General features: G+C 37.7%; 1 protein-coding gene across 3 annotated transcripts; it reads right to left on the minus strand.

Annotated features, from left to right (window-relative positions):
- Nucleotides 1-3,622: 3,622 nt before the first annotated feature.
- HERPUD2 (HERPUD family member 2) lies at nt 3,623-58,332 on the minus strand. Of its 3 annotated transcripts, XM_031665356.1 has the most exons (10): nt 57,997-58,115; nt 57,380-57,823; nt 55,122-55,154; nt 38,451-38,528; nt 35,624-35,737; nt 32,865-33,019; nt 9,639-9,761; nt 6,101-6,424; nt 5,278-5,395; nt 3,623-4,817 (listed from the first exon to the last, which is right to left on the minus strand). In XM_031665356.1, the coding sequence occupies exons 2-10, from the start codon at nt 57,524-57,526 to the stop codon at nt 4,656-4,658; spliced, it is 1,254 nt and encodes a 417-aa protein (XP_031521216.1). In that variant the 5' UTR covers nt 57,527-57,823; nt 57,997-58,115; the 3' UTR covers nt 3,623-4,655. The 3 variants fall into 3 exon arrangements, with proteins under 3 accessions (XP_031521216.1, XP_009201377.1, XP_021791592.1); XM_009203113.4 differs by lacking the exon at nt 55,122-55,154 and having other exon boundaries at nt 57,997-58,332; XM_021935900.2 differs by lacking the exons at nt 38,451-38,528; nt 55,122-55,154 and having other exon boundaries at nt 4,558-4,817.
- Between the last annotated feature and the right edge of the window lie 511 nt (nt 58,333-58,843).

Raw genomic sequence — 58,843 nt, forward strand, 5'->3', positions numbered from 1 at the left:
GCTGGGACTACAGGCGCCCGCCACCTCGCCCGGCTAGTTTTTTGTATTTTTCAGTAGAGACGGGGTTTCACTGTGTTAGCCAGGATGGTCTCGATCTCCTGACCTCGTGATCCACCCGTCTCGGCCTCCCAAAGTGCTGGGATTACAGGCTTGAGCCACCGCGCCCGGCCGATTTATTCATTTCTAATATAAATCAGTGCCTCCACCATCTTCACTTTCAAGACAATTCAAGGACTTCAGAATACTTTAATTCCATTTACTCAGGGGTCGCCAGTCCCCAGGCTGTGAACAAGTACTGGTCAGTAGCCTGTTAGGAACTGGGCCACACAGCAGGAGGTGAGTGGCAAGCCGGCAAGCATTACCACCTGAGCTCCACCTCCTGTCAGATTAACAGTGGTACTAGATTCTCATAGGAGTGCTAATCCTACTGTGAACTGTGCATGTGAGGGATCTAGGTTGTGTGCTTGGGAAAGGTTTTCCACTTACTAAGAATTCTAGACAGTAAAGGGGCCCTAGAGGCCTTGACACAGGAACCCTGAGTAATTATTCTCTGCTCTCTGTAAGAAAAACATTTCTTTTGAATATTCCATAATTTTTAATAAAAGGCTTGCATTGTTCACAACACATTCAAGAAGCATTATCATTGATTTTCCTTTGTGAAATGTTTAAATATTGAAACATCCAAAATATTAATGTGTATAAAATACAACAAACTTACTTTGTACCTATCATGCAGTCGGTTTCTATCACTTTCCCAAGTTGCAGTTCCAATGTGCAGTGCTAGCAATACCACCCGCAGAAGTGAGCCCAAGGAATGATCTGGTAGATGAGAATACCACATGCCAGAGCCTGGCAGTTTTGCACATCCAGCAACACCATTCCGGATACTGCACGCCTTAGGGTCTGACGTACACCGGACTTCGAAAAAGCTCGTATATCACATCACATTATAGTCTTTTAACAGTGAGGCAAGGCCGGACGCAGTGGCTCACAACTGTTAATCCCAGCACTTTGGGAAGCCAAGGCAGGTGGATCATGAGGTCAGGAGTTCAGGACCAGCCTGGCCAAAATGGTGAAACCCTATCTGTACTAAAAATACAAAAATTAGCTGGGCGTGTTGGCAGGTACCTGTAATCCCAGCTACTTGGGAGTGTGAGGCAGAGAATTGCTTGAACCCAGGAGGCAGAGGTTGCAGTGAGCCGAAATAGTGCCACTGCACTCCAGCCTGGGTGATAGAGTGAGACTCCGTCTCAAAACAAACAAGCAAACAACAACAACAAAACAGTGAGGCAAAAACTGCCACTGGGACTGTATATTTGAAACTCCAAATATGGTCTTTCCTCCCACAAATTTGAAAAGCCTAATTTCAATAGTGATGGTAGAAAGAGCCAGAGAAACCAGTTACAATACTGGTGAGCTGTGGCATCTAATTATGTTAACAAAATATGATGCGAATGTCTCCAATTCTCCAGCCCTACAGATCACTCTTTTCTTTTACCCACCTAACATAATCTGACCCTCTCACTGTAGAAGGTCTAGTCTTTATGGTAATGTATAATAATGTAATAAGTCCTAGAAGTGTTTATATTCCAGAAACAGGTTGTTACTAGTCACAATCTGGCCTTAAGACCAGTGTTTGGATTACCCCAGCCACCTAGATACCATCTGGCCCCAGAATGGACACAGTCCCTCCCTGAATCATCCAAAACACAGCTGACATTGGGCTGTAGTTTTTGACAAAGACTTAATGAATGTGAGGCTAACACAAGGGAATTAACAATGTAGAGAAAATAACAGTGGCTCACAAATTCCGTGTTCTTAGAACCTGTGACAACATCCCTTCACAGGAGTTTATAACCAGGATCTTTCTCCTTAGGCCCCAGCCTGCTGCTAGGAGGCAGGGACTTGCTCATTTCCTCCAGAGGGGTGTCCCCACGATGCTGCCCACCCTCAATGAGTTCTACAGCTCCAATTCTCTTCTCTCCAGCTCCCAAGAGAAATGAAACTGATCAGTCTCATAATTAACTCAGAATTCTCTCCCCACCCTGTACCCGCTTTAGGCTCTGACCCATGGAGCATTTCTGCCAGCTTTGGTAGTTTATCTATTTAGCTTCCAGGTTAAAATCCAGACCTTTCTTCTGGATGCAATAATTACATCAGTCTTGAAATAAGCCATCCCTAATCATGGACCCAAACAGTGTTCAAATGTGGCCATAGCTCACTCTGCTGAACATCTGCTAATTCTGATTTTTTTCTAATTACCAACAATGCAATGAATATCTGGAAAGCTAAATCTCACACATGCATAACATCCTTTCAAACTTCTGCTGGCACTCATCCAGGACTGAACTAAATACCAGATTCTCCCCAACTTCATCCCTTCTATATGGTGAGAGAAATAAGGAAATAAATGTAAACTGCAACAGTGTTAACGGCAAAGTAATAAACTGTGCTTCCAGGGAAAAGCCTCCCAAAGAACTGGCAATTATGCTGAGATCTGATGAGTCATTAGTGCTAGTGAGGCAGAGAAGGAAGAAACTGTGTGTTTGCAGCAAAAAGAATAGCAATTTAAAAAGTCCGGGGCTGGAAGGTGCTGGAGTTAGAGCAGCCCAGCTCAAACAGGAATTAAGGGGCAGCTCAAACTGACAGGAAGCGAGGGCACAACCTTTCAGGATTTTGTAAGCCATGTTCATTATTAGTCTGATTTGTATTCTAGGAATAACAGGATGACACTGAATGATTCTGTGCACATTTTGAAAATCTGATACTTGCTGGAATGGCTATATTCTATTTTAAATTCCCCTACAGTTTCACCAACACTGAATATCATCTTATGAATTTGGTAGTTTTAACTACTAGATACTTTTTTTCATCTTTATTACCCATTTCCTATTGGAGTGCTTTTTTTTCTTCTTTTACTGGATACAAATTTTTTTTTACTGGACTGAATTTAAGACTTCATTTATTACCTTTTCTATTTTTTTCGCTCTAATTATTTGCCTTTAAATTACTTATGTCAAAACATTATATTCTCAGCAATCTTTAAAGACTCTGCCATAAAAGTGTCCTCTGACTCCAATGTTATATATTCACCTATATATTCTTAGTATTCTCATGATTTGGTTGTTCATATTCAATCACGATGTCTTGACATTTATAAATAGAAATCTAACTTTACTTTTCAAATGGTTAACTAACTAGTCATCCCTGATAATTCACTTTTATCATTATAAGTAAACAAATCAGAAAATAATTTATTGATGCTTTCTTAATCTTCTCTGTTATCTAATCATATACATAATTTTTTTTCCTGGGCCAGTACCACACTCATAATTTTATAATGCATTTCATGTGAGATAAAGTTCTCCTGCCCGTATTTCTTTTATTTAGCTATCCCGTAAGAAACTTACTGCCTTCTCATGATACATTAACTTGGCTTTCACAGGGATTTTTAAACAAACTAATGAGGTTTCAGACAATCTAACTAGGAGATATCCATCTGGGATGGAAAGAGGTGTAAATGACTTTTAAGACTTCAGCAACCCTTCCAAACAACTACTAAAATTTATATAATTTTTGCATGTAATGGGTGAAGAGTTTGAACAAATACCCCTTAAAACTGTTTACCATAATTGACTTTTTATTTAAAAAATTACACTGAGCAATTTCCAGCATATCTTTTTTTTATAAAAGTACTGCCTATATCAAACATTTTATATCACGTTAATTCCATTGAAGAGCTGCCTTTTTCTGTTAAGGTACTGATTCCAATTGATGGGATACATGCCCTTAAAATAGAAAGTTTCCATTATTTATTCAAATGTCAAAATTAAGATTATTGAGAAGTTTATTGCTTTATGGCTGGGCAAGATGCTACTAGCACATTTTAGGTAAATAATATTCTTTATTAAAAACTATGAGGTCATTCTGTTTAAAACTTTCAAGATAATTCACAGAAAATAGATATATTTATTCAAATTAAACATTAAAGGGCCAGGCTACTAGCTATAGACATTTACATGTGAAGCAGCTCTTTTTTTTTTTTTTTTTTTTTTTGAGACTGAGTCTCACTCTGTCACCCAGGCTGGAGTGCAGTGACCCAATCTCAGCTCACTGCAACCTCCGCCTCCTGAGTTCAAGCAATCCTCCTGCCTCAGCCTCCCGAGTAGCTGGGATTACAGGCACGTGCCACAACACCCGGCTAATTTTTTTGTATTTTTAGTAGAGACGGGGTTTCGCCATGTTTGCCAGGCTGGTCTCGAACTCCTGACCTCAAGTAATCCACCCGCCTCGGCCTCCCAAAGTGCTGGGATTACAGACGTGAGCCATGGCGCCCGGCCAATGAAGCAGCTCTTTAAAGAAATAAGACATGAAAATAGGTCTGTCCTGGTATACTACACATAATTGAAATGAATAACACCTGGAAGACCAATATTGTTACACTATGTTCTGTTAGGATCTTAAAAAAAAAATTCAGACATTTAGTAGTCCATTTGTGCTTAAAATATTCATATGCATGAGAAGCCTAAAGAAAAAAAAAAACACCTCTGTACATGATGATCAAAAGAAAGTTATAAATTTTTTTGAAATTGCACTGTTATTTAAACCACTTTCCTAAAGTCAGACCCTCCTTGTAGCTGGCACAGTTTTTCAGGTCAATTGGCAACCTGGGGAGGCCCCTCTGGTATTAGTGAAGTAAAGAAGGTGGTGATGAAAGACCAAGCTGAAGCCATTAATCCAGGCCTTTGAACTGCACTGGCATCTTCACCTGCATCTTCTCCACTCTCATCTTCAAGCCCATCATCCATAAGACGCTCCTTTCAAGCAAAACAAGAAACATACTCCTGAGTGATGTGAACGAGCATTAGCTCATAATAGAAGACAGTTAAATTCTTTGTAGAACAAAGGAATATGAAGTGGTACATATGTGGTCATTAGAAATCTTTAAGGCCAAAATTGGTAAATTTCTCAGTGTTCTAGTTTAAAGGGGACAACTGCCAATGCAATACAATAAATTCTTACCATGTGTATAATTTTATTTATTGACTATTTTCAAGAAAAAAAAGTTACTTCTTCCCATTTAGTTATAATATATGACTGATTTGGTATTATATTCTAAGCTCTCCCAAATGAAACCATCACAATTTATGTTAGCTTTCTTTCACATACCATTTCACAAATACTTATGGAACATCCAATCTTCTTTCATCACACTGGTCCCATACAGTGCTGGGAAAATCTCAATAACTTAAGTATACAAAAGCTTCAATCACATACCATTTCTTCAAGTTCCAAGTTGTTTGCATTTTGCCCATCATTGTTAACTTCAGCATTATTGTTGGGAGCCTGCTGATGACCTCCTTCTTGCCTAAAAGGAAACCATCCAGCTTGGTGTCTGTTCAGTAAAATAAAGAGAAAATAAAATAAGTCACAGTTGTTTTTATTTGTAACACTATAAAATGTTATTAGTGTCCTATAAGAGAAAAATGATTAGAACTACAATAAATAAAAAGACCAAATCTCCCACTTCAGGACAGGGAACCACCCTTCTCAAAGCAATGACAGCAAAACAAAACCAACTCAAATCTCTAAGTCTATCATGAACTTCACTGGCTCTATGTTAGTTAATAAAACATATCAGGAATCATAAATCTCTTTTGGTATTTTTCAAAATGAAATACAACTTAGATATCTGTTTGCCCCTTGGAGAGAAGGGAGCAGGGGAAAAACAGTCTACTTATGAAAAAAATCTGGCTTATACCTATAGGACTTACTATTGGTAAGTCTAATGAAAGAGGACAACGTTATGCAGGAGTGCATCATACACTTCTTAAGTTCTAAATAACGGATAGAGTATATCTCACTGAATGAACAATTTTTATAAAATACAGTAAACAAAAAATCCGCTTCTAAATAATTCTGATAAACATTCTCACTCAACAAAACCTGCCCTTGCTTTTGGCATCAAAAACATGCCAGATATCTAAAGTCCAGCATTCAAATTCCTTCACTCAACATTCACAACAGACTACCCTACACCAGATTCTGTGCTGAATAGTTTCAGACATTAAACCACAAAAAGTTAATGAACATCACTCACAAATAAACCAGCAGCATGGCTCCCATTACCATGATAAACCGACTAAAAGAAGAATAGAAGTATACAATGCTAAGGAGAATCGCAGCTCGTGAGAACGTGTACATCCAGTCTAGCCAGTCTCGATTGAAGTCTTCTTCATTTAGTACTGGACCTCCCTGTGCATTCATTTGAACATTCTCATTCATGGGTCGATTTTCTTGGGCCACTAGGTTTGGAGCTGGTGGGGGTTCTTCTCCAGGAACATGTGCCAAATTTAGAGGCTGTGAAGTAGTAGGCTGGGTTGGGTTGACATTTGATGTGGCCTGAGCTGAAACTGCAGCTTGACTGAAATAGTCACCAAAATAAATATTAAAAAGAAAAAAAAAAAACTTTACCATACCATATTTTTTAAAACTTCTTGGGGAGCTATATGTATTTTTCATAAACCTAATATGGAATATCCCAACTCCTGTACCACATTTCTTAGGTAAAAACAAATTCCAATGGAAAAGTGGAGCCAAGGTTGATGGTAGATGTCACACAGGAAAGGATGTTCTCTTAGCCTGGTAGTGTAAGATGACAGGGGAAAGGCAAAAGATGTGAGAGCAGCCATGTTAACCACTACTCTCTCTTTCAATCAATTACCTTATAAGCTAATGAGATGTCCAAACCTTTTCATGAATGCCCCCTTTTGTTATTCTACATGGGATGAATACTCCCAAGCTCACCACCTACCTCTCCCTCAGACCCATGTTTTGAAAGGCTTGTCTAAAAATACATGCTATTATTACATTGTGTGTCTACTGCCAGTGATAAATGATTTGTACTAGTATCCTAAAATCCTAAATACATCTCAGGTAACAACCCTTTCACCCCAATACTGATTTGGAAGAACTCCAACTGGGGACCACTGGTCCTTGTCAAGTTAGAAAGAATTGTGATTCTGAGGTTTGCTTATAATTTGATTGCTTAAAATTTCCCAGTAAAGAATAAATTTCCCAGAAAAGTGATAATATATCTTGGATTTGCTTTAAATTATCCAACAGAAGGAAGAAAGTTGTAAAATAAGACTAACATGAATTGATAAATGTCAAAGCTGGGTGATAGGTACACACAGATTCCTTTTACTACTCTACCTTGTTATGTTTTTAAATTTTTCGACAAGAAGAAGTTAACAATCAAGGGAGCACAGGAAAGTTAAATAAATGGTTCCCAGGCTACAAAATCCTATTTAAGCCAGTATGCTAATATCTTGTATCTGTATAGGGCTTTTTAGTTTAGAAAACACTTCCTACTTCATGAATATTCTGATACACAGGTGAGTTACTTTATTTTCAAGGGGAGAAACTAAGGCTCTGAAGTTAAATGATGCGCATAAGAGTATATGATTTAGCAGCAAGCATAATAAGCTCCTCTTATCTCACATAGTTCTCGTAAGGTTCACAAACGAGACAAGGTGGGGTACAGCATCCAGCAAAGTACTGAGCACAAAGCAGTCACTCAAATGATAACCATTACCATGGCAACATGTAAGGTACGAATATCCTGCCTGGAGCCAAGGGCTTATGAAAGAGAGCCTTAGGATACAAGGTTCATAAAGCAGCTTAGCTTTATGGGGAAAAGTCTGAGGATGTAGACTTCACAGTGGGCAAGAGAATCAGAGGATATCTGGGTGGCTGCGGGAATGACTGACTTAATTATGTGTTAAGAAATGTAACCTGGCAAACCAGGCATGGTGGCTCAGGCCTGTAATCCTGGCACTTTGGGTGGTCGAGGCGGGCGGATGGATCACTTGAGGCCAGGAGTTCAAGATCAGCCTGGCCAGTGTGGCAAACCCCCGTCTCTACTAAAAATACAAAAGTTACCCAGGTGTGGTGGCATACATCTGTAATCTCAGCTCCTGGGAGGCTGAGGCATGAGAATCGCTTGAACCCGGGAGGCAGAGGTTGCAGTGAGCCAAGATTATGCTACTGCACTCCAGCCTAGGCAACAGAGTGAGACTCTGTCAAGGGAGGGAGGGAGGGAGGGAGGGAGGGAGGGAGGGAGGGAGGAAGGAAGGAAGGAAGGAAGGAAGGAAGGAAGGAAGGAAGGAAGGAAGGAAGGAAGGAAGGAAGGAAAAAAAAAAAAAAGTAACCCAGCAGTAGTATAAGGAAATATAGTGAAAAGACTAAAAGGAGAAAGCTATTGAAGTCAAGTGGACTTAGAATGAGAAAAGACCTGGTGAAACATTGGAGGTAGCATATGGGGAAGGACAAAAGCTCTATTAACTCATCTTCATAAAATACTGCTTTCAGGAGTAACAGAAGCCAGAATCAAAGCTGTTTACGGTTAAGAGCTTGGGTAATAAGAAGAGAGCTAGTATCACTGACAAAGAAGTGAGAAAGGAGAAGGCACTTAAGGAACAGAGGAATCGAATTTTAGATGCACTGAATTTGAGGTAAAGGCTCATTCCCCTATGGAAATCTTCCAACAATAAAGCAGAGACACAGGATGAAGCACAGGAGATGAAGAACCAGGATTCATTCACAGAGAGCTAACAACTAAGGCCATACAAAAAAGAAATCCAAGAGAACTACCCCACAACTAAATCCCATCCTCTCTACCGACTATGAGTGCTGAGAAGCACGTAGTAACAAACACATGATGAACTGAGAAAGATATGTTAATAAAATGAGCTATTAAAGGACACAGAAAGGTAAAAAGATACGGAAGACAAAAGAATCACAGAAACAAGGAGAGGAGAACGGTAAAGAGAAGCTAATCAATGTTAAATGAATGCAGAATGAGTTGAGGAGAATGAAGGCTGAGAAACTGTCCTCAATGCTAGGACTGTTCCATGCTGACCAGAATCAAAACGGACTAAATACTGAGAGTCCAGTAAGCATATTAGCCACATTTGAGCCCTACATAAGCTATGGCCTCCCTGACATGATTCTATCCCTTTTTTTTTTTTTTTTTTTTTGAGACAGAGTCTCGCTCTGTCGCCCAGGCTGGAGTGCAGTGGTCAGATCTCAGCTCACTGCAAGCTCCGCCTCCCGGGTTCACGCCATTCTCCTGCCTCAGCCTCCCGAGTAGCTGGGACTACAGGCGCCCGCCACCTCGCCCGGCTAGTTTTTTGTATTTTTTTTAGTAGAGATGGGGTTTCACCGTGTTAGCCAGGATGGTCTTGATCTCCTGACCTCGTGATCCACCCGTCTCGGCCTCCCAAAGTGCTGGGATTACAGGCTTGAGCCACCGCGCCCGGCCCCCTTTTTTTATTTGACTAACTCTTCATGTACATTTGCTGCCTTCCAGTGAAACATTCCTAAGTTTTCTCCTCTTGAATTTATAAAATGTTGTATTAAAGAATCTGAATACTGCTAAATGTAATTAGGGAAGATAGGGAGGAGCCAAGGGCAGGGTTAGCTCATGTGAACTGGAGGTGAACCCTTTTTCCTTTAGTCAAAACAACATTAAATACATAAAAAAATGAAATCCCAAATCAACTTACTTAGGATAAAAAGAAAATAAAGCAAGTAACACAGTGAGTAATTTAAAAAATGAACTCAGATTAACTTACTACTGCATATAATACTGATGAGCATACATCTGTTGCCACCACAGCATCTGCAGTGGGCTAAACGCGGGATACACTGGGAATCCAGGTGGAGCAACTTGCCCAGGAAATTGGTTGTCTACATTTCTGCAAGAAATAAATAATGAGCTCTTTTAATGCTCTAGCAGTTAAAAGTATTATTCTAAATTTTCATTTCTGAACCCCAAGTCAACCATTGACAGAATATATTTAAATCTCACTGAAAAAAAAAAATACTTATTTTCAACTATTCTTCAAATAAGATATGTCTTACATAGGTTGACCCAGGGCCCAACTATAGAGAATAACTAACATTTTAGCCCAGTTTTAAAGGGAAAACAAAGAGAAACACCACAAAATATAGAGCCAATCTGAACATGAAGCCAAAAATACCTTCATTTTAAGTACATTTTCCTTAAGAAACAAAGCCCTAAGATAAATTTCATGACAAAATATTTTGGGGAATGGTGAAATAGACAAATGATATTTTATATTAGTAATAAAATATTATTAAAATACAGCAGTTATGAGCTGTAAAATAAAATAAAAAATGAACATTACAAAACCTGTAAAATATTCTGTAAAGAGACAAGATTAGCAGAACATGTTTACATATACATTCTTAAAGTAGGCTAAAATTTTCTTTTTTCTGTTTTTTTTTTTTGAGACAGAATCTCGCTCTTTCACCCAGGCTGGAGTGTAGTGGCGTGATCTTAGCTCACTGAAATCTCTGCCTCCTGGATTCAAGCAATTCTGCCTCAGTCTCCCAAGTAGCTAGGACTACAGGCATGTGCCACCACGCCCGGCTAATTTTTTTTGTATTTTTAGTAGAGACAGGGTTTCACTGTGTTGGCCAGGCTGGTCTCGAACTCCTGACCTCAGGTGATCCTCCCGCCTTGGCCTCCCAGAGTGGTAGGATTACAGACATGAGCCACTGCACCTGGCCAAATTCTATTAATTCAGTAAAACTTGTAGAAGGTCACATTTAACTTCTCTACAGTTTCCTCACTTCTAAAATGGATCTAATATTAGACTCTTCCTCACAGGATTCTCACCCTGTATTCATGAAATGTTAGCTAGCTTTATTTTTATTCTTTCCCATTCCAACACCGAACACGATGCCAAAGTGTATAATGTGAGGTTTGTAGAAAATCACATATATCAGAACAACTACAGAGATAAACAGGTAAGTAAATGCAGAATTCTTTATGAATTTGCTAAGTCTTCTTCACATTACTTGATTTTTATCTTTAGCTAATACTAGTTTGGTCTATCTGGAGTGAGACAAGAATAATTAAATTCATTAGCTGTAATTTTATATTCTAAAGACTGTTTACACATACAATTGGTAATAATTGATTATAGAAACCTAACTTTAGAAGAGCTTGGGGAGCTAAGCCTGAATAGGCTATACTTAAGGAAACCTGGTGCTAGGTAAGGCATCACCTTCCCCACATATTACCTGAACTTTCCTTATTCTTGATGGAGCTGTGGCAGCCACAGAGGGTCCCATCCTCAAAAGACCCTTCAATCTCCTAATATTATATATATATTATATATACCTTCATATAGGGTCCTGTATAAGGGGGAAAAAACTTCAGCTCTCTTGGACACAGGACAACAGACGACACAGCACCTCCCCACCTAAAAAAAAGCAAACCTCAACCCAGCTATTCCTTTAAAAAGATGTCAGTTAGTGATCAACTCTGGAGAGAAAGCCATACCACTGAGGCAGAGAAGTATTATAAAAACATTCGTTTTATACAATTCAGCATTTACACCAGGGAGCTGATGCATCTCTGCGCAAATCTATAAAACTACCCAAATCAAGTATTACAGCAATATGCTGTATCTAGGTGTATATTTTAAATTTTATTAGTATTCCCCATTATGAAAAAATCCATCCCCTTGAAAGTAAATCTCCACCAATCACTATCATTAATAAGAATGTCAAACAAGTCTGTTACTTCAACTGTAAAATGGGAAGGCCGGACTTTGTCACTGTTTTTAAAGCTCAAGGAAGAAAAAGAAGACACTAACAATTACTTTTTTAAAAAGTCATAGTTTCCCACCTCACCCTCCTGCATGCTGCCCAAAACATATGGAGAATATAAGGTGATTACTGAAAATACGTTGCCAAAATAAACAACCTGCCCAAAGTATTCTTCCCTTTTTCCCTAATAAGTTAGAAAACCACTGGACAATATAATTGCCAAATACATCCTAGACCCAAGATGACACATTATAATTTTCAGTTGTGTTCATTACCCTCAGACAAGATGGTATGCTCCAGAAACAAGGAATAAAAGATCTGATGCTAAATTATAAAGTTATTAATAAAATATATAGGAATAGATACAATGAAACACATTACTTAAGAATTTAATATATTTTAGAGGATGCATCATTAAACAACAAGTTAAAGAGAATTGTTATTTAGTGCTAGGAAAAAAGATTACCAAATTTGTGGGAGAAGGGAGTTTAAAAAGCTTCATCTCATTCTATATATTCAAATAAGAGAGATGAAATAAAGTATTAAGAGTATAACCACAGATAGCCTAGAAGAAACTAGAATTATTTACCAACCCTTTGGAGGAAGGATTTTCCTAACTTAAGTAATAGAAGAAAGCAGAAAAAAAAAAAATCAACCTATTTGACAACAAAATTTAGAGAGAAATGGCTAAGAAATGTAGTTTTACATTTCTTAGAGAAAAAAAAAATCAACCTATTTGACAACAAAATTTAGAGAGAAATGGCTAAGAAATGGCCAATAAATTGTAGTTAATATCTTTTCTATATAAAGAACTGATAGAAACAGATTAATCATTAGGATATCAAATACTAATTAAAGCAAAGATAGCATTTTTAAGTTTATTTGCCAAGGTAGAAAAGATTAAATAAAAATATCCATTATTGGCAAGAGGTACAAGTAAAACCTAACTCTTTGATTGCTAGTGGCAGTATAAATTGGAATAAGCCTTTAAAACACAATTACAAAATTAAAGACCTTTAAAAATCTTTTGCTCTATGGAAAAAAAAATTCTAGCTCATGGATAAGAAGAATCAATATCATTAAAACGGCCATACTATCCAAAGTAATTTGTAGATTCAATGCAATCCCAATGAAACTACCATTGACATTTTTCACAGAACTAGAAAAAACTATTTTAAAATCCATGTGGAACCAAAAAAGAGCCTGAAGAGCCAAGGCAATCCCAGACAAAAGGAACAAAGATGGAGGCATGATGTTACCCGACTTCCAACTACTGCACGGCTACCAAACCAGCACTGTAACTGGTACAAAAACAGACACACAGACCAATGGAACAAAATAGAGAGCCCAGAAATAAGGCTGCACACCTACAACTGTTTGATCTTTTATAAAGCTGACAAAAACAAGCAATGGGAAAACTATTCAATAAATGGTGCTATGATAACTGGCTAGCCATATGCAGAAGACTGAAACTGGACCCACCTTCCTTACATCATAGACAAAAATCAACTCAAGGTGGTTTAAAGACTTACATGTAAAACTGAAAACTATAAAAATCCTGTAAGACAACCTAGGCAATGGGCAAAGATTTCATGACAAAGATGCCAAAAGCAATTGCAACAAAAGCAAAAACTGACAAGTGGGACCTAATTAAACTTAAGAGCTTCTGCATTTAAACAAACACCCTACAGAATGGAAGAAAATATTTGCAAACTATACATCACACAAAGGTCTAATATCTAGCATCTATAAAGAACTTAAACAATTTTAAAATACAAGAAAAACATTTAAAAAGTGAACAAAGGACACAAACACACACTTTTCAAAAGAAGATATACATGTGGCCAACAAGTAAATGGAAAAAAGCTCAACAACACTGATCATTACAGAAATGCAAATCAAAACCATAATGAGATACCATATCACACCAGTCAGAATGACTACGATAAAAAAGTTAAAAAATAACAGATGCTGGCAAGGTTGCAGAGAAAAGGGAACACTTCTACACTGTTGGCGGGAGTGTAAATTAGTTCAACCATTGTGGAAAGCAGAGTGGTGATTCCTCAAAGAGCTAAAAACAGAACTACCATATGACCCAGCAATTCCATTACTGGGTATACACCCAAAGACATATAAATCATTCTACCATAAAGACATATGCACGTGAATGTTCATGCAGCACCATTCACAATAGCAAAGACATAGAATCAACCTAAATGCTCATCAATGACAGATTGGATAAAGAAAAAGTACATATGCACCACGGAACACTACACCGCCATAAAAGAGAATGAGATCATGTCTTCTGCGGGAACATGGGTGGAGCTGGAGGCCATTATCCTCAGGAAACTAACACACGAACAGAAAACCAAATACCGCATGTTCTCACTTATTAGTGGGAGCTAAACGATGAGAACACATGGACACAAAAAGGAGAACAACAGACACTTGGGCCTACTGAGAGTGGCGGGTGGGAAGAGGGAGAGAATCAAAAAAAATTACTGGGTACCAGGCTTAGTACCTGGGTGACAAAATAATCTGTAAAACAAACCTCCATGACACAAGTTTACCTATGTAACAAACCTGAACATGTACCCATGAACCTAAAAGTTTTTTAAAAAGCTTTGCTCTTATGCCCAACTGCCCAAATAATTCTGCTTTTGAAAATTAGCTTATAGAACTATGAAATAAGGAAAAAAACTTCACATCTCTGCCCTTTAATAAAACCTTTATACATACTCCCACTTCCAGCCCACTGTCCTCTAGTAATAGAGAGAAACTGGAGACAGGGACAATCGTTCATTAATTTTTTTAAAAATAGAGAATGTTACAGCACTTACCACCACATTGAAATTGCCTTTTTAACTGCACACCTATGTAGGCATTTACTCTCTGACCTATCCACTTTGGCCCATTCCTACTTTAAGACAGAAATCTACCCTAAATACAGCAAGGCCAAAACATAACAAACACATGAAGGGATGTTTCCACAAAAATATTCATCACAACACTATTTATAACAGCAAAGATTGTAAATAACTCAAATATTTGTCAATATGAGGTTGGATGTCACAGTTTACGCACTGAATGAATTAGTATGCAGCTATAAAAAGGAATGAAGATCTCTCTCTACTATGGAGTGACTTCTTAGACATTTACATGAAATTTTGTTGAAAAACAATGTTAAGAAGAATATGTATAATATTTGTATAAGAATGAGGATATATTTTTATGTGTGTGTATATATACATGTGTGTGTACACACACAAACACACACACACATTTTCATGAATTTTCCACAAAGAAACCAATGGAAAAAAATATATATAATAAAAATAAAATAATAAATTATTATGGAAAGGAAGAGAAAAAGAGGAGTGAAGAAAATGAAAATAAGTCTCTCTGAATGTATCTTGTTTTGACACTGGAACATTAATAATGTTTTATGTAATTAAAAAAAAACAAAACTAAAAAGAAAAAAATAGAAAGCTGGAAAAAAAAAAACTAAAGAAGTTTCAAGTTTAATAGTACAACCATACAGATAATTATTCTACTGACTTCAAAATAATATTTTAACTATCCCTAGTAGGGTAAATACTAAATACAAAAAGAACAATAAAAGTTTTAAATCACACTCAGTGATCTTACAAAAGTGGAAATAGTATTGCTATTTTAAAACTATTTGAAAAACATACGCATATATACATACAGATAAAGCAAATAAGTAATTATGCTAATTCATTAGGGACTAGGATGTTTTAGCATAGAAGATATATAAATACACATACCCAAGATGATTTGTGAAAACTCTTTAACTTTTGGCCGGGGGCAGTGGCTCAAGCCTGTAATCCCAGCACTTTGGGAGGCCGAGATGGGCGGATCACGAGGTCAGGAGATCCAGACCATCCTGGCTAACATGGTGAAACCCCGTCTCTACTAAAAAATACAAAAAACTAGCCGGGCGAGGTGGCGGGCGCCTGTAGTCCCAGCTACTCGGGAGGCTGAGGCAGGAGAATGGCGTAAACCCGGGAGGCGGAGCTTGCAGTGAGCCGAGATCAGGCCACTGCACTCCAGCCTGGGCGACAGAGCGAGACTCCGTCTCCAAAAAAGAAAAAAGAAAAAAACTCTTTAACTTTTAACCTAAATTTGAAATATCGGTATGAACTCAAGATTTTTTTTTTCCTTTTTTCTAAAACATACATAGCACCACCCACCCATGGGAGAATTTCTTTTTAAAAAAAAAGAACAAAAAAGATGAACCTTAATTGAATTTAATCAGGCCCTAGATCTAACTACCAGTTTACAGGCAATATAGGATAAAGAAAAATGCTAAATGACACCATGAGAACTTAGTCAGCTATATTTAGACCACTGTGGAAAATAACACAGAACAACTATAGAAAGAGTATGAAGTAAGAAAAGAAAGGAAGGGGAATTAGATTAGAAAAGCTTTAAGAAACATCAACCTGCCAGGCGCAGTGGCTCATGCCTGTAATCCCAGAACTTTGGGAGCCTGAGGCAGGTGGATCGCTTGAGGTCAGGAGTTTGAGACCAGCCTGGCCAACATGGTGAAATCCCATCTCTACTAAAAATACAAAAATTAGCCAGCGTGGAGATGTGTGCCTGTAGTCCCAGCTACTCAGGAGGCTGAGATAGGAGAATAACTTGAACCCAGGAGGCAGAGGTTCCAGTGAGCCAAGATCGCACGCCTGCACTCTAACCTGGGGGACATAGCGAGGCTCTGTCTCAACAACAACAACAAAAAAGAAACATCAACCAAATACACCATGCCACTCTCTTCAAATACTGATTCAATCTGAACACAAACTGAATACTAGATGATATTGAAGATTTTTTAATTTTGTTGAGTTTTCTAATGGTATTGTGATTAAGATTTTTTTAAAGCCCATAGCTACCATATCTGTTACAAATACACACTGTTTAAAGATATAATTATAAGGTCTAGGTTTTGTTTTAAACTCCAGCCCAAGGATAAAAAAGGAAACAGAAGAGGAATTAGATGAACAATGGTAGTTTGTTGATTGTTGAAGTTAGGTATTAGGTACACTGGGGTTCATTACAGTATCTTCTGTACTTTGTGAATGTTTAAAAAGTATAATAAAGTCTTTAAAAATAAAAAAGCAGTATATAAAAATACTGACTGTTTAACTTAAATATCCATCAGCAAGGACTGGTTCATTAAAGTATAGTAATCTGTATAATAGAATGCTGTGCAATTAATAAGGAATGAGACAGCTGGGCTACCCTGTGGTCACAGCTACTCAGGAGGCTGAGGCAGGAGGACTGCTTGAGCCTGGGAGTTCATGGAAGTCTGGGCAACACAGTGAGACCCCATCTCTAACAAAATTAAAATAAAAACTAAAAAATATATATTATATAAACAAAGAATGGTACAGCTCTTGTGTATTAATGTGGTGCAGTTGTTAATATACTTAGTGAAAAAACAAGATATTGGCTAGTGTGTACAGTAAGTCCTCACTTTCATTGTCAGTAGGTTCTTAGAAACTGTGACTTTAAACAAAACAATGTATAACAGGTCCTTGAATAATGTCATTTTGTTATAACATTAATGAAAAAAAAGTTGGTTTTGCTAATATTGTTTCACTTAAAGTTGCAGTTTCCAAGACCCTATCATGATGTTAAGTGAGGACTTCTTATATAGAAAGTATGCTATTATGTGTTAAAATAAACACACGTACACATGCACGCACATACACATATACTTGTGTAAGCACATTTTATCTCTAGAATAATACAGGGGAAACAGCTAATAATGGTTGCCTCTAAGGAGGGCAAGTGGTATAAGACATAGAAATGAAACTCTTACATACTTTTGTTTCGTTTTGTTTTGAAGATGGTACTACTCATCACATATATTACCTCTTAGAAAATAATTTTAAAAATAAATTACCTATTTAAAAAATAATCTACTGTCTCTCTGACCAGTCTCTGTGTTCCTAAGAACAGAGAATGGGCTTTATACATTATTACTATATCTCTAGCATCTACCACAATAAATATGTATTGAACAACTTCATATGAGCATTACGAAAATATTGAAAATAAAATACTGATTATAAGCAACTATTTAATCTAGTAATTTGTAAATTCAACTTAATTATTCAACATTAAATGAAAACATGTAAGGTTACCAACACAGTAAAAATTTCAACTATATTAAATAAAAACATTTACAAAGTAAAGGATACTGAGCTGGGCATAGTGGTTCAAGCCTATAATCCTAGCTACTTGGGAGGCTGAGATGGGAGGACTGCTTGAAGCCAGAAGTTTGAGACCAGCCTAAGCAACATAACAAGACCCTATCTCTAAAAAAAAAAATTTCAATTAGCTGGGCATGGTGGCACATGTCTGTAGTCCCAGCTACTCAGGAAGCTGAGGCGGGAGGATCACTTGAGCCCAGAAGCTCAAGGCTGCAGTGAGCTATGATGGCACCACCACACTCCAGCCTAGGCGACAGAGCGAGACCCCATCTATTTAAGAAAAGAAAAAGAAAGAAACAAGGAAAGGATACTGGAAGAAAACACAAAATGTTAAATTAATTGTCTTCTTTTTTGGCAAAAAGCAAAATAAAATAGCAGAAACATGGGGAAAATAACTATTTGGAATGTGTAATATGCCTGTCCCCATAGAAAATGTCATATTCTTTATGCAAGGAAAAGTAAGATGATAACCTGGTTTCTCCCTCTGCCCCTAGGAAAGTCACAGTGAGGAAATAGCTGAAATAAACAAGCTGGAGGAAATCACAGCTGGTGGCAGAAGTTCTGACAGCTTTTTTTTTTTCTTTTCAGATAGGCTATACTAGTTAGCACTGTAGGATAATAACTAAACACAAAAAAAGGAGCAAGGCAAATTCACTGAAACCCATAAAACTGGTGGAGTACTATAGAAATTATAAAGAATAAACAAGAAGTAGAAAGACTGTTATTCGCAATTATATACTTGAAAGCTATACCAAAAGACACTCTTTGTAGGTTTTAAAAAGTTAAAATTACAGAGGAGAGGAGATTAAAGGAACTGGAAACTTCAGGAACAAACTTTCATAGGAAACTCGTCAAATTATCCTTGCTTCCCCCACCACTCCATACAAGCGATCAAGCAGCAACCTCATGGAATCCCACTGTGTTCCCAGAAGCCTCCTTTTCAAGACTCTGCACTTGCTTTGTTCTCCCTATTAACACCCTTAAAGACAGCTCAAACGTTATCACCTCTGAAGCCCTTTCAACTCCTCCAAGCAGAGATAGTCCTCCCTCCTCCAGGCTCCCCCAGCATTTTTTTCAAGGCCATGACAGCCCATCAGCAGATGGTAATTCATTTGCCTATCTGACCTACTTCCAGTGAGAAACTACAGAATTCATTTTCCTCTCCTGAGTGCCTAGCACAAAGCAGATTCTAAAGTAAATATTTACTGAATGAAGTCACAGGGTCTTCATGCAAATAGATTTGCTCACACAGTCACTAATACTTAAAATCTGACTGGTAGATCTGACAAGAAAAAAGTTTTGAATTGTGGTTGGAGGTGGGACACCACCATTACGAATAAAGTTAAAATACAAATGATAACCTAGGAAAAAATAGTGAAACAAATGATAGACAAAATAGTCACTTCGGCAATGCTGTTAAGAATATAGACCTCCAAGTTAAAAATGGATTTGAATTCTAGTTCTGCTACTGTGAACTTAGGCAAGCTGCATAACCTTTAAGTCTCATTCTCCTCATCCATAAGCAGCAGATAACAGTGCTGAGACCAGAGTTTGTATAAAATATGGTGAAGGCAGGCACATATAGGTGCTTAATACAATGCCTAACTTCTACTAATGCTCAGTAAGTATTAGTTATTAATATCCTTTTGGATAAAGTGTGGTAAATGAATTTTTAAAGATACCACCACACCAACAAATAAGAAACTCACAAATAAAACATAAAGAATGCCTCTTTATCATGTCTCAGATTAAAACATGGACATTCCAACTTATCACTTTAGCAAGTACATATCTGTACAAGTAAAGATACTCAGGATCTTTAACATTACTGAGAAAGTAAACTAGTACAACTTTACTGCAATTTTGCAAAAGTCTTTAAGGGCTTCAAAAAGTCTTAAGAACACTTTGAACACTTAAGAAGACTTAAAGGTTATGCAGCTTGCCTAAGTTCACAGTAGCAGAACACTCAGGAATTCCCCTTCTCACAATTTATCCTAAAATAATAACTGCTAATATGTAAGCACACATATTTAAGAATGCTGATTATGGTAATATTTCTTGGGAAAAAAGACTGACCCAAATGTTTATGGTAAAAGATTGCCCCAATTCTTCAGTCTTCTATAACAGGATTATACATGCATACTATCTGCCACACAGTGGCAAAACTGGTTTACGCTGGCTCATCTAGCTCATAACAGCACACTGCTGAGCCATGATGGGAGTATTTACACCATAGAAATCAGCAAATGCTACAAATCTAGTGCTTTATTTCCCTCACCCCCCAAAGCCAGCTGGTAAGCATTTACCAGCACAGCACCGGATGTAATTTTGCAATACTTCCCCCTCTAAACGCAGCTGAGCTGTTGAGAGTGGTCACGTGATTGCTTTGGCCAATGTAGTATTAGTAAATGTGACAGGCAGAAGACTTCAAATGTGCTCAGACATTAGCTTGCCCTCTTGTTTTCCTGTCATTTGCCATAAGAAGAATGTGTGCTAGGAAATGACTGATCTACAGAGAATGAGAAACTTGAAACAGATCTGAACTCAATCTACAACCCAAGGAAGAGCTGTACCAGTGACTAAAAGATCTGTGAGCAAGAAAAATAAAATGTATTGTAAGCCACTGAGATTCTGAGGTTATCATGCAGCAAAACTAATACATTCTCCATCAATATATGTGTGAACAAATTAGTAAATCTACATAAAGAAAAATCATACAGACTTTAAATGTTGTAGATTTACGGCCAGGTGCAGTGGCTCATGCCTGTAATCCCAGCACTTTGGGAGGCCGAGATGGGCGGATCACGAGGTCAGGAGATCAAGACCATCCTGGCTAACACGGTGAAACCCCATCTCTACTAAAAACACAAAAAATTAATCGGGCGTGGTGGCGGGTGCCTGTAGTCCCAGCTACTCAGGAGGCTGAGGCAGGAGAATGGCATGAACCCGGGAGGCGGAGCTTGCAGTGAGCTGAGATCTTGTCACTGCACTCCAGCCTGGGTGACAGAGCGAGACTCCATCCCAGCAAAAAAAAAAAAAAAAAAAAAAAAAAAGTTGTGGATTTATATTTGACCTGGAAATATGTCCAAGCTATATTACTTTTTTTTTAAGTTTACAAAACAAAATAAACAGTATGATGTTTCTATTTTAAAAGTATACGTAGAAAAGCATTTAGAAGGATAGTTACTAAAATGTTAGTAATGGTTGTCAACAAAAAGTGTCAAATGTTGTGAAATATTTGAAGAGATTTATTCTGAGCCAAATAGGAGTGACTGATGGTCTGTGACATAGCCCTCAGGAGATCCTGAGAACACGTGCCCAAGGTGGTCAGGGGATACCCTAGTTTTATACATTTTAGGGTGACATGACACATCAAATACATGTGAAATATACATTGGTTCGGTCCAGAAAGGCAGGATAACTCAAAGCAGGGGCTTCTAGGTTATAGGTATATTTTTAAAAAGTATTATTGGCAATTGGGTGAAAGAATTATTATCAATAGAAAGGAATGTCTGAGTTATGATAAGGGGTTGTAGAGACCAAAGTTTTATCATATAGATGAAGCTCCAGGTAGCAGTCTTCAGAGAGAATAGATTGTAAATGTTTCTTATTAGACTTAAGGTCTGTGTTGATGTTAAATGTTGGTCAGCTTTTCCTGAATTCCAAAAGGGAAGAGGGTATAATGAGGGATGTCCAACCCTCCCTTCCCATCATGGCCTGAACCAGTTTTTCAGGTTCACTCTGGAGTGCCTGGGCTAAGAGGAGAGATCCACACAGATGGCTGGGGGACTTGAGAATTTTATTTTGGGTCTATACGGTTATTTCTGAGTGTTAGGCTATAAGAAATTTTTACTTTTAAAAATTCAGACAATAGGGATTCTAAGAGGGGCTTCAAGATGGCTAACTAGAGGCATCTGATACTCACTTCCTCCACAAAAAAGAACAAAAATACTGAGTAGATAATTACACTTCCAGTAGATCACCAGAAAGCTGGAATTCAATAGAGAAGTGACAGGAAACACCTAAGGCAAGGAAGGAGAGAGAAGCAAGGCAGCCTGCTGCACTGGATGGGCTGGGAGGCTGGAAAGGCTCCCCAGGGCAGGGAAAGGTTAAGTGGGGACCCCCAGCAGTCTACATTCCCACTGCAGACTCCTGTAATCCTAGCCACAAGAGAGACCCTTAACACACACGGCCCCGAGACTAACAGGAGACCACGCGAAGGCGCTGCTCAAGAGGAGTTCACAATGGGTCCCACACACCTCCTAAGTCCTAAATAGCTACAGCAAGGTATCATTTTCAGAGTCCAACCCCCATCGGGCTGCATCCTGCCCTAGGGCCCAAGAACCCCTGAATCTCACATCCCTGGAGCCTCACTGAGATCCCCTGTGCACTCCCAGGTGGTGCTGCTAACTGATGTATCTTGGGCCAAAGTGCAAGACATTGTCAGCAACCCCATACCCGTGAATGGTGCTACTGAGCATTTACACGTACCCTGAGGACAGGCTACAAACTTGCAGCTGCCATCTGATACCAAAGTGTACCCCCCACCAATTTATGACTGTTGTCACTGAAAGCAAGCCAGCCCTCCCAGTAACAGGCTACAGTACATCTCCCGAGCACTGTGCTGGAAGTCTGGGGATCATGCCATCCTCGCCTACCAGAACCAGCAGCTGCACAAACCAACAGGGGGCCTGAAGTCAAGCCAGCTTGGCCCAGTTCCACCCACCTCCAGTGGCTAAGCGTGCCATCCAGGGGCCTGTGGATTACCCCATCCGCAACTGTTGGCACCTGAGTACTCCTCCCAGAGGCCTGAGGACCCAACCTGCCACTATTACCACAGCAGACACCCATGTGCATGCACTATCTGTGGGCTTGGGAACTGGCCCATCCAACCCATTGCAATCATCACCAACACCACTATAGACCGCTTGGGAGCCAGAGGTTTGTCCCACCTTCTACTGCCATAATCCATGGCATATCCACTGCCTAGGGGCCTGACGACATGCCAAACTGCCCAGCTCACCACTGTCACTGATGGCATCCAAACAAACTGGCTGGAGGCCCCCCAAGAATTGGCCCACCTGGACCATCTCACACTGGTGTCAGCGTATGCCACACTGTGGCCTAAGGACAGGCATACTCAGCCTACCACTGCCATCGCTAGGACCTAAAGATTGGCCCACCTGACACCCCTGTCCCCAGCAAAACTTCACCACAGCCTCCACTAAAAACTGCACCCTGAGACACTGAGGAAATCAGACACTACTGACACTGTTCCTGACAAAATTCATACAGAGACTATACTATGGTATATATACAGAATCAAAGCCAAAGTGGCCTACCAAACAACAGCATAGACACATCTTTAGGAAAATGTGCCCCCCCTACAAAAGCAAATTCAAAAAACTGAAGAAGGGACTGTTATACCACATGCACAAATATCAACATAAGGATAGAAGAAACATGAAAAAGCAAGGAGATATGACATTTCCAAAAGAACGTAATTCTCCAGCAATTGATTCCAGTGAAAATAAAATTGTGAAATCCAGAAAATGAATTCAGAATAATGATATTAAAGAAGCACAATACAAGAGAATTCAGATAAACAATATTTAAAAATCTGAAAAACAATTCAGGATATAAATGAGAAATTTACCAAAGACACTGATATCATTAAAAAGTACCTGAGGAGTGAAAATCACCTGGTGACCACTGAACAGGCCTGGAGATAAAAACTTCTTATCTGAGCAATTTAGAAGGGAGCAAAGACTATCTGGTGACCATCAAACAGGCCATCCAGAGGCAAGACTCCTTATCTGGGGAATTTAGAGGTAATCAAACCTCCCTAGTATCTAAAGTCAGCATCTGATTCCAGGCTTCTTTCAATTTTTATAAGTAACTAAAATTTCTATACATCTCTGGAATGCCATGCTGAAACTAATTTTACAACCCTAAGCTACTGTCTTAAAGTCTATAAATGCTCCTAAGGAAAATCCACCACGGTGCGCTCAGTCCTCTCACTGAGGCACCCCGCTGCACCATTTTGCAGCATCCTTCCTTTCTAATAAAGTTTCCTTTTTCAAACCTGTACTGTTGTCAGTAAATTCTTTTAACCAACCTGTGAGTTGACCACTTCCTGGTGCCAGGGCTCTGACACCTCACCCAACAATCCTCAAATAGATACAATTCAAAAAGGTCTTCTCCACAGCACATTATAGTAAAACTGTCAAAGTCAAAGAGAGAATTCTAAAAATAACAAGAGAAGAGCATCCAGTCACTTAATGCTTAGAACCCCCAGCAGACTACCAGCAGATTTCTCAGCAGTAACCTTACAGGCCAGGAGAGAATAAGCAGATATATTTGAAGTGAAGAAAGAAAGAAAGAAAAAGAAAGGAAAAAAGGAAAGAAAGGCAGGAAGGAAAGAAAGAAAAGGAAGGAGAGGGAGGGAGGAAGAGAGGGAAGAGAAGGAGGGAGGGGAAGGGAAAGCAGAGAAGGGAGAAAAGGAAGGAAAAGAAGGAAACTCTCTGCCAAGGATACTATTCCCAGCAAAGTTATCATTCATAAATGAAGGAGAAATAAAGTCTTTCCCAGACAAGTAAAAGCTGAAGGAACCCATCACCACTAGGCCGGCCCTCCAAGAAATAATCAAGGGAGCCCTATACCTGGAAGGAAATACATCAAAATATAAAACCCACTGGTAGAGCAAATACACAAATAAAAAAGAGAAATAATTTAAATGTCATCACTACAGAAAACCACCAACTACAATGAAAAACAATATTAGAGAAAGAAAGGAATAAATGCTACACAAAAACCAGAAATCAATTACTAAAATGACAGGAATAAGCCCTGTCATATCAATAATAATTCTGAATATAAATGAATTAAACTTTCCACTTAAAAGATACAGAGGGGCTGAAGAATTTTTTAAAATGATCCAACCATATGCTGCCTACAAGAAATTCATCTCATCTGTAAAGACACAGACTGAAAGTAAGGGATGCAAAAAGATATTCTAAGTGAACAAAAATCAAAAGCAAACAAGAACATCTATCTTTATAACAGATAAAACAGACTTTAATTTAAAAACAGTAACAACAAAGAAGGTCATTATATAATGATAAAGGGATCAATTCAACAAAAAGATGTAACAATTCTAAACATATATGAACCCAACAACAGAGCACTCAGCTCTATCAAGAAAACATGATCAGACCTAAAGGGAGGGACAGAATCCAATACAATAAGTGCTAAGGACATCAACACCTGACTCTCAGCATTACACAGATCATTTAGACAAAAAATTAACAAAGAAACACTGGATTCAAACTGCACTTTAGACCAAATGGGTATAACAGACATTTACAGAACATTTCATCCAACAGCCACAGAATACACTCTTCTCATCAGCCCATGGACCATTCTCCAGAACAGACCGTATGTTAGGCCACAAAACAAGTCTCAACAAATTTTTAAAAATCAAAATCATATCAAGTATCTTTTATGACCACAATGGAATAACACTAGAAATCAGTAACAAGAGAAACTTTGGAAACTGTACAAAATACATTAAAATTAAACAATATGCTCCTAAATGACCATTGGGCCAAGGAAGAAATTAAGGAGGAGATAAAAAATGTTTGTGGTGTGTAGTGGCATGTGCCTGTAATCCCAGCTACTCAGGAAGCTGAGGCGGAAGGATTGTTTCAGCCCAGGAGTTCTGCAGTGAGCTAGGATCACACCACCACACTCCAGCCTGGTCAACAAAGTGAGACCATCTCTAAAACAACAAAAAGTTCTTGAAACAAATGAAAGTCAAAAAACAATATACCAAAACCTATGGAATACGACAAAGAGAGATGTTTATAGTAATAAATGCTCACACCAAAAAAGTAGAAAAGATTTCAAATAAACAATCCAACAATACACCTCAAAGAACTAGAAAAGCAAGAACAACCTAACCCAAAATTAGTAGAGGGAAAGAAATAATAAAAATCAGGATAGACTGAAAAAAAATACAAAAGATCAACAAAATAAAAACTTGGTTTTTTTAAAAGATAAAATCAATAAACCACTATCTAGGTAACCAAGAAAACAAAAAGACCCATATAAATAAAGTCAGATACGAAAAATGAAACATTACAATTGATACCACAGAAATACAAAAGAGAAATAATCAAGCTATTATGTACAACTGCACACTAATACACTAGAAAATCTAGAGAAAATGGATAAATTCTTAGACACACACAGCCTGCCAAGATTGAATCAGGAAGAAACAGAAAAACCTGAACAGACTAATAATGAGTAATGAGATTGAATCAGTAATAATAAAAAGAAAATCTCCCAACAAAGAAAAGCCCAGGATTGGATGGCTTCACTGCCAAATTTGAGCAAAACTGTTTTTTTGTTTGTTTGTTTTTTGTTTTAAGACAGAGTCATGCTCTGTTGCCCAAGCTGGAGTGCAGTGGCGCAATCTTGGCTGACTGCAACCTCCACCTCCTGGGTCCAAGTGATTCTCATGCTTCAGCTACCTGAACAGCTGGGATTACAGGCATACACCACCATGCCCAGCTAATTTTTGTGGTTATTATGTATGTATGTATGTATGTATTTATTTATTTATTTATTTATTTGAGACAGAGTCTCATTCTGTTGCCCAGGCTGAAGTGCAGTGACACAATCTCAGCTCACTGCAATCTCCACCTCCTGGGTTCAAGCGATTCTCCTGCCTCAGCCTCCCGAGTAGCTGGGATTATAGGCATGCACCATGACGCCCAGCTAATTTTTGCATTAGTAGAGACAGGGTTTCACAATGTTGGCAAGGCTGGTCTCAAAACTTCTGGCCTCAAGCGATCCACCCACCTCAGCCTCCCAATGTGCTGAGATTACAGGCATAAGCCACTGTGCCCAGCTTTGACCAATCTTATAAAGAAGAACTAACACCAATTCTCCTCAAACCATTCCAAAACACTGAAGAGGAGGGAATTCTACAAGGCATTACCCTGATACTAAAACCAGAGAAGGACACAACAAAAACAACAAAAAACTACAGGTCAGCCATGAACACAGACACAAAAATTCTCAACAAAATACAGCAAACCAAATCCAACAGCACATCAAAAAGGGAATACATCATAATCAAATGGGATTTACCCCAGGGATGCAAGAATGATTCAATATATGCAAATCAATAAACATGATACATCACATTAACAGAATGAAGGACTAAAACCATATGATCATCTCAACATCCCTTCATAATAAAAGCTCTCAACAAACCTAGGCATAGACAGAACATCTCAACATAAAAAAGACCATATATAACAAACCCACAGCTAACATCATACTGAATAAATAAATCTGAAAGCCTTTTCTCTAAGAGCTGGAAAAAGACAAAGATCCCCACTTTCACCAGTCTTTTTCAACACAGTACTGGGAGTCCTAGCCAGAGCCATCAGGCCAGAGAAAGTAAGAAAACGCAGCCCAATTGGAAAAAAGGAAGTCAAACCATCCCTCTTTGTAGATAAAGACTCCACCAATAAACTCTTAGATTTGGAAAGTTACAGGACACAAAATCAAAATACAAAAATCAGTAACATTTCTACACACCAAAAACAAACTAGTTAAGAAAGAAATCGAGCCGGGTGTGGTGGTTCACGCCTGTAAATCCTGGCACTTTGGGAGGCCAAGGCAGGCAGATCACCTGAAGTCAGGAGATCGAGACCAGCCTGGTCATAATGGTGAAACTCCATCTCTACTAAAAATACAAAAAATTAGCCCAGCACGATGGCAGACACCTGTAATCCCACTTACTTGGGAGGCTGAGGCAGGAGAATTGCTTGAACCAGAGAGAGAGAGGTTGCAGTGAGCTGAGATTGTGCCACTGCACTCCAGACTGGGCAACAAGAGCAAAACTTCATCTCGAAAAAATAAAAATAAAAAAAGAAAGAAAGAAAAAAAATCGAGAAGACAATCCCACTTACAATAGCTACAAAAAAAAAAAAATACAATAAAATACTTAGGAATAAATTTAACCAAGTAGGTTAAAGACATCTATAAGGAAAACTATAAAACACTAATGAAAGAAATTGAAGAGGATATAAGCAAATGGAAAGACACCCTATGCTCATGAATCAGAAGAGCTCCTATCACTAAAATTACCATATTGCTCAAAGCAATCTATAAATTCAATGAAAATACCAATGTCATTTTTCACAGAATTAGAAAAAAAATCCTAAAATTCATAAAGAACAAAAAAGGAGCCTGAACAGTGAAAGTAATCCTGAACAAAAGAACAAAGCTGGAGGCACCACACTATTCGGCTTGAAAATATATTACAAGGCTATAGTAACCAAAATAGCATGGTATTGGTATAAAAATAGACACAGAAGACCAAAGGAACATAACAGAGAAGCCAGAAATAAATCCATGTAGTTCCTTTTTTCTTTTTTCTAAATGTTTCTCAAAAAGCCAACCGATTTTCAACAAAGGTGTCAAGAACATACAGTGGGGAAAGAACACCCTCCCTTTGATAAATGGTGCTGGAAAAATTGGCTAGCCATATGCAAAAGAATAAAACTGAACTCCTTTCTCTCACCATATAAAAAATTCAACTCAAGACAGATTAAAGACTTAAACTTAAGACCTGAAATATGAAACTACTGAAAGAAAACAGGGGAAACACTTCAGGATATAGGTCTCATCAAAGATTTTATGGCTAAGACATCTAGAACACAGATGACAGAAACAAAACTAGACAAATGAAACTATATTAAACTAAAAAGCATAAAAGCATAGCAAAGGAAGCAATCAACAGAGTGAAGAGGCAACTGCTGAATGGGTGAAAATACCTGCAAACTATTCAGCTGACAAGGAACTAATATGTAGAATATATAAAGAACTCATACAACTTTTCTTACAGTTAATAAAACAAATAATCCCATTAAAAAGTAGGCAAAGGACATGAATAGCTATTTCTCAAGGAAGACATACAATGGCCAACAGGTATCTGAAAAAAAATGCTCAACATGACTCAGTAGGGAAATGCAAATCAAAACCACAATGAAATTTAATTTTACCCCTGTTAGAATGGCTATTATTAAAAAGACAAAAAACAATAGATGCTGGCTAGGATGGGGAGAAAAAGGACCTCATACACTGTTGGTGGGAATGTAAATTAGTACAGCCACTATGGAAAAACAGTATGGAGATTTATCAAAAAACTAAACACAGTTTGGGTGTGGTAGCTCATACCTGTAATTCCAGTACTTTGGGAGGCCGAAGTGGGAGAACTGCTTGAGCCCAGGAGTATGATCATACTGCTGCACTACAGCCTGGGCAACAGAGCAAGACTTTCTCTCAAAAAAAAAAAAAAAAAAATACTACACATAAAACTGCCATATGATCCAGCAATCCCACTACTGGCTGGCTATTTATCCAAAGGAAAAGTATGTCAAAGATACCTGCACTCCCATGTTTACTACAGCACTGTTTAGAATAGCAAAGATGGAATCAATCTAAGTGCTCATTAATGGGCAAATGGATAAATAAAATGTGCTACATATACACAATAGAATACTATTTCACCATAAAAGAGAATGAAATCCTGTCATTTGCAGCAACACAAATGGCACTGGAGGTCACTATGTTATGTGAAATAACCTAGGCCAGAAAAACAAATATTTCATATTCTCACTCATATATGGAAGCTAAATAAATTCATCTCATGGAGGTAGAGAGTAGACTGATAGACACAAGGGACTAGGAAGGGTGCTGGGAGTGGTGGGGGTGAGGTGATGAAGGGAAGATGAGAAGTTGGTTAATGGGTATAAATATAGCAGAGTAGGCTGACTACAGTTAGCAACAATGTTGTAAATTTCAAAACAGCTAGAAGGGCAGATGTGAAATGTTACCAACACACAGAAATGATAAATACTCCAGATGATGGATACCATAAATGCCCTGACTTAATCATCATTACACATTCTATGCATGTGTAATGATCATCACATGAACTCCATAAATATGTGCGAATAACAATTTTAAAAATAAATTCTAACAAAACAGACAATATAGATGGGTACAATAAGTAGCTTTTCAGATTTGTTATAAAACAAGGCTGTTAATATTTCAGCAGGAAAAACTGAATGTACAAAACTGGGTGTTTTATAAACCAGCCAGTAATTGTTAGAGTAAATAAACAGCACAACAGACTGAGTCTAAAAACCGTCAAGACTTATAAATGGAACTTTGTAAATGAACAGACAGTGTGGTAGGTGATGTATTGCTTTGTCCTTCTCATGTTTTCTCAAGAGCTAGGTAGGCAAACAATCAACTACATCAGGATTTCCCAAAGTGAGGTTCCCAGGATATTGTTAGATTGGCAGACTTCTGAACGCCATCTCAAAACTAGTGATTCAAAACCTCAGGAAGCAGGGACCAGAAATGAGCAATTTTCAGTTTTAATACACTCACTAAATATTGAGAATACTAACCTACATGGTGGTAAACAACACATGCAGACTAGCTAAATATAAGCTATACTGAAGTTTGAAAATAAAGAGCAGAGCTTTTTTATTTTGATAGCGAATTCTTCAAGGTCACTCAATTACTGCTCTTGCACATTTTAAGGCTAAGACTATGTTAAATAAAATTTACTTAAAGACAAGTATAAAGTCTTCATTAGTACAAAATGACAACTATGAGAATAAGTTAAATCATGTTCATTGTTGAACTGAATAACCTAATTACTGAACTGTCACATCAATTGCTTCATAAATCACAAAATACTCTCTCCAAATATAAAGCCTTATTTTCTGGCACCTAACACAAGCATTCATTCGACTGTTTTAGTGTACCATACACAGAGATGCTTATAAATTTGTTTGCTGAATGTATAACATTCACTTATGAGGATGAAAGAATTTATAAGTAATTGCTAATACATCACTACGTGCCAGTTACTGTTTTAATCACTTTATATACACTAACTTTTAAACCACATAGAAATCCTGTAAGAGTTCCATTATCCCTCAAATAATGAGAAAACTGAAGCACAGTAGAGAAGAGACTTGCCCAAACTAGTCACTAAATTCAGACCCAGATTCACAAGATTCAAACCCAGACAGGCTGGCTTGAGAATCTGTACAATCATTAGGCGATACTGCCTTCATTATTTAAAATAAAATATTATTCATCTAGTAATAGATTCCCTAAGTGAACCTCAAATATCTTTGTTGTTCAGTACTTTAACATTCACTTTTGGCAAAATAAACACTATTTCAGATTTTTCTAATCTGCTTAATATATTTCGAAGAGCTGAATGCTTTTGTCTTTTATGTTTATTAATTTTATCAATAGCCTAGTTTAGAGAAATTATTAATCTTTTACCAATGTATCTATGGTCTTATTCTGAAGACCTGTAATCTTATAAGCTTGATTTGTTTATTACAAAATATATTCACTACAAGTATGAGAAAGAGTTAAAAATTTTATCCAGAGATAACCACTATTAACGTGGCACTATATACTCTTCCAGGCTTATTTATAATCCCACCTTCCACCACTACCACCAAATAAAGTAAGTAAAATCACTCTATAAAAACTGAGAGGAACTTACTCTGTAAAAAAGAAAGGAAATGAATTACTGTCATAAGATAGGAAGTATTTTAAGCTACTGTTCCATAATATAAACCCTGAGAACACTGCTTTTTACAAATAAATCTTGGTTTATATTAATAGTAATTACTTTCTGAAAACAAAAATAGTTTCACAGGTACTTTATGAAAGTCTACAACCAGCCTCATCTAAACACTTATTTTGAAAGAAAAGGCTTCACATTCAAGAAATCTTAGACAAATTAGTTCTCTTCTATTTGCTATATATTCAGCTTTGTTTTTCTATATTAATAACTGAATTAAGTTAAAAGTTCTAACTAAAAAGTACCTGAGTGTTTATGCTATCCTGTTTATTAGCACAGCAGTCAATAGCTACTCCTTGGCTACATCACCTACATTACAATTCTGAGGTCCTAGCCATATTCTCATTTCCTGCTCCATCATCATGGATCCAGACCAGTGACACACACTGCAGCCCCATGGATTGATATGCAACACAGAAATTATCACTACCTGTTACTCAAGCTTCCTTTAGCTCAAAAATGACAAACAATAATACCCCAGTAAAACAGTCTGCTTTCGATACAACCCTGGTCCAAACCATGTTCTCCAAGATCCTACTCTCTGATCTGCTTTACCTGTGGCTGCATTTCCTCTAGAAGTGCCTAACCCAAAGGGCCTGCTGTAATTGCTAAATATAGGGTGACTGTGGCAAGCTTCTTAAGAAAACTGCTTTATAAAACTATCAATACAACAAAGATCCTGGAAAACATGCAGCGGTTAGCATATCTCTGTAATACATCATGGTTTTACTCTAGCACAGCTGTTACCAAGTTGATCAGAAACACTTGTGGAACTTTTAAAAACTTTTAAAAACAGATTGCTGGGATCTGTACTCTTCCAAATATACCTTCACTCAACCACATTCCCCTGAAGACTAAATTGAGTAGATCTATAATGAGACTGAGTAAAAAAAAAAAATTAGTTACATAGATCCTTGCTATTCAAAGTGTGGTCTAAACATCAGAAGCATCAGCATCATCTGGGAGCTTGTCAGAAATGCAGATTTTCAGGCCCCATCATACCTATTGAATATAAACCTGAAGCTCAGCAAGGTCTCCCAGTGATTAGGACAAACATTCAAGATTGAAAGCGCTGCCCTACATGATTCTGATGTGCAGTCAGGTTTCAAAAGCAGTGCTCTTCTTAACCCTCTAGTTCTCAAAATATAAAATCAAGTATATGAATAAATTTAAAATGTACTTTAATTGCTGCAAAGAGGCTATGGTAAAAATCAAAAGGAATTCATTTTTAGGGGGCCCCAATCACTTTCCATAGCTACCACAATTTCACTTACCCTTGCATTACATATGGAAACTGGTGACTCTGTGTTTGGTCAGTTTGTGCTTGTGGAAGGGTACGCTGCCTCAATCCTTCCGAGGAAGAACCCGCAGCTAAAGACAACATTTCTTGACTAGATGATGGAGTTGTTGATCCTGAATGATCTGAACTCTACAAACAAAAATGTGTAATTTTTAAAAGGAGATTTAGTTCTTTACAATCATAAAATTACAGGCACATTACTAAAAATGTATTCATGAAATCCCTCCACAAAACAACTAAATTTCAGAAATTTACTGTTTTAAATCTTGTGTCCAGTATAAGTACTTCAATTTTGATAAGACAAAACTTATCAAAACTGCTTAATTAAATTAAAATATTCCATTTTTTCAACTAGAAATGGCTGAGGAGCAGAATAATACACAAAATCAGCATATTAAATTCTGAAGATTAAGTTAATGCATAAAAAGCTCTTTTCACATGATTAAATTAATGCAAAGCTCCTTTCATGATGCCTAACACATATAAAGTGTTCAATAAATGGTACTAATTACTGAGTCATTTAAACAGTTACTATGTGCCAAGTACTGTACAACATCCTATTGGTAACACATTGGTTTAAAGTAATGAGAAACAGGCTAGAAATCAAAAGATCTAAAATCTAGTGTTATCTCTGACATTAACAAGAAGTATAACCTTAAAGGTTCACTTAACCTCTCAGAGTCTCCACTTTCCTACAGAAAATGAGATTGGACTAAATTTTCAAGATTCCTTTCAGTTCTAAAATTCTATTAGTTTACAGAAATCACCAACAAATATTACTTTTTTACAAAATGAACTATGAGGATCAAAATGTTAATCGGGATTTTTTTATTCTCATGCTCAAATTTTTTTATTCTCGTGCTCATGGATTCAGTAACCGTAAACAATATAACTCCCTGAAGACCATCCCAATTTGTTTAAAAATAGTTTGTCAAGTGTTTCATGTACATTTAAAACACAATTACATTTTACATAAATTATAGTTCTTCCACTTTAAAAAGCTAGGTACAGTATTACTTTAACATCCTTCCTTTAACAAGTTTATTAAATTGTATTTTACCCATACTGCCTTCCTATTGACAGGATGTCTTTTTGCATGACTCCCATGCTAAGTCCTGCCATGTGAAAGGTCCAAAGCAGTCTTTTGCAAAACAGCCCACACCAGTCTTTTGCAAGACTAACAAAAACTTACTTTAAAATGTTACTTCACACACAATAGATATCAAATATCTTACTAAGGAGTCTGGATTCTTAGGAACATAAACTGGGAAAGGCTGCTTTTTCGGCAAGATTTCTCATTAAATGGGCCATCATAATATGGTGTTCATTAATACAATTATTAGAAAAAAAGCCTAGTCATTTGGCAGCACAACCTAATTTCTCTAGAACTAATGATTTCTGACCTTATTAGGTAATTATTTTATGATTAGATCTTTAAAACATTTTCAACTCCCTTGAAATTTCTGAACCATGAAAAATTAAGGTGAATTCAACTTAACATTCCTTTGATACTTTTCAGGCTTTCATAACACTCTGAAAAAAACAAATATACACACTAAAGATACAAAATCATGGCTGAGCAACCCACTGGACAAGTCAAAGTCAGAGGGTTGTTTCTGAACAAAAATTGGAGCAATGCAACTGCGTCCGACAACTACAAAAAAAAACTCTGTGCCAATGCCAATGTCTGTGCCTTTCCATGCCAAGGCAGGAAACATATAAAGACCCTTGGGTGTTTTGACAAAGCATATTGTATTTAGTTTAATGTAAGCTAAATTCCCATGGCTGGTACTAGGAAATACTTACCATTAAGAGAATACTAATTAAATACAGCAACTGGAGAAGCTAGTTTCTTAAAGCAGCAGTTAACTAGCATCTATTGAGAGAGCTTTCAACTAGTTCCCACCCCTGTCATTTGTGCTCTCTTTCGAGCTTTGGCTGGATTCTTGACAAGGAAAGCATACTTAGCAGTATACAAGTTCCCTGCCTGCTCAAGAAGTTGAAAGCAAGCTTCCATTCATCCAGTCCTCTTACCTGCAAAGGTGTCATAGAAAGCCTTTATGGGAAATCAAAAATAACATAAGAGGACTGGGGACAATGTCTTTGAAATTTATAGAAAATGTCTAAATTGAGAAAGTCAACTATTACAAAACATTTCCAAAACAATTTCAGGCAGATGGAAAAATAAGGATGGAGGAATGAATACCCAAGTCTGAAAAAAATTAGCACATTAAGTATTACCTCCCCAAGCAGGTGGAAGGTACACCCAAATCCAGTCATTTTTAAAAAACAAAATCCTTGACCAAGTCATCTACTTCAAGAAGATTTAGGGTACTTAAATTTTAAACAATTTAATCTACCTTGAATCAAATATACTATTTTAAATACCTAGCATATTCTGAAACATCATTGGCCTAAGAATTTATATTATATAACCATAACATAATTCCGTTTTCTAAGTATTCCAATAATTAAACCTTTGAAGATGAAACCTATTACTGACCTGCCATACAGCAAATTATAACTCATGGTGAATAGACTTCAAGGGATAACACTGCATATTAGACCTTTCAAAATCGTAAACTTTACAAAATGTCTAACTTTAGTTCAAAACGCAATCTCAAAATCCACAAGCTCCAATTGTTGTTTTTCATTTAGTTTTTAGAGGCAAAAAATAAGAAGAAGATAAAGAAGAAGAAAAGTTCAATGTTTACTCCTCCCAAAACAACTCACAGAATTGCTGCTGGATGCCAATGCTTCACGACTTTCTCTATTGGTGCTGGATTTTGGAGAACTGGGAGGAGTCCGAGAAGTACATACTAGATGAACCATATGATACTCATCTTGCTAAAATTAAAGAAGATTACATTTAAAGGGTAGTACTACAAAATGTACAGTTCAAAAAGTCAGTAGCTAAACTGAAATACTTAAAACTTAGATCCCTTTACAGCCTAGCCATTCTATTACTGATAAACTGTTACCATTTGAAGGTAAATCTGTCATTTTATTTGGGATCCTTTTGAATTCAATATCTTCTCCATACTTGGAAAATGATCTAAATACTCTAATTGCTGTATTAAAAAATTATTTTGCATACAAAGCAGTCTTAAAGCAAACAATGTTGTGAAAGTTGTATCAGCACAATCTATCATTTCAGCATGAAAACATCTAGCACCTTAAACTTTTTACAGTTTATATATTTCCATCACTTGAGGCTTAGCAACCATAAAAGAAACTCAAATAACTTCATCATAATCACGTTTGCCTTAATTTTAGCAAGGTGATTTTTTTACTCTTTTTGGAGTCAAAAACTATTTTCATCTATAACACCTATACGCAGATATAAAGCATACATTTAAACTATATTCTGTAAATATCCCATGTTTTTCCATAAACCTACAAATACGACTGAAGAAAAATGTTACAAATAACGATTACGGTTGGCATTTTAGCTTAGTGAGATCATGAGCATATTTATTTATACTTAGACATAAAGCTAGCAAATAAGATGGGGAAAGGAAAGAAGGAATAAAGGAGGACAGAGAACAATGAGGGATGAGTCAGCAAGTTTTTAAAAAAGAAAAGAACAGAATGACAAAGAAAAAGGAGCAGAAAGAAAGATACCCAAATGATGAGAAAGGGAAACAAAGTTACTAGAAACCAAGAATGTATCACTTGCCTACCACGAACCTATAATCGTGCTTAATTTGGAGGCAAATCCAAGAAAGGGTATAACAGGCCCTTCCTTAAAGAGGCTCATGACATTATTAAGAGAGTAGATTTGTGCACTACAGCACAATTACAGAAACAGAGAAGTCTTTTTTGCATGAAACTGAGAAGTCCAACCTTAATTACTTTAGGAGTTTGGAGGAAGAAGTTACTAAGGGTTAGAATGCTAAAGAAAGGCTTCAGAGACAGCACGACAGAAGGTATGCCTGGCAAAGGAGGTTGAAGACACTCCTAATTTTCAATGCCCCCCTTAGCTTCTTAATACAGAATATTAACAAGCATACAAGTATAAGATGTTGATTCTTAGAAACATAGTTCCAAAAGGTCATTATTAATCACAATTAATTCACAGAATTTATTTATCTCGGGAATGTTTCCATAAAACATTTTGTGACTAAATAGGTAAAGCTAATGGCAGCATTTAAACTGAAAAAAGTAAAGGGGTACATTGACTTTAACAAAAACAGTTGAAAGAACTATTTAAAATATAAACATATTACTCAACATGTTTTATATAGGGGCACAAGAGTTCTTTGACTGAAGCAGTTTTTATTTTAAGTTGTCTGGCCTGAAACCATTTCTGGCAGCAAAAATGTTTTAAAAAGTCTTCATGTGCAGATTTAAGCTATCCTTGGGGTAAAATAATTAATATATCTGTATTTCAAAGAGCAGATGGCAGAAAGGACTATATTGAAATATATTTTATTTCTGAGCACCAGCATAAAAACAAGAAAAAAAAAAAAAAAGGACAGCCAGAACACAGAGGTTTTCAGGGCTATTCTAAATGATACTATACTGGTGGAGACATGTCATTATATATTTGCCAAAACTCATAGAATGTGCAACACAAGAGTGCACCCTAAACATAAACTACAGGCTTTGGGTAATAATGTATGTCTTTAAAAAAAAAAGAAGAAAGAAAGAAAAAAGACAAAAAACCTGCTGCAAAATCCACTATTTTTGAGGGAGTGGGTATTGCACCATGTTAGCAATCTGAAACTACATAATTCCAATAACAGCAAGAAGTCACACTGGCAAAGCTAAAATGTCAACTGTCTAAGCAGAAGGAATATACTAATTTTTTTTTTAAAGTTTCCCACAGGTGATCATAAACATACAGGAGAAGATACAGATCTTCTAAATTAGATAAGCAATATCTACAACAACAGTTTAAGTCAAAGAGCTAAGGCAAAACATAGAAGAAATTCAATTTTGCTATACTCACCAACAAAAAGCAACATTTCAAATGCTGAAAAGCTCTATAAGTATAAATTCCACAAACGAACATGAGCTAAAAGCTACTACTAAAATAACTAGCCTTCAAGCTGATTTTATTGAAAATATTGAAATATAAAAATGTATTGAAATATATTTTAGCTCTGAGCACCCACAAAGTTTGCTAACTGATGGACCAGTTAATTTCCTCCTGAAATTAAACTCCCAACTCAAGCAATTTGTATAAAAATATCATGCAGCTGGCAAAAAGGAGATTTAGAGGAAAGATTGTTATCAATGAAAATCCGTCACCACTACTGAACATTCTACTTCTGCACTACTGACGTCAATAGCATTTTCTTACAAAAAATGACAAATACCTGAACACAAATACATAATCCTACTTTAGATTTAACTATCAGATGAATATACAGAACCGTTACCTAAACTAGCAAGGAACTATCATGTTACTTTCTAATTTATCTTTACTTGTTATGCTACCCAAAGGGATTGATTTTAAGTATCTAAAAACTGAACTGGTTGAATACAATTTCAGAACATATCTCCTCTCACATTCTGAATGTATCTGGTATCAAATAGTGATAGAAAAGCTTACTTTTCTGAGAATGTCTTTCAGCTGCAGATGATCGGGAAGCAGTCTGCCCGAATACACCAATCTCTGATCCTTCGTCAACTAAGAAATGGGACAAAGAAAAGAATTCAACTTTTCTAATTATGCAAATTGAAGGCTGGGAATAACATGCCTAATTATGGGTAAAATAAAACTCCCTTTAGGCACAAGTAAGCAGAAAACTGACACAATTTAAGAACTTTTGTTTTTCCAAATTCTACTTAAGAAAAAACATTTAAGAGTTCAGCAAATGGTAATTTATCTATTGCAGCTATAATAAAGTACAGATAATTAATACTATCCTGGCGGGGTAGGGGGGTAGGTAAATTGGAAGTCTGTCTTTTCAACTGTAATGCAATGCATATATGACTATCATTAAAAAATCTTCAAGACTATATAAATGAGAAAGGGGTTGGCCTTATATTAATAGTCAACAGTAGGATAAAATTTCGAGGTCACCAGAATCATTTTGCCTTATTTTGTCAATTTTTCATCTAAGATAATATATGACTTATTTTCTTCCTTACTAATATTGTGCAGAACAATTTATTGGTTTTAATTCAAGAGCCATTTAGATTTAGTTATAAATTTACTTACTATTCTAATTATTATTCCTACCACTCTCACAAATACCTTTGTTAAGCTTTTCAAAAACACAAGACTAAAGAAAAATCAACACAAGTGCATGGAGAGTCAGTTGCCATCTCTATATGCAACCAAAATATGAAATTATGTAAAATTAAAGCATCTGTATATACTCCACATAAGGCCTATTTAATAACTGCAAAACAGGTGAATGTTCTTTGCATTTTATCAAAACAAATACTAGCCATATCAGTAATTCTTAAATATGCCAAATCCAAGCCACAACTATAACAATTTTTAAGATTCTGTATTCAACATAGCTACTACAAAAGGGTCTTCTTATATTAAAACTAGCCATAATAGAAATTATCATACTAAGATCTGTGGTTCAGGCATCCTTACACACCAAAGGTATAGCTATCCTTCCAAGATACTTAACCATTACACATATTCCAGTTTCTCCTGGAAGCATTTTGGAGCGTACCATTCCTCAAATGCACATGTACAAACTCCTATATATAAACAATCAAATACAATGCACAGGTTTTAAAATCATAAGTCTTACAACCTTTATATATATATAAAGGTTTATTATTTATATCTAAAGGTTTCTGTTTATATAGAAAGAGACAGAGAGAGAGAGAGGAGCACTGTGGTATTGTAAAATATATTTGGTTTTCATGCTGTTTTCTGCCAAATAGCTCCTAAAATCCTTGGAATCTTCAGAAAGATGAGTATCTTTAGTGTGCTAATAAGACAACTGGTGGCTGGGGGACCCTACACTGCCTCAGGATGGGGGCTGGTTGCCAGGGGAACAACCAAGTGATTAGAAGTTTGCAACTTTCAGTCCCACCCCCACCCCCAACCTCCAGAAAGGGAGAGTGGCTTAAGGTTGAGTTGATAAACCAACGGCCAATGATTTAATCAATCATGCCTACCTAACGAAGCTTCCATAAAAACCCAAAAGGAGAGTTCTGAGAGCTCCAGCATAGGAGAATGAGTCGAAGTTCCTCAAGAGTGGATGGGCCCAGAAAGGGCATGAAAGCTCTGAGCCCTTTCTCCCAGACCTCGTGCTATGCATCTCTCTTCCATTTGTATCCTTTGTAATAATATCCTTTATAAGTGAGCAAATGTAAGTAACATGTTTCCTTGAGTTCCGTGAGCTGCACTAACAAATTAATTGAACCCTAGGAGGAGGTCATGGGAACCCCTATTTATAAACAGCTGGTCAAAAACACAGGCCACAACCTGTGCTTGGGACCACATATGAAGGGGGGCAGTCTTGTGGGATTGAGCCCTCAACCTGTGGAATCTATCTCCAGGTAGATAGTGTCAGAAGTAAACTGAATTAAAGGACATTCAGCTGGTGTCCTCTGGAGAATTATCTGCAGAACTCCTTGTTGTTGGAGAGAAATCCCCACACATTTTGGTGACCAGACATTACAGAAGAATTCTGTATTGAGTGTTGTGAGAGCATAAGAGAAACTGAGTTTGTTTTTTCCTATATCCTTATAGGCACTGAATGGCCAACTATATGACCATAAGTTGAATGCTAAATATACACTCAATGATTTAATTTCTGCCCAAAATGAATTATGCAATGCTTTATAAATCTTTATAATGTACTTATTACAATTGGAACCTAAAGAAGTTTCTTCAGTAAGTATTACAGTCATCATAAACTATCACTTTTTTACCAGACCAAACATTTAATAGATAGATACTTTTATGTCATATCATCACTCTGCATAAAGGACATCGGTCTCTTTTTGTGAATTTTTTTCCTTTATAAAAATTCTCAAACATACATACAGTTGAGGGAATAAAATGAACCCCCAGGTACCATCTTCAAGAACTCTCAAGTACCCAGCTTCAACAATTACCAAATTCTGCTATTCTTGTCTCATCCATCCCTCATTTCTTTTTTTTTTTTTCTTCAAAGAGAATACTGCATTTTAATCTTTTTAAAAAAAAAAAAAAAAAGAGAGAGAGAGAGAGAGAGACAGGGCCTCACTCTGTTTTCCAGGCTGAAGTGCAGTGGCTATTCACAGGTGCGATCATGGTACACACTACAGCCCCGAACTCCTGGGCTCAAGTAATCCTCCCACCTCAGCCTCTGGAATAGCTGGGACTCCAGATATATGCCACTGTACCCAGCTGAGTACTGTATTTTAAAGCAATACGACACATCATTTCTTTTCACCTGTACAAATTCAGTAAGTTTTATAATAACCATAATGTTACTACATTCAACAAATAATTCCTTAATATGTAATATCCAGTGCAGTTCAACTCTTCCCACTTGCCGAAAAATGTTTTTTAAAGATGATTTGAATCGGAATCCAAATAAGGTTCACACACAAAATTTGGCTGTTATGCCTCTTTTAATCTTTTAACAGTTTCTATTTTTAAAAAATTTTTCCCAGGCTATTTATGTGTTGAAGAAATTGTTCATCTCATAGAACTTTCCAGTCTGATTAGGCAAACTGTATCCTCCTGGTATTGCTCAGCATGTTCCTGTAGTCCTGTACAATGTAGTTAGATCTAGAGGGCTGATCAGATTCCAATTCCTTTTTGTATGACAAGAGGACTTTTGACAAGGGGGACCTCAAATTGCACCATTTTTTACCAGAGGAGTCCCTACAAGGTGGCTCCTGCATTTTAACATGACCTCTGTCATCTCTAATAGTAGCTTCCTTGCTCTCAGGCACAAAATGCCCCAGAAGTTCATCTTACACATTCCATGCCCCAGACCTGGAATCAGCCATTGCTCCAGGATTCATGATTCATTTTAATGGGAAATGGTATCTAAAGACCAAAATCTAGGAGCTACGAGTACTGATTTTTACTTGTCATTACTTCTTCAGTAAGCAGAGCTAGAAAATAATGTATTTTTATAAAGAGAAACTTAAATCCTGAGTTCACTATGACATTTCCAATTAAATAGTATTCACTCATTTTATTTGTATCTTCTCACCCTGAAAATCTTTCTTGCTAATGACATTAATAAATACATGCCATTAGCAAATGTACTTATTTGTTTTATCCTACTATATGTAATTTCAAAATAACAATAACAAGATTGTTACTAACAATATTGAACAAAGTTTAAGATTTCTTATTGATCTTCTCTGTCCTTAGGATATAGGTCACTAGGCAAAATACAGTGTTTCAAAGTTACTTGAAATAATAATTCTTGTAACTGTGTCACCATCCTGACGTTTTTTAATTCTTGTGTTTTCATTTAGAGATTTCTCTATTTTTTTTATAATTATATATAACAAAAAATGGCGATAAGGTAAAAACTATAAACAAGGTGCATTCAAAGAGGCTTTAGTTCTGTCCTTGTCCCCTCTATGATTTTGGATTGCCCTTACAACGCTTAACAACAAAGCTGAATACACACATACTCCTATTTTCCTCCTTTTCTTACATAAAAAGTAGTACAATACACTTACTCTATTGCATCTTGTTTTCTCACTTAATAAGCCAGGGAGATTACTGCTTAGCAGCATAAAAATATTTCCCCATTCTTTTTAACAAACGCACAATGCTCCATTATATGAAAGGACTATAGTTTGTTAATGGATATTTGAGCGTTTCTAGGCTTTCGTTATTATGCACAGTGTCCTCCCTTCATATTATTCTATTTATCTCTATATCTTCCCACAGCATCCTGCAACAAGGAGATCATTAATGACATTGATAAAGGTAATCTTGGTGGTGTAGTAGAATAAAAACCTAACTGGAATTGATTCAAGAGAAAAGGAGAGACACGTAAAGACAGCAAATATATACAACTTATAAACAGTTTTGCACTTAAAGGAAGAAACAGGACAACAGCTAGAAGGGAAATGGGATCAAGAGAGGGTCTTGCTTTTGGTTTGTTTTATTCTTTTGTGCTTTTGTTTATTCAAGAGAGAAATAACGTGTTTGTATGCCAATAGGAGTAATTCAGTAGAAAGGAAAAAACTGATGATGCAAGAGAGAAAAACAATTTCAAGAGCAATGTCCTTCAGTAGCTAATAAGGGATGGGGGTCTTGTGCAGAGGAGTTGGACTTACAGCACAATATGACAGATGTAGGTAAAGAAATGATAAGAAACTTATACAATATCCCATCACCAGCACTCTGTGCCTCGACTTCCTTGTCTGTAATATAAGGGCAATAATAGTTTGTATCTCACAGGGCTTAATTTTCATAACAATGGAAATGCACATAAACTAGAACAGAACACAATGCCTACTGAGTATTCAATTAACATTAGGTGCTAATTTCTAGTACCTGCTCCTCCCACATCATGCAGTTTCATGAGGCTCTAATGAGATTATGGAAAAGTACCGAAAAGTTGAATGACTAACAGCAGGCTGTGTATGTTCATTATGCATAAGAACATGATTTGGATGCTGCTAAAACAGGTTGGGTTAAAGTTGCAATGACTGTCACTTCATGTGATTTAAAAAAAAAAAAACAAAGTCCCAATTCACGTTAGAACTTTGAAGTCTCAGTTTTTTTGTTGTTCTTTTTGGTTTTTGTTTTTTTTGTTTTGAGACAGAGTCTCACTCTGTCACCCAGGCTGGAGCGCAGTGGCACAATCTTGGCTCACTGCAACCTCCACCTCCCAGGTTCAAACAATTCTCCTGCCTCAGCCTTCCGAGGAGCTGGGATTACAGGCATGCACCACCACACCCTGCTAATTTTTGTATTTTTAGTAGAGACAGGGTTTCACCATGTTGGCCAGGCTGGTCTCAAACTCCTGGCCTCAAGTAATGCACCCACCTCAGTATTCTAAAGTGCTGGGATTACAGGTGTGAGCCACCATGCCCAGCCTAAAGTCTCAGTTTAAAATGACATCTATAAACAACAAAAGGAAATCTTTTAATTAATTTTACCTTCTCTACGAGAAAAAATACTTTCATATTAGTCAAAAGAAGTCCATGTCCAAAACATAAGTTATCTAACTTACGCTTTTTTATTTTTAGTGAAAGAATGTAGTATTTACCAACTACTTCAAGATGTTAATATATTATCTGCTTTCTACATGGATAATCTCCATTTTCCTATTAAACTGTAATAGTAATGGAATTTGTCAGATATTTTATCACAAGCATCACTTCTAAGCAAGATAGGGAAAAAATATTCTGGAAAACTCAGTATTTGGGACTACTGATCAAAATATACATAAATGGCGCACACTGACAGTCCTACTTAAAATGTTTACTCCCATAATTTGTTAGTAGACAGGTTTAAAACAAATTTTTCACAGAAACAATAGGTCATTTTCAGTCAGAGACTTCAAAAGCCAAAGCTTGGAAAACTTTGCAATGCAATACAAGTTAAATAAATTTAGGAAAACCATTTAGTTAAAAGTAGAGGTACTGAAATCTCATGATAGCTATAAAGTGATTATCCAGATTATTGATAATATTAATTTTTTATCAAGATAAAAACTCAAAAGATTTTGAGAATTCCTAGTCCTGGAACTATGGGTCGCAGACATACAAATAATTATTAAATTTAAAAGCTAGGCACATATCGTATTTAACCCAAAATATAGCTAACTAAAGTAGTATGACTAGTATCCCAGAAAGAGACTGGTAATCCCTTATCTCCAAGTCCTTCTTTTTTAAAACCACCTACACCTACTAAACAGAAAGGTTAGGCAATAGCTAAGCAAGTCTGTCAGCAGTAGGAGGAAAAGATGCAATAGCACCCAGCAAAAGTTTCTGACTTTTGCAAAGAGAAAGAAAGACACCACAGTCTTTATCATTTGCTTCTCTAGAAAAGGAATCAAGGTTTAGAAAAACCGTTAGTAGGCATATGTACATTTCATTCATATCACTGGTTTTTGCCCTGCCAGAGTCTTTGCTAAATTTCTCATCCAATTCTAAACGTTAGGGTTCTTCAGACAAGTCGCAAATTTGTCTCTCTGTCCAAGGCCTCACCCTCTCAGACCCAGATTCATATACCCAACTGTTAAGAGATTTGACATCTTCATATATTTTAACAGGCAACTCAAATTCTACAATGCACTTCAATTCCCAATTCCCCAAATCTTTCCTCTTATTTCTTCCCTATCCTGTAACAACCTGTGACCAACTGTTTAAGCCAAAAACCTGGGCATCATCCTCAACTTTTCTTTCTCTTGCCTTGCCTCTCATATCTAACCACTGTCAAATCCTATAGACTCTATCTCCATAAGTCCCTCTCAGATCAGTCTACTTCTTTCCACCTACACTGCCATTACCCTAATCTAAACCATCATTTCTTGCCTGGTCATCTGCAATAACCTTTTAATTGGTTTTCTTGCTTCCATTCTACAGTCAGCAGCTCTAGTGATCTTTTAACAACTTAAATCAGCCAGGCATGGTGGTTCACATCTGTAATCCCAGCACTTTGGGAGGCTGAGGCAGAAGGACTGCTGGAGCCCAGGAGTTCAAGACCAGCCTGAGCAACATAGTAAGACTCCATCTCCCCCAAAAAATTTTTTAAATGTAGCCAGGTGTGGTAGGGCATGCTTGTAGTTCCAGCTGCTTGGGAGGATGAGGTGAGAGGATCACTTGAGCCCAGTAGTTCCAGGCTACGGTGAGCTATGATCACTCCCACTGCACTCCAGCCTGGGTGACAGAGGAAGACCCTGTCTCAAACAAACAAACAAAACAAAACAAAACAAAACAAAAAAACTTAGATCAATCCTGTCACTCTCTGATGGAGTCCCACTACAATGGATTTAATTCAAATTCCTTTCCATGGCCGGATCTGGCTTCTGTCTCTCTCCAAACTCCCCAGTAGTATTCTTTCCTCCTTATGAGCCAAATTGACATTCACTTAGATCCCAAGCTCTTTTCCAATTCAGACACCCTGCCTGCTGTATTCTCCCCTAGCTCTTACATACCTGACTCTTAATCACCTTTTAGATTTTAGTTTTAAAATCACTCCCTCAGCGAGGTCTTCCTTGACTTATAAATCTACAGTATAGTATTCCCTCTCACACATCCTGTTTATATCCTTCGTAACACAAACCACAACCTCTAATTATGCCAACATGTGTTTTTTTTTCCCTTAAATAAAAGTGCCAAGAACAAAGGGTCCATAGCCATCTTGCTGTCACTGTGTTCCCATAGCCCACTACTGTGCCTCACAGAGTACATGCTAAGTGTAGATTTATGAGGTGTCATGAGTCCAAAACTGCTTACACAGACTTGGAGAAACCACCTAATCTGAAGTTTGTTAAATAAGTTATTTTACATGTAATCAGGAAAAACAGAAATGAAACATTCAGTCTATGAATTACAACACTAACTTAAAACACTTGCTGGTGCTAAATTCATCTGATTCATTTCTACAAATGATACTGATATTAGCAAATTATGATAAAGAAGCAATCATATATTAGTATTGTAGTATTTTTTTCTTTAAATTAGTAGTCAACTTTGAAAAAATGGTTTTATCTTTCCACAGCAAGGTCACATCAATTTTCAGAAATGTAGAACATAAAAATGTAACAAAATTACATAGTACCCCCCAAAATACATAAAGCAAAAACAAATATGGGCAAGGATGCAGAGAAACTAGACCCTTCATATGTTGCTGGTAGGAATGTAAAAGGGTGCAGCCACTGTGGAAAAAAGTTTGGCAGTGTCTCAGAGAGTTAAACATACAGTTGCCCTATGACACAATATATGCCCAGTTCCATTGCTAGGTACGTACCAAAAATGATGGAAAACATATGTGCACATAAAAACTTGTACAAGAATGTTCATAGCATCATTATTCATGATAGTCAAAAAAAAGTAGAAACAACCCAAATGTCTATCAGCTGACAAATGGATAAACAAAATATGGTGTATATAAATATATGCACACACGGAATATTATTCAGCCACAAAAAGGAATGAAATACTGACACATGCTATAATGTAGATGAGCCTTGTAAACATTACGCCAAGTTAAAGATAGCAGGCACAAAAATCCATATAACTATGATTCTATTTATATGATATGTCTAGACTATGCAAATTCATAGAAACAGAGTAGAAAAAAAAAAGAAACAGAAAGTAGATTAGCAGATGGAAGAAAAAAGAATGGGGAGTGACTGCCAATAGGTATGGAGTTTCTGGGGTGATGAAAATATTCTAGAATTAGATAGTGATTATGACAGCACAACTTTGTGAAGTACTAAAAACCATTGGGTCATATACTTTAAAAGGGCAAATTTTGCAGTATGTGAATTATATCTGCATTAAGAAAAACTGTTACTTTCAACTGAATATTCAAATGCCTTCAAATAATCTGAAGTTTTTGTTTTTTTGTAGCCCAGGCTGGAGTACAGTGGCATGGTATCAGCTCACTGCAACCTCTGCCTCCTGAGGCTCAAGTGATCCTCTTACCCCAGCCTCCTGAGTAGCTGGGACTACAGGCATGTGCTATCACACCTGGCTAATTTTTGCGTGTGTATGTATATATACATATGTGTGTATGTATATATGTGTATATATACGTGTGTGTGTGTGTGTGTATATATATATATATTTTTTTTTTAGTAAAGACAGGGTTTTGCCATGCTGCCCTAGTTGGTCTAAAACTCCCCGGCTCCAGTGATCCACTAGTCTCAGCCTCCCAAAGTACTAGGATTACAGGTATGAGTCACCATGACCAACCACAATGAAGTTTTAAAAGGAAAGATATTCTTAACAAAATACTAGCTAACCAAATCCAATAATATATCAAAAAGATAATCTACCATGATCAAGTAGGTTTCATACCAGGGATGCAGGCATGGTTTAACAAACCCAAATTAATAAATCTGATACACCACATAAACCGAATTAAAAATAAGATGATCACATGATCATCTTAACAGATGCAGAAAAATCATTTGACAAAATCCAGCATCGCTTTATGATTAAAACTCTCAGCAAAATCAGCATACAAGGGACATACCTCAATATAATAAAAGCCATCCATGACAAACCCACAGCCAACGTAATACTGAATGGGGAAAAGTTGAAAACACTCCCTCTGAGAACTGGAACAAGACAAGGATGTCCATTCTCACCACTCCTTTTCAACACAGTACTCGAAATCCTAGCCAGACGAATCAGACAAGAGAAAGAAATAAAGGGCATCCAAATTGGTAAAAAGGAAGTCAAACTGTCGCTGTTTGATGATTATATGATCATTTACCTAGAAAATCCAAAAGACTCCTCCAGAAAGAAAGTTCCTAGAACTAATAAAAGAATTCAGCAAAATTTCCGGATACAAAATTAATGTACACAAATCAGTAGCACTTTTATATACCAACAGCAACCAAGCGGAGAATCAAAATAAGAACTCAACTCCTTTTACAATAGCTGCAAAAAAAATAAAATACTTAGGAATATACCTAACCACGGAGGCAAAAGACCTCTATAAGGAAAACTACAAAGCACTGCTGAAATAAATCACAGACAACACAAACAAATAGAAACACATCCCATGCTCATGGATGAGTAGAATCAATATTGTAAAAATGACCCTACTACCAAAAGCAATCTACAAATTCAACGTAATTCCCATCAAAATACCACTATCATTCTTCACAGATTTAGAAAAAAAAATTCTAAAATTCATATGGAACCAAAAAAGAGCCCACAGAGCCAAAGGAAGACTAAGCAAAAAGAACAAATCTGGAGGCATCACATTACCTGGTTTCAAACCATACTGTAAGGCCATAGTCACCAAAACAGCATGGTACTGATATAAACACAGGCACATAGACCAATGGAAGGAATAGAGAATCCAAAAATAAACCCAAATACTTACAGCCAACTGACCTTTGACAAAGCAAACAAAAACAAGAAATGGGGAAAGGACATCCTTTTACACAAATGGTGCTGAGATAATTGGCTAGACACATGTGGAAGAATGAAACTGGATCCTCATATTTCACCTTATACAAAAATCAACTCAAGATGGATTAAGGACTTAAATCTAAGACCTGAAGCTATAAAAATTATAGATGATAATATTGGAAAAACCCTTCTAGATACTGTCTTAGGCAAGGATTTCACGACCAAGAACCCAAAAGCAAATGCAATAAAAGCAAAGATCAACTGTTGGGACTTAATTAAACTAAAGAACTTCTGCAGGGCAAAAGGAACAGTCAGCAGAGTAAACAGACAACCCACAGAGTGGGAAAAAATCTTCATAATCTAATCATCTGACAAAGGACTAATATCCAGCACCTACAAGGAACTCAAACAAATCAGCAAGAAAAAAAACAAAAAATCCCATCAAAAAGTGGGCTAAGGATAACTGGTATGAGCCCCTGTGCCTGGCTGGATATTTTTTATGCCATTAAAAAAAAACTGCCTCTTCAGTTTAAATACCAATGAATTTAATTTAAATATCAGGGCTGGGAGCGGTGGCTCACGCCTGTAATCCCAGCACTTTGGGAGGCCCAGGCAGGCGGATCACTTGAGGTCAGGAGTTCGAGACCAGTCTGGCCAACATGGTGGAAACCTCATCTCCACTAAAAATACGTGGCAGCAGCAGGTGTGGTGGCAGGTGTGGAAGGCTGAGGCTGGAGAATCACTTGAACCTGGGAAGCGGAGGTTGCAGTGAGCCAAGATTGCACCACTGCACTCCAGCCTGGACAACAGAGCGAGACTCTGTCTCAAAATAAATAAATAAATAAATAAATAAATAAATAAATAATTTAAATATCAGGAAAATCATGTGTTAGACCTAATAACAAATGACAATAATCAACTGAATTTTCAACTAGTTATTTTGGTATTATAAGCTACAGCATTAGGAAAAGCACAGATTTTGAGATGTCAATTCAATTTGACTTGTAAAAAGTAATATAATATTATTTACCCAGTCCTGCTAAAAACATTATCTTTTGGCTTGATTAAAAACCCATTTCTGGGCTGGGGCGGTGGCTCACGCCTGTAATTTCAGCACTTTGGGAGGCCAAGGGGGGCGAATCACAAGGTCAGGAGTTCAAGACGAGCCTGGCTAACATGCTGAAACCCCCATCTCCACTGAAAATACAAAAAATTAGCTGGGCATGGTGGCAGGCGCCTATAATCCCAGCTACTCAGGAGGCTGAGGCAGGACAATCGCTTGAATACAGAAGGCAGAGGTTGCAGTAAGCTGAGATCGCCCCACTGCACTCCAGCCCGGAAGACAGTGTGAGACTCTGTCTCAAAAAAAACAAACCAAAACAAACCCGTTTCTATATTAGTTAGGGTAATGACAGTTGCTACGACAAATCCCAAGATCTCAGTAGCTTAACACAATAAAACTTCGTTTCTCAATTTAAAAAACATTGCATGGTACCCTTTTAAAATAAGAATTCAGAAGGCTCAGCATTGACAAACCTAAAAGTACTAGTTAAATTGTCAATTTAAAGATTCTACTGATAAGATACTGGCTCCACAGAGTAATATATAAATATAATTGGCCTCTCCATTAACACCACCACTATTCTTCCTGGTACTCACCCCTACATCCGATAGTCAGCAAATTCTATCAGGTTCACTACTTTCACCACCAATACTTCACCCTAGATGAAGCCTAGTCACATATGGCAGTGCAGAATCAGCCAAATAATAAGACAAAGAACAAGCTGGAAACATCCTGATATACTCTGGCCCAGAAATAGAAATAACCCACTCCAAATAACCAGCTGCTTAACAACTGGCCAAAAAAACCTCTGCTACCCACTTAACAGACATTGCTAAAAACCAAGGTGAGGAAAGCTCACTTGCTGGTATAACAGGTGAAAATAAGTCCTAACCTGGACTTTTTTGTTGTTTCTAAAAGGTTCGTGTATATGCCATTATTGAAAGTGTCTGACCCTTTAATGTTTAACTAAATATCAGAAACAGATCAAATATCATACATCTCTAACACATTTAAATTATCTCCTGCAGTCTGATAAATGAGTTTAAAGCCAACAATTCTATATTTCAAGAACGTCACTTAGTATCAAATGATTAAATTTTTTATGTCAAGGATTAAATGGGTCTTTCAATTATGTATGGCTTAAAAATCATGTTCCTAGTATATCCAACTTCAGCATAATCAAACTTCATATGCTAATTTTAAAATATTAATTAAAATTTTTTTAAATATCTATCATCTTAATAGTTCAGTAAATCAATCTTCAACTTACAGGTTAGTTCAATGAACTATAATCTAGTCCTTTAAAAGCAGTAACTATTAAGTACTTACATAGAGTTCAGTCACAAATATCAAATAGCTTTAAAGAGCTGGGTCCCAGGAAGTACACAAAATATCATTTCTGTGGGAAATGAATTCTGTAAATTTGTACTAGAACACATCTCCTTCCCATTTCCCACTAAAAGCATCCAATCTAAAACCCCTGAAAATTCAGAAACACTATAAATAGAGGCACAGTCACCCAAACTGCCTCTACCCCTTATCTCCTCGCAGTAACAGTAAGCAAAACTGTACATACAGAATATTACAGAGTAATGTTCTCTGGAACTCCAAAGAGACATTCCCAGTTTAACTGCTTCCACTCATGGGTGGAGATATATGATATTCACACAGCAAGTGATATACACCTCTGATGTACAATAGAGCATGTCAAAGTATATGACTATGGTTCACACAAACTGGTAGACTGTGAAGATAGGACAAAGATACGTGCACTGCAGTCTTCAGATATTATGCATCCAATCTTTCCTATAATTTCTCAGAATAAAGAGAAATAACCACACATTAAGCTAAGTGTTAGCACAACAGTAAGGCTGTTATCCATTTATCTGCAGCCTTTAGACAACAAACCTGCCAAACATATACATCTCTTTTTATAGCTCAACTGGTTCTTTTTAGTTTACAAGTATATACCTGAGATGGCCGAGTCCCTAATGCCTTTCTTCATTTTATTATATACAACCATCATATATAATGTGTACAGTAAGTCCAACCTGGGTTCAATTCTAATTCTACTCCTTAGAGTCTGACCTAAGCAAAAAAAAAAATCACCAAGCCTCGGTTTCTTCATCTATAAAGTAGAGCTAATTATAAACCTTACATCATAAGAAGTCTATGTAATAAAGCATATCAAATGCTTATTATAATGCCTGGCACACATGGCAAACACTTAGTAAATGGTAAAGTCAGAGCAGTTAAATAAAAGCATTCTAGAAAATCAAAGCAGAATTTATTATGTTTAAAAAAGTAACTTAAGCTAAAAGTTCTACAAAAATCCTATCTGGAAAGTATTGATAAATGATTAAACATTACCTTGATAATAATGTTATTATATTTTCCAAAAAGACATAAGGCTACAAATAACATTAAGCAGTAAAATTTTAGTGAGCAGTCATTCAAAACTTTTAGTCTGTTTTTCATCAACTTTAACATTCAATTTTATAGTACCCTTTGTTCAAAAGAGGTTTTAAAATCTTGAACTATATTTCCCGGTGACATGAAACCCTCTTAAATGTATTAAAATCTTCTAAGACAATAGTTTTATAAAACAAAAATTGTTTTGTTTATGGATTGTTTTGTTTATGGATTAAATCAACAATTCCAAAGTGGTTAAACAAGTAGACTTTTTTAAATGACCTAAGTAAGGTAATAGGAAATTACAAAACTAAGAAAGATAAAATTTCAAATGATATGAGCTATTTCTACCTATAATAAAAGTAAGACTTCTGATTGCAGGCAATTTGGTTATGGAGTGTTATAATCTCACAATAGAACCTATATATACAATTGGTTCTATTCTTGCTTCTTTAATTCTAATAGAATCTGAGAGTAAAGGAACAGTTTGAAAAAACAGCACAAACCTGCCTAACTGATCAGGAGAGGCAGGTAAGAAAATGACTGCTTAGTTTAACAGCATGAATGGCAAAGACAGAGGAAAACTATCCAGAACTGAGGGACACAATCAAGAGGTATTTTGACCCCAAGACTGAAAAATGGAGAGCCAAGTCATGCAAGCCCCAAAAAGGTTTGCCTTCAAAATTGAATTCAGAGTGAATCAGGTCCACCTTAGTGACTGCTTGTTCACAAGAACAGATACAGTAAGAGAACGAGAAAGGTACCTAACGGGACTTAAGAGATTGATATTTTTAAAATTTTCTCTAGGATGATCCATCTATTATCAACCATTTTGATATTTACATCTCTAACAACTAAGTCTAAACTCAGATTAAAGTCTGAAACTCAAGTAAAAGTGGTCTTCTTGCTAAGTATCTTTATCACCAAACAGCAATTACCTAAATTTTAGAATTATTTCACAGTGCAGGCCAATTTCAGGATCTGAAAAGCTAGTCATGAAGTGATGTCAAATGTCATATTACAATACAACTCACAATTATCTATATATTCTATTAATATAAACTAGGGCACTTCCCATTTCCTAAACCAAGTCCTAAAGCAATTATCAATATCATTCAAAGTTAAGTCCAAAAGAGCTCAAAACTCCACATCCGAGGTTTTTAATTATGACTTTGTATGGCAACTGCCTAAATTCCTAACTAGAAAACACCTTTCCCTTCATAGATCATTAAGGATCTATAATCTTTTTACCTAATACTGTATTACTAAGTAACATACTAATATAAAACAAAGTCATCAGTGCAAACATTAACTCCAAAAGAACAGTTAAGGCCAGGAGTGGTGGCTCATGCCTGTAATCCCAGTACTTTGTGAGGCCGAGGTAGGTGGATCATCTGAGGTCAGGAGTTTGATACCAGCCTGACCAACATGGTGAAACCCCACCTCTACTAAAAATACAAAATTGGCCGGGCGTGGTGTCACATGCCTGTAATCCCAGCGACTGGGGAGGCTGAGGCAGAAGAATTGCTTGAACGCGGGAGGCAGAACTTGCAGCGAGCCGAGATAGCGCCATTGCACTCCAGCCTGGGCAATAAAAGCGAAACTCCGTCTCAAAAAAAAAAAAAAGAATAGTTTAAAAAACGAAGCTATCAGAGTGTGATTCCTGTCTGCTTAAAACTGTAAGCAACTCTTGAAGAAAACGTAAATGTCCCTGTGAATCTTTTCTTGAAACAGCTACACATTCCCCTAACCCCTACTCCAGACACAACCATTCCCTTTCTGTGCTCCTATGCAGCACACAGAACACCCCTCCTGTATAACACTAGTCACATACTATTATGGTTATTTACTTACATGTCACTGGATCTGAGCTTCATAAAAGCAAAGGACTCTTACCATCATCTTCACACTTAGCATAAATATTCAAATGCTAGGCCAATAAAATCCTAGTTAAATAAATAAATGAAGACAAAAAAAAATGTGCTTTGAGGGGGAGGGGTACATTTGTTCTAAGTTTACTAGGGGAGGGAGAAGCGCATTTAACATATCCATATGGAGACTGTGATTAGTCAAATCAGTATCTGACCATGAAACTAGGATCCTAGGATTTTACGACTTCACAGAGTTCAGCCAGAATTCCATTAACAGCATATAGACATATGACCTATCCTTGCAGGATCCTAAAAGGACAATCTCAAATTTTCATTCTTTCCCCTCTAGCAGCACCAATTTATTTTCCTAGAAGCCACTGCCCACAGGGACAAAGGCCCTCCACCTACCCCTGACCCATCAGATCCAATTAGAGCAATATTAATGACAGCCATCAACTTTTTACTTACTGGCACACTCCTGTTCCTACAAAACACTGCAGCTCTACTCCGCTAAGTCCACACACTGATAACGAAAGTAGGCATATGTGCAAGGAAGATGCACAAGAAATTATCTCTGTTAAACATAACAGCACTTGAAAACTAAAACACAGAATCAATGTTTAGTCATGGCAGGTGGTCAGAAAAACCTAAACTTCCTTTATAATATTACTTAACAGAAAACTGTTCTGAATTCTAAAAAATGACCTTACAAAGTAAACTTTTAGGACTCCAACTCCTATGTTGAGGACTACCTATGGCTTTGCGATACCATTAAACTGCTGCTCAATAACTGTGATGCTTCAAATCAATTCTGTGATAAGAATGTAAACTTACTACATCTGGTAACTATACAAAGTTTTCAGTGAAATTCTATGACGATAAGCACACATACCCGCGCTGCTCCAGAGCTCCACCCACTCTCAACCTAGAAATGAAAGTTAGCCATTACAATTCACTTAAAGAAAACTTGTCAAAGGAGAAAAAAACGTTTGCCATGTTAATCATTAATAGGCTGCATAGTATTTGGTTTAGCCTCCAAAAGTGCCTCCAGTGTGGCTATAAGAGGCAGGCAGGTTGTGAAGGAGAAGAGAAGTTCTGCAACAGATCTCATCCTCAGACAGCTAACTAATGCACAGCGGCACTGACATCCTCCACTAGTGATCAGTGCTGCACAGACACACCTCCTGCCAAAAGCAGACCTCTTCAGGGGTAGATAAGGCAGACAGGCGTCCCACTCCCGTCTCAGGTACTTTTTTAAAAAAAGAAAGTTTTAGGAAAGTGATAAATTGGTCTATAACCTGCAGACTAAGTCTCTTTTGGTTTAATAGTACAATGTAAATAAAGATCTTGCCTAAGTACATACCAGAGCATATATTTGTTATGAACAGTATTGTGGAAGTCTATGACTTTCAATTGACTATCCTAAAAACCTATTTTCCACTTCAAAAATGTGTAAAACTAATCATATGCAACAGGAAATCTTTTGTAATCAAGATATTTTCAAACAAATTGTTACTCCCTGTGTAAATCTTAACTTTCAAACAAAAGATGTGAATAAACAGGGGCTCTAACTAGTTTGTTTCAAGTACTTAAATTCCTCAGGGTTTTTTTTCTCCTCCTACTAAAAATATTTGTATCACAAAGTACTGATAAACACAGCTAACGCCAACTAAGGGTTGTTTTTCTAAACCTCCTGTTTTTGCAGTAACCGTCCCATTTCTGTGGTTCTTCTGCAAGCCTAAAAGCCTAACTAAACTTAATACAACACTGAAACGGTCATAATTCATTAATATAATATAGATCAAGTGTCTTCCTTAACTTAGGTGCATAAAACAAGTGTTAAGCATAGAAAGCATAGTTGCCTTTCAACGGATCCATGCTTAAACGTGCCTGATTCCAAAAGTATTTCCCACCCTAAAATCCAATCCTTTTCATTAAACAAAAGTTTTAATAAACACTACTTATTCAAGAATTAAAAAATGTATACAATGGAGAATGTGAAAGCCTCACTTTCATATACAGTACTCTACATGACAGTACACTCACTTCTTTTCTAAACTATTCCAAGACTCCTTGATTACCAACTACGTCCTTTCAAAACTGACTTTGGGGACAGATGGAGCTGTACTGTATTTTATTTATTATCTTTGCAATATCCAGACATGATTCAGAATGGAACACAGAACAGAAAAGTCATATGAATAGAATGCACCAAATGGTGGTGGGGTGGAGGGCAGTTCTCTTTAAAATTAATGTCCATGTATCCTCTACAGGAGAAAAATGTTGAAAGGGGTGGTGGTGAAAATGAATCTACTTATAATTCTTTGGTCCTTGAAATATATATAGTAATCTTGAAAGTATAATTTTTATAGGGGTCACATACATATTTCTAAGAAAAAAAAATCTTCAATTTCTGTTTAAATTTCTGGGTCAAGTGTTGAAAGTAAAAAGGAATGTTAGTCTAAGAAGCAATAAAAGCTCTGATACGGGTTGTAGTGCTTTTATCTTTTTTTTTTTTTTAAGAAAGGATATATCTCTCACTCGCATATTAGGTTGATGACTCTAAGTCCAAAGAAAGTGGTCCCTTTTCCAGGTGTGCCAAGTCTTTTTTTTTTTTTTTTTTGAGACAGAGTCTCACTCTGTCACTCAGGCTGGAGTGCAGTGGCCCGATCTTGGCTCACTGCAACCTCTGCCTCCCGGGTTCAAGCGATTCTCCTGCCTCAGCCTCCTGAAAAGCTGGGATGACAGGTGCAAGCCACCACACCCGGCTAACTTTTTAATTTTTAGTAGAGATGGGGTTTCACCATGTTGGTAAGTCTGGTCTCGTGATCCTGACCTCGTGATCCGCCAGCCTCGGCCTCCCAAAGTGCTGGCATTACAGGCGTGAGCCACCGCGCCCGGCCTTGCCTGCCAATTCTTAAGTCCCTTGACATTTCTGCTTTCTCTTACTAATTAACTGAATCTCATCAGGAAAATATTAATGATGGTTCGAACACTCAGGAGACACAACCTCAGAACTCAAAATATCTCGCGGTCTACCAAAAGAGACCTATTTGATTCAAGACTGGAGGGGAGGAGCAGGAAAAAGGAGGGTACACGGCACGAAAAGCTGCTGGTCAGAGCAGCTGCCCCCAGCTTTTACACACTTACTGGTTTGCTAGGGTAAACGTTAGATAGATGCGTTTTTAGTTTCCCCACGGTCCAGTTCAAGAAGCAGCTAATAGTCTGGTCACTGTATTTCTGATTCGGTGCTTTAATGATGAGGGTCACAGGAATCTCCATCCCACTTTGGTCCATGGTGCCCCCAAAGTCAGACAAAGTCAAGAGGAGCAGCAGTTAACCCCAAAAGAGCCGAGGTGGTCACCGCCGGCGCGACTGGGATGCGGCCAGAAGTGAGTTCTTAATATTCCGTGTCCAAGTCAGTTACAAGTGCACTGGGCGATACGAAGGCCATTGCCGGTACCAAAGATGGACTGAGGTGGTGGCGACGGCGACGGTGGGGTCTGGGTGCTGGGCCGTGGATGCACCTCTCCCCGCCAGGTCCGGGCTCCGCCGGGCTCCAGACTGTGAAGGCAGTCGCGAGGAGAGAGGAAGCTATAAGAAGGAAGGGTGGGAGGGATGAGGGCACGACGGCCGGCCAGGTGTCACTGCCCCGCCCCACCGCGACCCCCAAGCTGAAACGCAACAAGGCCCCTACGCCACGGCCCCGCGGTGCGGGTTGGGGAAGGGGCTGGGCCGCTCAGGGCGGTCAGCCGGGACTGGGGTACCTGAGAGAAGGCCGCGGGGCCCGCCACCGCCGCCCTCCGCGCCCAGACAGGGCCGCCAGCCACACCGTCCGGCGGGGCGTTCTCCGCGGCAGCCGCTCCCTTCCTGCTGCGCGGCGGCGGCCACGGCCCAGCCCCGGGTCTCGCGAGGAGGCGCGGGTGGCAGGGAGAGAAGTTGACCCAAGGGCGCGGCCCGGCTTTCCGCCTGACCCTTCACTCTGGACAGCTCAGGGTGGCGCAAGGCAGGGCAGGGCCGCGGACGGCCCAGGCGACTGCAGGTGGCAGGAGGGCGGGGACAAGAGCCGTTGGGCCGGCCTCAGGCGCGCTGGTTTTGTTGTTCTTGTGAGGATAGTCTGGGGCCCCTTTAAGCCGGAACAGGCAGGGAGGAAGTGCGTCACCGGCGGCACGCCCCTGCACATGGCCCTCCTCCGTCGCCGCCCGCCCTGCCAACCGTCCCGCTGCCGCCCGCTGGTCGCTCTCGGGCTGCCCGGGATTCTAGCTGCCAGGCTTCGCGTCGCCGAGCGGCAGGTCGGGCTCCTCGGAGCCTCTCCCTCCTGGCCCTTTGCTCGGACTCGGCCCCAGCTGCCCTGAGGCCTACCGACTAACTCGGCTGGCGCTAGCCTACCCTGTCTTGACCGTACCCTGAAGATTTAGGAAGTCTTTCTCCATCCCAGGAGTCGTCTCTGCAAAAGCTAATGGCCTTCCTGGTGCTGAACCACACTTCTGCTCAAAATCTGTTGAGCGCCGTCTGTCTGCAAAGCAAGGTGCCAGGAGCTTTGGCGGAGAAGCCGTGGGGTACATGCATAAAGAGTACAGGCTTTTGGTAAAACCCGAAGTCCTCCTCTACTTT

This window comes from Papio anubis, chromosome 4, assembly GCF_008728515.1.
Source record: "Papio anubis isolate 15944 chromosome 4, Panubis1.0, whole genome shotgun sequence".
Classification (NCBI taxonomy): domain Eukaryota; kingdom Metazoa; phylum Chordata; class Mammalia; order Primates; family Cercopithecidae; genus Papio; species Papio anubis.

Coding starts and splice junctions, on each gene's coding strand:
- HERPUD2 (XM_031665356.1), bottom strand. CDS start 57,526: ATGGACCAAAGTGGGATGGAGATTCCTGTGACCCTCATCATTAAAGCA. Junction 55,155..57,379: donor ACGTTTACCCTAGCAAACCA/GTAAGTGTGTAA, acceptor TTTCATTTCTAG/GTTGAGAGTGGGTGGAGCTC. Junction 5,396..6,100: donor GCCATGCTGCTGGTTTATTT/GTGAGTGATGTT, acceptor TTTACTGAACAG/ACACCAAGCTGGATGGTTTC.